The sequence below is a fragment of the Quercus suber genome, unplaced genomic scaffold (genome assembly GCF_002906115.3).
Source record: "Quercus suber isolate HL8 unplaced genomic scaffold, Cork oak 2.0 scaffold_361, whole genome shotgun sequence".
NCBI lineage: Eukaryota > Viridiplantae > Streptophyta > Magnoliopsida > Fagales > Fagaceae > Quercus > Quercus suber.
The window spans coordinates 396,744-468,832 of record NW_027069813.1 but is presented as its reverse complement, the minus strand read 5'-3'; the positions used below and the strand labels follow the sequence as shown (position 1 = coordinate 468,832).

Here is a 72,089-nt window from a genome sequence, read left to right as displayed (position 1 = left end):
TTTCATGCTTTCCATGTGTGGAGTTCCGCTATGCTTACTTTACAACCTGTGCATGATGCACCTACCACATGGCAGACGGGGATTGTTTCTATAAGCATGTATAGAATTAAATATTAAATTATCTTGCTCTAAAAGCTTAAACAGACTGTTTTGATACCATATTAAAATACCAATTGTCTCAAAAACTTAAGTTCATAGGAAAATGAATCATTTAATTATAATGTTAACATAAAACGTTATTAAAATTCTATAACGTGTTGCCTCTCTGCCAAGATGTTGTCGGCAGCAGTGGCATAACGTGCTCTTCATCGTCATCCTTCTATTTTATTTTATTTTTTTAATAAAGAAAAGTACCATTCAACAAAACCTGGAAAGGGATTAAAAAGATGGAGATTGACCACAAATAGCGAGGTTGTATTTTATCTGGGGTCTATTCCTATCCTATGTTAAGCTTTTATATATCTCCATGATAACAAAATAAAAATTTCCAATTTCCAGACAGCAGATGCCCAAGTAGCAAGCAAATGAACAAAAACACTTACAAAGTAAAAGTCCCAAAAAGAGAAGGAATAGTCCCTTTGGAATCAGTGTGATGATACTGACATTTACCCCCAACTAACTTCCTATATAGAAAGAGACATCACTGCCTCACTTCTCGGCCAACAATAGTACAATATACTCCAAGCTTTCTTACAGAATAATAGGTGTAGCTATCTGGTCATGGAGTTTTTTTCACTAGGCAAATAGAAAAGAGTATCCTTAATTTTATCCACTGTACAGCTTTCTGCAAGTTAAGCAACACTTGTTTTGCAAAATAATTGTTATTGAAGAAATTGATTTAGTTTATTCATCAAGTTTGTATCTTGATGAATTGCATTAGTCCCAATAAGACTTGATAGAAATGAATAGCCTCAAGCTTTTAACCAGACTCATCATAAAGGCATTCGATAGTATTTTCAGCTCTTTTCGTTCTTATTGGAATATAATGGAATTAAGCTGAATTCGTATAACCTGCTCTAAGCCATTGAATTCTTGGCTTTGCTTTAATGAAATCCTTCTCTGGTTTTCTAATGGTTGTATACTCATAAACCACTGTTTTTCTGCTTGAACATATCCTGCAACATCTAGGTTCCATAAAGCAAATTTTGAGCTTGGCCCAGATTTTTCTTTAGCTATTTTAGCTATCAACAACACCAATATAATGATTCTTATTAAACTTCTTAAGCTCAACTTTCAAAAAGTTCAAGCTTTTTTTAAGCCGGTGCATTGTGACAACCTCTAGATGTTGCTAGCATACACTTTGAAGAAGAGGGGAAAAGACAGGCATCATCACCTGCTCAAAGTTGAAGAATTTGAACAGCCTAGGCCCTGAAAGATTTTTAGGCACAAGAAAGAGGAACTAATGGAGAGTGGTCTGAGATTCATGAATTCAATAATTCCAGAGAGGCATCAACACAAGAAAAATCAGAAGAAGTCATTTTTCATTGACCAAACTTTATCAACCTTTTCACATTAACCCTGCTTCATCCATTTTATTAGGACACGTGAATAACAATAAGTCTACAAACACAACATTTTTCACAAATGTTGACATGTGGTGATCTAGTGTCAATGAAGGCGATTTACCCCAAATCACAACAGATTATGTTAGCAGCTGTAAAAATATTGTAGCATAAGTCATGTGAATAAACCTCCAGAAAAAGGGTAATCTATAAATACTTGAGGGTCCACTTCATTGTCTGTAATGTTATTACAACAACTACTACTAGATCAGACCCACAGGACTTTATTGCATGCCCAACTAAAGACAGAGTCACAAACAACTCAAATAACAATTCCATTAACAGTCAACAAATTGGATGCAAATTTGAGCAAACATTAAATGGGTTTATTAGTTTGACTCAGAATCTTAGAAGAAACCAAGCATTAGATCTATCTCCTGCAGTTGGTGATTCTAGAGCAGACTCTGGTGTAAGGGTGAACAGGACCCCTGGCAATGCATTGATTTCCCAAATAAAGACCTCAGGTCAATCCACTACCTTTGCTCTTCTTCCCTACTGAGCTCATTGTTGAGAGACATGGTCCATGGACCCATGGTCATTCAAGAGCTTCAGTCGTATAAGCTGAAAGCTAGTGCGGTCAACCTGAGCATCAATGCTAATAATCATAAAGAGGACATGGAATCGCCTTTAGAAGTGAAAATGTCATTAATAAGAATCCTCTTGAGCTTGGATCAGCTAAACAAAAACAAAGAGGATGGCTTCTGTGTTTCTAGCAGTTCTCAAAGAGAGTGTGAGTGTAACCATTAGAGGTACTTGGGGACAGGAACTCAGGAAATCACATGGAAATTGACTGTTTCTGCCGACTAGTGTGAGTGTAACAATGGATACCTGACTATAAACGAACACTACATGTTATTGACTTATTGTCAACAATTAATTAGTTGATATTACGTGTTGTTCTTGTGACAAATACTACAATCTCATCAAAATTTTATTCAAAGAGAAGAAGAATAAGACTGCAGAACACTTACAAAGATACTGCTTATTTTTGAGTTTTACTAGTAAAAAAGTACACAAATATAAAATTCTTATTTTCTATGTTCTTCATTTTTTCTTTACAATATGTACATTGTTAAAATTATGTGATTAAATGATTAAATATATTATTTCTAAATAATTTAAATTGTTGGGACAATCAATAATTTAACATACATCATCACTTATTCATGTTTACGTGTTGTTGCTGCGAAACTTTTATGTGATTCTTATTGCAAATAGGCCATCACAGCTGTTGTATTTCTAAGCACCTTACAAACTTCTTGAGTTTGTGATTCTTATATGATTAATACTCCCGCTCTAATTAAGCACACGAATCAATCCATTGAGGAATAATCCATGGAAGATCCAGATTGAGTTTATTTATTCCAGGCTCTATCAATTTTCAAATGGACCCCGTGATTCCATGAAGCACACCATTTAGCCGTTTTCATGCCCCCATTTGCAGCCTCGTGAGCTCACGAGGGGGAAACATTTAGTCCAAAACTCACTTTATATAGATAATGGATTCATTTCGTTAATCAAACTAAGAATTACAAATTTAACCGTGCATCTAATGTTAAGCCATTTATAATTTCTAATGTCTATTTTGTTTGTATTTTATAGTCCAAAACTAAATAGCTTCTCAAAAAAAGAAACGTTTGGCCAAATTCAACCCAAAAATAAGAGAAAAAAAATGAATATTTGAGCCAAAAATTAAGAAGACAACCTACCAAAAAAAAAAAAAAAAAAATCTATTTAAGGCCTAATTAGTCCAAAATGGACTGAAAGGATCAAATTAGACTGAAGTGAACTGAAATGAACCACAGCAGACCGAATTGGACTAAAAGTCCATTTGGAATAGCTTATTTAACTAAAATTGAAAACTTTTTTGCTGAAAGTACTGTAAATAAAGCTAAAAGGTAGCTAAAATAATATAGCGGGATCCATGAATAGTACCAAAAATTGTAATGAGACCCATGAATAGTAGCAAAAATAAGCTGAATAGTAGAAAAAATAAGCTAAATAGTATTAAAAAAAAAAAAAAAAAACTAACTTTTTAAGCCAATGCCAAACATAACCTAAATGTTTTTAAAAAGGGATGCAAGTGCTTTGGGCCTTTGGACACTAATAGCTAGGCCTGTTCACTGGTCGGTTTTGGACCCAACTCAAACTTGACCTGTCGGCGTCAGGTGGAGGGTGGAGGAACCCGAAACTAGCTGTTAAAAACAATCGGTCGAGTCAGTTTTAGGTGAGGGTGAGCGTTGGTCAACACAGTCGATTGCTGAAATAGCTAAATCCCACCAGATCTAGCCGGATTTAGTCAAGATCTCGTCGGTTCCAGCTTATTTTTGCAAATTTGACTGGATTTTTTATATGGCTCCAGTCGGGTTCAGGTTGTTCGGGTTGCTCGGGTTATGGACCTTAGGTTCTGGTCGGAATTGGGTCAGCATCGGGCAGTTTGGCCGGGTTTTCGGGCTCCGGTTGGGTCTAGACAGCCCTACTCACAGCAAGGCGCAAGCAGTAATAGTATACAGTAGCAACTAGCAAGCCAGGCTCGGCCTGAACCACGGGCTAATATCTTAAAAAAAAAACGTGGCCCTGGGTCCAACCAAGCAGGCCCAAACTTTACACTTTTACAGTCCAAACTCCGCCCAAAAATAAAACACCGGCCCATCAACGCAAAAGCCCCTATTCACCACAAATTCCAAAAGCACAGAGGACCAAATAGCAAAATAGGAAGAATCTTCCCCCATCGGCTACCTCGCCAGCCCCTCTCTCTCTCTATATTTCGTTCAGACCTCTTTTCTCATTTCTTTCTCTCTCTCTCACAAAATGGCTTCTTTTCCTCAACACCAGTTTCAACCACACTACCAACCCCAACAACAACAACAATCCAAATCCTTCAGGTAATTAATTTCCTCTTCAAAACTCATAACAAAAACCATTTTATTTTCTCTCTATATATATTTTTTAATTTTTATTAATCATTCACTTTGATTTTTGAATTTTAGGAACTTGTACACAATCGACGGTCAGATATCACAGCCAGTGTCCTATTACAACCCCACTACTCATCTTCAAGATCAATCTCAACACCCCCCTTATATTCCTTCATGTAATTACTCTCTTCTTCTTTCTTTGCTTCTGTAAATAAATTATATAAAAAATGCATTTGTTTATGCTCTGTTTGGTTGCTCATAAATTGTTCTTTGGGAAGCAAATACCCGTTGATTGAATTTCCGGGAAATGATTAATTTGAGCTGAAACTTTCCATTTCCAAGCTTAGTTAGGGTTTTTTTTTTTTTTTTTTGGCCTTCTTTGTAAACTATTATAAACGAAAGGATTCAACAGAAAATGTGTAGAGTCATTTTCAGAAACTCATAAAATCTGTTCAAATTGATATTATTTCACATGGGCCCTAGGACCGCTGGTCACACACGCTGCTCTTTTACTTCAGACTTTAGCTGTTTAGCATTAAATTAATATACGCACTGAATTAATAATAAGTCCCACCGACTAAAAAAATCGCGATGCCAGCTGTGCTGTGGCTGTTGGTAATTAAGTTCTTCTTAGCTTCTTAATCTTTCTTAACCTACACAATGTCAAAATACACCCAGCAGACAAGAGCACTGTTTTTTTTTTTGAGAGAACAGACAAGAGCACTTTTGTCTTTCCGATGGGCATAATTGGATTTGGCAAGGTACAGTTGTAAGATCAAACCAGAACTAGCTAGGAACCCCCCATGTGATGAGTTTATCTGAAACCATCAACTTTGATTTCTGGTCAAATTTATTACGAAATTAAATGTACTTTTCTAACTATTACAGAAAGCATGTAAACATAGATGTAAAATTTGATATTCTTGCCATGGCCCAAGAGGATGAGATTCTAAGCTCATTACTTACTTGTAAATTGGGTGATTTATACTAATTTAAAAAAAAAAATCATGTCTTTATGTTACTTGAACCCTTTTTTCACAAATAAAATAGAGCCATTATTTAGCATATTTTGAAAAACATTTTAATAATTAAATTTTGAAGAAATAATCTGGCCGGTAATAGACTTATAGTCCAGCGGTGTCTTACCTCTTTCACTTTCTTTTGTTGTAGGTTTAGTTTGAAATTTGAAAAGGAAAATATCAAAAGTCTTATAATTCAATTGGTCGACTATTGAATTATCAAGAAAGAAAAAAAAAATCTCAAAGTAACAACTATAAAATATGCATATTTATTATCAAAAGTGTAATACTCATAGATTTGACTCTCTAAATAAATAAATAAATAAAACCTCGCTTAAGCATCAAAATATTTGAGTTCGGCACTACATTGGTATCTTTCTAATCATTCTCTTTTGTAGTTGTTCATTGTCTGCATTAGTTGTGCAATCAAATGATTCATCAGTCTTAGTTACTTTTGTATACAAATTTTAACCAATCTAAACATAAAAATAATTTGAGGGATTAAAAAAAAACCATTTTTCTTATATATTAAGTTTGTTTTGTCCTCATTTTAATCTAATTTGTACACAATTCCTTATATCTTAAGATTTTCCCAAAACCTAATTAACCATCCATCCGAAAAGTGGGATACAAACGATTTCATTTGATATTGTGAACAATAATGGGTTGGAGAATTCCCAACCCAAAGAAAACAAGTCAAGTGAAAATTTGACACTGAATTCAAACCTAGTTAACCCATGAGCCATGACTACCCTGAATATGTGAAATTATTACGTGTACTTGGTGCACTAAATTTTCCTCTCACTTAACAAATCAGCATTTATGTTAAAGGGAAATGTAACTCACCGTGTGGATCAATAATTTTCCCTCAAAAAAAGGAAAAAAAAAAGAGTGTGTCAATAATTTCTCTTAATTTTTTTTTGAGAAAGTCAAGAGTTTTGTAACTCAAATAATACTTCATTATGTTTCAAATAAAAACATTTAGAGTATAAAAACAATCACAATTATACTTTTTTTATTTTAAAATAATTCAAATTATATATAGTGTTAGCTTACACATTTTTTAAACTATACATTTTAAAAATATGTAATAGTTACTCATTATATATATATAATTTAAAATTTAATTAAATTTAAACTTTTTGATTTTTTTTATCTAATAATTCATTTGTTAAAAAATTAAAAAAATAAATGAGAACGTGACAAAAGTGCTCTATTTAATTATTATGAAACACTCAAAATTTTAATTGTAAAGGAAGTGCTCATGTCATGTTCTACGAAGGCACCTCATAGGCTTTTTTTTTTTTAATGAACTCCTCATAGTGGTAGCCTCACTCATATGGTCATAAGGTTAATATAAATATAAATATATTCTAGGCGTTACAGTGTTGCAAATTACAGATCTTCTCCAAAAAAATTTTTTGCAAATTTCAGCGTCCCACCGATTAACCCATTTTCTTAATTACACTCTCAAGTTGACAAGCAAACTCTCCATAAAGTCAGAGCATCCAAAAAATCTTCCATTCCTTTGTACCTTGAGATCAGAAACAAAACCAAAACCTAAAAAAACAGTGTCCCAAAACTTTGATCATTGTCTGAAACACTAAAACAAAAACCCAAAATGCACGCAAAGACAGACTCAGAGGTAACAAGCTTAGCCCCATCTTCACCAACTAGATCTCCTCGAAGACAAGTCTACTATGTTCAGAGCCCATCTCGTGACTCACACGATGGTGAGAAGACAACGACGTCGTTTCACTCCACACCAATTCTCAGCCCAGTTGGATCTCCCCCTCATTCTAACTCCTCCGTGGGCCGCCACTCCCGTGAGTCTTCGTCAAGTCGTTTTTCTGGGTCTTTGAAACCCGGATCCAGAAAGATCTCCCCAAACGACGGGTCGCGTGGAGGGGGCCAAAGAAAAGGTCAGAAGCCATGGAAGGACCAGTGTGATGTGATTGAAGAAGAAGGACTTCTTGAAGATGAAGAGCGTGTAAAGGGTCTTCCTCGTCGTTGCTATGTTCTTGCTTTTGTGCTTGGGTTTTTCATTCTGTTCACTATTTTTTCTTTGATTTTGTTGGGTGCTAGTAAGCCCATGAAGCCAGAGATCACAATCAGGGTATTAAAGATAACATTTTTATGGTTCTTCTAAGCAAATTGTGAAATGGGTTTTGATTATTTTGATTAATTTGTGTGTTTTTGTTTTGTTTTCTCAGAGTATAACGTTTGAGCAGTTTAAGCTTCAAGCTGGTTCGGATTCTTCAGGAGTGGCTACTGATATGATCTCAGTGAATTCAACGGTGAAATTCACGTACCGAAACACCGGCACATTTTTTGGGGTTCATGTCACATCGACACCTCTAGATCTACTTTATTCCCAACTCACCATAGCCTCTGGAACCGTAAGTCACAGAAAAGACTTTAGATTTTTCACTTTCTAGACTAATTTTTTTTTTTTTTTTTTTTTGAAATTCACTTTCTAGACTAATACATCATATTAATACATTACAGTCAATATTACGGAGACACGTACTGTCACTCGTTTTCACAGTTTGTTGATGTAATCATGAGTGCTTGGAAAAAAAATTGATGGATCACTCAGAGTCAACAACTTAAACATGTCCATAGATTTGTTGTTATTATTTAGCATGACATTTGATTGTTTTGATTTCTTTTTTTAAATGTCTTTTTTGTTTATATCCGTGACTGAATTAGCAAGAAATCACATTGATGGTCAAAAATGAAATCAAAATTTTAAAGGTCTCAAATTTAAGATTTTGGTCTAAAATTTGATGAACTGGGTATTGCAGATGAAGGAGTTTTATCAATCAAGGAAGAGCCAAAGATTAGTTAATGTGACAGTAATGAGTGATCAAATTCCAATGTACGGAAGTGGAGCTGGAATGAGCACATCAGCAACGGGTACATCGACATTGCCAGTGCATCTGAGTTTGAGCTTCAAGGTTCGATCTAAAGCCAATGTTTTGGGGAAATTGGTGCAGCCCAAGTTCTACAAGAGGATTGACTGTTCTGTAACCTTTGATCCCAAAAAGCTCAACGTTGCAATGTCACTTGGCAAGAATAATTGCACATATAATTGAACATAGTGGAAACACACAGCATTGAAACCCAAAAAAGAAGAAAAGGGAATAGTTTGTGTTTTCTTTTTGAATTGCTTTCTATGTTCCTTTTTTTTTTTTTTCTTTTTTCTTTTTTTTTTTGTTAAAGAAAAAGTGGAAACTGAAACGAGAGACTGAAAGACAGCTCAGCATGTGTGGGCAAAGAAGTGAGGAACGCGGTTTTGGACTTTTTCGTTGGCCTCCCAGATGCATGAGTACATTGAATAGTGAGGAAAACAGGTTGGATTCCATTGTATAACTTTGAGGGGTGATGATGACGACCTTTCCTTTTATGTATTTTTTTTTATTATAGTAATTTATAATTTTATTGTAAAATTAAGAAATAAAGTTTAATTTATTCATTGTTCTATCTCATCAATATAATGTAATAATTCCAATCGTTTTGCTGGGAATGTAAATTTTTAAATTTTTTTAGGTAATGTGTCACTGTTAGCAATGCTAAGTTTATTTTATTTTTTTTAGAAACGTCAGAACTATGCTAAGTTTACTTTTACGATGATGTAAGATGTAATATAAATTAATTATGTTTAGGTTTTTTTATGTTGGCCGGCAATGGCTCACTGCTATCGCCGAAGAACGAGGGTTCAAACTTCAAACATCATCATAGCCACTTTTTATTCAAAAATTAAAATTCAATTCCCAAGCTCTTAAGGTAATAATATATGATACTCCGAATTTCCCAATTTACTGTTGGCTGAAATTCAAAGGTAATTACCAATTAACACTCATTACTCATCAGTAAGTCATTTTCAATATTATACCTAAGGCTAGGTTTAGTTATACGGAAGGAGAGGGAAGAGAAAAAGGTTAAGTGAACGGAAAGGGAAAGGGAAAGAAAATATGCGTGTGTTTTGATGTAAAGAGGAGGAGAAAGAAAATAAAGGAAATGTAAAAAACAATAATAAATTAATAATTTATTATGTGGATGAAAAAAAGTTTTACATAAATAAAAAAAGAGTTTGGATTTGGTAAGAATAAAGTGTAAAACTTATGTTTTAACTATATAATAAGGGATTGCCACATTAGCATTTTACTTAAAATTCATTACATCCTGCTACATCTAATAACATCTCAATAAACTCCTAATTTAGTTAGAATTATATATGGGTATTAGAATTATTTGGGTATGGTTGTATTTATTTTTAAAGAGATTAAATTCTATAAGGATGGGGTGTAAAACCTATGTTTTACACCATCCAATAAGTGATTGTCACATCAGCATTTTATTTAAAATTTATTAATATTCAATACATCCTACCACACTTAATAATATCTCGATAGATTCCCAATTTGGTTGGATTTATATATGGGTATTGGAATTGATTGAGTGTGATTGAGTTTATTCTTAAATATGTGATAAGATGATGTGGCATGTTGGGATTGGAGNTTTTTTTTTTTTTTTTTTTTTTGGTAAAAAGAAAACTTCATTCAACAAACTAAGAAACAGAAATAGCTACATCATTGTCAGTACACAGCCTAACATGACCAAGACCATAGAGATCTGAAAGATAAAAATTTAAAAGAAGGGGGAGGGAGTTATAAAAAAGCAAATTTGAATCCTAGTGGGTTCCTAATCAAGCCAGTGCATCAGCACAGTAGTTTGCTTCCCTAAAACAGTGAACCACCTTGACCTATGGAATCTGGGAGTGGAAAAATGGTTGGTACCTTAAAAACTTTCTCAAATTTTCTCTTCTGTCCTCTTTTTCATTGAAATTGAACAAAGAAAATAGAAATCATTTCTCTTCCCCCTTCCGTGCAATCAAATATAGTCTAAAATGTGTGATTGGTTCCCTTCCTTTCTAGTCATGGATTAGCTTTTCCTTCAAACAAGTTTGGAAGAACTTCCTCATTATGTGAACATTTTAATAAGAATCCAATTATATTTGAATCATATAATCTAAATAAAATAAATGTTGATGGTCTTTGGTCTTTTTGAACAGCTATGGAATGAGTTGAAAGAATATTTTTCAATTCAGTCACGATTAAATCTGTCTCTTTCGTTTGGTATTTTATAGATCAATTGTATGTTTTGATTGTATCTTATAAACATGTAGTGTTCCTTCAAAATGTTTTCAACATAGTATCTTTAATTAACAGTTGTTATGGACAATTAGTTAGTATCATGTTCATAAACATCTACACCCGGGCCCATTCACTTGGATGCATAACCATATAGTTAACTAAATTAAAAAAGAAAAGTGTAACCGCTAGAATACATTTAATATGTCATTAATTCATATCCGTTCCTAACAGTTATGTATCACGATGATCCTACAACTATTATAATCAGTATATTAACTACATTCCAATTGTAGAATGAGATACTTATGAAGTCAACAATCACTCACACTATCTATATAAAGGCTATCTATGCAAAGTTTTGAAAGATAAACTTACTCTTTCTATATCTTTTAACTTTTCACTTAAAATGAGTGAAATTCAAAATTAAGAATCAAAGAAACTTAAGCCAGTACCACACGAGTGCCCTTCAATATAGATTTTCCTTCTTGTAGGTTTTACGATGCTCCAAGATATTGGCTAAACATACCCAAGATCTCATTCACCAAGAAATACTTCAGCAACTATTGAATCCATTACCTCAGTCTCACACCATCATTAGAGATGAAATGTCATTTCAAGTTTTCAACTGTATCCCATTGGGATTTACTCTCTTTTTTACTCCTTGATCCTTGTGGGTGTTAAGTATGGTGAAATAAAAGCATAACTTGATCACCAAGCGACCAAAAAAGTATCATATTTCCCTGTCCATTGATCATCTAACAGTTCCACATTCTGACTTGCGAGGAAATGAATGTCAATAATCAAAATGATCTTATGAGTAGTAAAAGTCATTAATGATCAGTTCTGCTTTCTATTATTTATCATGAGTGTGAATGGGACTCCAGAGTCCAGACAAACAATGGCACAAAAAGAATCAGCTAATGCAGCAATAATTTCATAATCAAGTTTTTCTAAAATTCCACATTAAGCACCTTTCATGCTTTCCATGTGTGGAGTTCCGCTATGCTTACTTTACAACCTGTGCATGATGCACCTACCACATGGCAGGCAGGGATTGTTTCTATAAGCATGTATAGAATTAAATATTAAATTATCTTGTTCTAAAAGCTTAAACAGACTGTTTTGATACCATATTAAAATACCAATTTTCTCAAAAACTTAAGTTCATAGGAAAATGAATCATTTAGTTATAATGTTAACATAAAACATTATTAAAATTCTATAACGTGTTGCCTCTCTGCCAAGATGTTGTCGGCAGCAGTGGCATAACGTGCTCTTCATCGTCATCCTTCTATTTTATTTTATTTTTTTAATAAAGAAAAGTACCATCCAACAAAACCTAGAAAGGGATTAAAAAGATGGAGATTGACCACAAATAGCGAGGTTGTATTTTATCTGGGGTCTATTCCTATCCTATGTTAAGCTTTTATATATCTCCATGATAACAAAATAAAATTTTCCAATTTCCAGACAGCAGATGCCCAAGTAGCAAGCAAATGAACAAAAACACTTTATACAAAGTAAAAGTCCCAAAAAGAGAAGGAATAGTCCCTTTGGAATCAGTGTGATGATACTGACATTTACCCCCAACTAACTTCCTATATAGAAAGAGACATCACTGCCTCACTTCTCGGCCAACAATAGTACAATATACTCCAAGCTTTCTTACAGAATAATAGGTGTAGCTATCTGGTCATGGAGTTTTTTCACTAGGCAAATAGAAAAGAGTATCCTTAATTTTATCCACTGTACAGCTTTCTGCAAGTTAAGCAACACTTGTTTTGCAAAATAATTGTTATTGAAGAAATTGATTTAGTTTATTCATCAAGTTTGTATCTTGATGAATTGCATTAGTCCCAATAAGACTTAATAGAAACGAATAGCCTCAAGCTTTTAACCAGACTCATCATAAAGGCATTCGATAGTATTTTCAGCTCTTTTCGTTCTTATTGGAATATAATGGAATTAAGCTGGATTCGTATAACCTGCTCTAAGCCATTGAATTCTTGGCTTTGCTTTAATGAAATCCTTCTCTGGTTTTCTAATGGTTGATACTCATAAACCACTGTTTTTCTGCTTGAACATATCCTGCAACATCTAGGTTCCATAAAGCAAATTTTGAGCTTGGCCCAGATTATTCTTTAGCTATTTTAGCTATCAACAACACCAATATAATGATTCTTATTAAACTTCTTAAGCTCAACTTTCAAAAAGTTCAAGCTTTTTTTAAGCCGGTACATTGTGACAACCTCAAAAAATTCAGCTCTTTTCGTTCTTATTGGAATATAATGGAATTAAGCTGAATTCGTATAACCTGCTCTAAGCCATTGAATTCTTGGCTTTGCTTTAATGAAATCCTTCTCTGGTTTTCTAATGGTTGATACTCATAAACCACTGTTTTTCTGCTTGAACATATCCTGCAACATCTAGGTTCCATAAAGCAAATTTTGAGCTTGGCCCAGATTATTCTTTAGCTATTTTAGCTATCAACAACACCAATATAATGATTCTTATTAAACTTCTTAAGCTCAACTTTCAAAAAGTTCAAGCTTTTTTTAAGCCGGTACATTGTGACAACCTCAAAAAATTCAGCTCTTTTCGTTCTTATTGGAATATAATGGAATTAAGCTGAATTCGTATAACCTGCTCTAAGCCATTGAATTCTTGGCTTTGCTTTAATGAAATCCTTCTCTGGTTTTCTAATGGTTGATACTCATAAACCACTGTTTTCTGCTTGAACATATCCTGCAACATCTAGGTTCCATAAAGCAAATTTTGAGCTTGGCCCAGATTATTCTTTAGCTATTTTAGCTATCAACAACACCAATATAATGATTCTTATTAAACTTCTTAAGCTCAACTTTCAAAAAGTTCAAGCTTTTTTTAAGCCGGTACATTGTGACAACCTCAAGATGTTGCTAGCATACACTTTGAAGAAGAGGGGAAAAGACAGGCATCATCACCTGCTCAAAGTTGAAGAATTTGAACAGCCTAGGCCCTGAAAGATTTTTAGGCACAAGAAAGAGGAACTAATGGAGAGTGGTCTGAGATTCATGAATTCAATAATTCCAGAGAGGCATCAACACAAGAAAAATCAGAAGAAGTCATTTTTCATTGACCAAACTTTATCAACCTTTTCACATTAACCCTGCTTCATCCATTTTAATAGGACACGTGAATAACAATAAGTCTACAAACACAACATTTTTCACAAATGTTGACATGTGGTGATCTAGTGTCAATGAAGGCGATTTACCCCAAATCACAACAGATTATGTTAGCAGCTGTAAAAATATTGTAGCATAAGTCATGTGAATAAACCTCCAGAAAAAGGGTAATCTATAAATACTTGAGGGTCCACTTCATTGTCTGTAATGTTATTACAACAACTACTACTAGATCAGACCCACAGGACTTTATTGCATGCCCAACTAAACACAGAGTCACAAACAACTCAAATAACAATTCCATTAACAGTCAACAAATTGGATGCAAATCTGAGCAAACATTAAATGGGTTTATTAGTTTGACTCAGAATCTTAGAAGAAACTAAGCATTAGATCTATCTCCTGCAGTTGGTGATTCTAGAGCAGACTCTGGTGTAAGGGTGAACAGGACCCCTGGCAATGCATTGATTTCCCAAATAAAGACCTCAGGTCAATCCACTACCTTTGCTCTTCTTCCCTACTGAGCTCATTGTTGAGAGACATGGTCCATAGACCCATGGTCATTCAAGAGCTTCAGTCGTATAAGCTGAAAGCTAGTGCAGTCAACCTGAGCATCAATGCTAATAATCATAAAGAGGACATGGAATCGCCTTTAGAAGTGAAAATGTCATTAATAAGAATCCTCTTGAGCCTGGATCAGCTAAACAAAAACAAAGAGGATGGTTTCTGTGTTTCTAGCAGTTCTCAAAGAGAGTGTGAGTGTAACCATTAGAGGTACTTGGGGACAGGAACTCAGGAAATCACATGGAAATTGACTGTTTCTGCCGACTAGTGTGAGTGTAACAATGGATACGTGACTATAAACGAACGCTACATGTTATTGACTTATTGTCAACAATTAATTAGTTGATATTACGTGTTGTTCTTGTGACAAATACTACAATCTCATCAAAATTTTATTCAAAGAGAAGCAGAATAAGACAGTGCAGAACACTAATAAAGATACTGCTTATTTTTGAGTTTTACTAGTAAAAAAGTACACAAATATAAAATTCTTATTTTCTATGTTCTTCATTTTTTCTTTACAATATGTACATTGTTAAAATTATGTGATTAAATGATTAAATATATTATTTCTAAATAATTTAAATTGTTGGGACAATCAATAATTTAACATACATCATCACTCATTCATGTTTACGTGTTGTTGTTGCGAAACTTTTATGTGATTCTTATTGCAAATAGGCCATCACAGCTGTTGTATTTCTAAGCACATTACAAACTTCTTGAGTTTGTGATTCTTATATGATTAATACTCCCGCTCTAATTAAGCACACGAATCAATCCATGGAGGAATAATCCATGGAAGATCCAGATCGAGTTTATTTATTCTAGGCTCTTTCAATTTTCAAATGGACCCCATGATTCCGTGAAGCACACCATCTAGCCGTTTTCATGCCCCCATTTGCAGCCTCGTGAGCTCACGAGGGGGAAACATTTAGTCCAAAACTCACTTTATATAGATAATGGATTCATTTCGTCAATCAAACTAAGAATTACAAATTTAACTGTGCATCTAATGTTAAGCCATTTATAATTTCTAATGTCTATTTTGTTTGTATTTTATAGTCCAAAACTAAATAGCTTCTCAAAAAAAGAAACGTTTGGCCCAAATTCAACCCAAAAATAAGAGAAAAAAAATGAATATTTGAGCCAAAAATTGAGAAGACAACCTACCAAAAAAAAAAAAAAAATCTATTTAAGGCCTAATTAGTCCAAAATGGACTGAAAGGACCAAATTAGACTGAAGTGAACCGAAATGAACCACAGTAGACCGAATTGGACTAAGAGTCCATTTGGAATAGCTTATTTAACTAAAATTGAAAATTTTTTGCTGAAAATACTGTAAATAAAGCTAAAATGTAGCTGAAATAATACAGCGGGATCCATGAATAGTAGCAAAAATAAGCTGAATAGTAGAAAAAATAAGCTAAATAGTAAAAAAAAAAAAAAAAAAACTAACTTTTTAAGCCAATGCCAAACATAACCTAAATGTTTTTAAAAAGGGATGCAAGTGCTGTGGGCCTTTGGACAATCATAGCTAGGCCTGTTCACTGGTCGGTTTTGGACCCAACTCAAACTTGACCTGTTGGCGTCAGGTGGAGGAACCTGAAACCAGCTATCAAAAACAATCGGTCGAGTCAGTTTTAGGTGAGGGTGAGCGTTGATCAACACAGTCGATTGCTGAAATAGCTAAATCCCACTAGATCTAGCCGGATTTAGTCAAGATCTCGTCGGTTCTAGCTTGTTTTTGCAAATTTGACTGGATTTTTTATATGGCTCCAGTCGGGTTCGGGTTGCTCGAGTTATGGACCTTAGGTTCTGGTCGGAATTGGGTCAGCATCGGGCGGTTTGGCCGGGTTTTCGGGCTCCGGTTGGGTCTAGACAGCCCTACTCACAGCAAGGCGCAAGCAGTAATAGTATACAGTAGCAACTAGCAAGCCGGGCTCGGCCTGAACCACGGGCTAATATCTTAAAAAAAACGTGGCCCTGGGTCCAACCAAGCAGGCCCAAACTTTTCACTTTTACAGTCCAAACTCCACCCAAAAATAAAACACCGGCCCATCAACGCAAAAGCCCCTATTCACCACAAATTCCAAAAGCACAGAGGACCAAATAGCAAAATAGGAAGAATCTTCCCCCATCGGCTACCTCGCCAGCCCCTCTCTCTCTCTATATTTCGTTCAGACCTCTTTTCTCATTTCTTTCTCTCTCTCTCTCTCTCTCTCTCACACAAAATGGCTTCTTTTCCTCAACACCAGTTTCAACCACACTACCAACCCCAACAACAACATCAACAACAACAACAATCCAAATCCTTCAGGTAATTAATTTCCTCTTCAAAACTCATAACAAAAAGCATTTTATTTTCTCTCTCTATATATGTTTTTTTAATTTTTATTAATCATTCACTTTGATTTTTGAATTTCAGGAACTTGTACACAATCGACGGTCAGATATCACAGCCAGTGTCCTATTACAACCCCACTACTCATCTTCAAGATCAATCTCAACACCCCCCTTATATTCCTTCATGTAATTACTCTCTTCTTCTTTCTTTGCTTCTGTAAATAAATTATATAAAAAATGCATTTGTTTATGCTCTGTTTGGTTGCTCATAAATTGTTCTTTGGGAAGCAAATACTCGTTGATTGAATTTCCGGGAAATGATTAATTTGAGCTGAAACTTTCCATTTCCAAGCTTAGTTAGGGTTTTTTTTTGGCCTTCTTTGATGAGTAAATTTTGAGCTGGAATTTTTCCATTTCCTGAGTAGCCAAACAGAGCCTTAAAAATATAAACCCTAAAATTCAAAAAAATTTTGTTGTTTTTGTGTAGTCCATGTGGTAGGGTTAGCTCCTGGTCCGGTCGCTGCGAACGACGGCAGTGACGGCGGGGCCGAGTTGCAATGGAATTATGGGGTGGAGCCCAGGAAGAAGAGGTTGAAGGAGCAGGATTTCTTGGAGAACAATTCTCAGATATCGTCTGTTGATTTCTTTCAACCGCGATCGGTGTCCACGGGTTTGGGCTTGTCTCTTGACAATAATACCCGAATGGCTTCCACTGGAGACTCTGCATTGCTGTCACTCATTGGGGACGATATTGACCGCGAGCTGCAGCGCCATGATGCTGAGATTGATAGATTCCTCAAAGTGCAGGTCTTTTGTTTTGTTCAAAGACTTATCAATTATCATTCTTGCTGGTTATTTTGAGTTATGGTTAATTGTGTATTAGTTTCTACTTTTGTGTTAATAATATAAATTGGATTTATTGTTTTTATTGGGAAAGTTTTAAGCTGTTGATGTCGCATATTTGATGAGTGGTATGGGAAATATTTTGGAACATGTCAATTAAGGAGATAGAGTAGAATCACATTGGTAGAAGTAATTAAAAAAAAAAAAAAATGACATCAATGAAGGAGATAGAGTAGAATGGTGGAAAAGAATACATATAGCCGACCCTAAGTAATTTGTCGAGAATCCATAGCCAACCCCAAAACTTTGGGACTAAGGCTTCGGTTGTTGTCAATTTGAAGATAATAGAGACTTATGACTTTGAATTGAATAGCATTGCAGAAAAGAATGCATGTGCTTGTTGTTGTTGTTGTTGCAGGGTATTGTTTGTGTTTATAATTATGTATGTTCATGCATTGGTCATGATTGCATAAACATTGATTAAACCAATTTCTATGGCATTTATAAATTATGGATATAAATGTGTTGTGGTTGCTATTTGTGTTAACTTGGGTTTGTGATATTGATAAAACATATTTCAACTCAAATAGTAAGGAAAAGGATATCCATAGCATATGAAATGTTTGCATTCCCCGTGGAAGTTGCTAAGTTCGTAGTTCGTTTCCTAGGCTTAGAAATGAGGTTGTTGATTCTTTGATTGTTTTTGAAGAGAATGATCATGGCATTAGCATTTAGTTACTTTTGGATCACAACCCCCTTCAAATGGACTAAATACGAATAACTTACAATTGCTATTTCTGTGAAATATAATTCCTATTTGTTCCTCTTAAGGAGGATTTTTAGGTTATCTTTTATTGCTGGGAATTTAATTCTTGCTGGAGGATATGTGGTATGACATAGAGAGTTGCACTGGAATTATTAGGAGTCGGAAATATGTTTGTTTCTTTTCAAGGTTAAGGGGCTGGTAGTGGAGGTGATGTCTTGTGATGGAAGAATGCTGTTTGGATGTTTCCTGTTATGTTTATCGTGTTCGTCGTTGTAGGTGGTGTTGTCCAATTAAGAGGGTAACAGGGTGTTACTTCCTCCTAAATACCTTTCTAGAAATTTGTTTAGTTTAATGTATGAGAGATGTGCAAGTTGGTTGATTTATTTGTTCCTCTTTATGGTGTCTAGAATGTTGTATGTCTTTTTTCCTTTTTCCTTCTTTTTTTGTTTGGGGGGGAGTTTGGTAGGCTGATGAGATCCATTGTACATATGGTCTTTAACAGTGCGTCACATGTGGTTGTTTAATGGGCTTTGGCACCTTCCTTTTTAAGTCAACATATCTAAATTTTCAATGCTTTTGTTTTTACCTAGAATCTTCTCAGATTCTTTTTTAGTTTTTCCATTTCTGGTTGACTTCCAATGAGCGCCCTTTGCTTTGTACTTCTTGTGGGTGTTAAACTAGATGGGAAAGTTAAAAACTGTTTATGCTTTTGTTCACTCCCACCTGGGTGGAGGGAGTTTACTGCACTATAGTTGCTTTCTATTTAGCATCACTTACTAGAAAATAAGCATTTTGTAAGTTTATTGCTTATTTTTTGTGAAGTGTTTCTAACTGATTTTTTTTTGAAAATAAATTAATAGGGTGACCGGTTGCAGCAAAATATTTTAGAAAAGGTACAGGCCACCCAACTTCAAACTCTCTCTCTTGTAGAAGAAAAGGTCCTTCAGAAACTCCGTGAGAAAGAGGCTGAGATGGAGAGCATTAACAGGAAGAATGAGGAACTTGAAGAGCGAATGGAACAGTTAACTGTTGAAGCAGGTGCTTGGCAACAGCGAGCTAGATACAATGAAAACATGATCTCGGCTCTTAAAGTTAATCTTCAGCAAGTGTATGCTCAAAGTAGAGACAGTAAAGAGGGATGTGGTGATAGTGAAGTAGATGATACGGCTTCTTGCTGCAATGGCCGTTCCATTGATTTTCACCTGTTATGTAAGGAGAACAATGACATGAAAGAGATTATGACTTGTAAGGCTTGTAGAGTCAATGAAGTTTGCATGCTTTTGTTGCCTTGTAAGCATCTCTGCCTCTGTAAAGAATGTGAAAGTAAGCTTAGTTTTTGTCCCCTGTGTCAGTCCTCTAAGTTTATTGGCATGGAGGTCTATATGTAACAGATACGTATGAAAGCTCTAATGTTATATGCATTGCTCTTGTCATTTTGTTGATTGCTTTATTGTTCTGTTCTTATGTCCTCCTTTTTGGCTCTTCTGTATTTTTTTTTAAATTCGTTTTTCATATTGTCTAGCACATGAAGGTTTTTGCACATCCCTTTTTGAAAATTGTCTAGTAAATAAAAAAAATTATCATACCTACTGTGATTAGGGTGGGTACTAGATTCAGGTTTTAGCAAGAAAGAGGTGAGAAGGAAAACTCTGCTTGGAGTCAGTTAGAAAAGCTGGAGAATTAGGATGGATATGATAATCAACTTGTTGCTGAAATTTGAGTGCCCAGTGAGACTTTGTGACTCTTTGTCTGGCCTGTATGTTTTGTGGAAACAGTTTTACAGATGTTGACATATCATTCTTACCATCCTTAACCTTGTTGTGAGGATGACTCTTTCAGTCTTTGTGGTACTCGACTACTTGTCAAGATTGAGAGTGGAGTGTTGGGTCTTGGCTCAGGGAATACTTTATGGAGGTGGGTTATGGCAGATCTCCACCCCTCCTTTTCTTCCTTGTGGCAGGGAGCAATTTGATGTGATAATTATGGTAAAGCAGGCATGCATTTTAGTCCTTATTTGCTCTAGACCTTTAGTTGCTGATACTTAAAGTCTAGGATGCATGGACACAGTGCCAGATGAGCCGCACCCGCGTCCAACGCAGCGACGTGCGAGGGACGCTGTTGACTGCGCGTTGGGCCGCGTCTTACCACTTTTATTTTTTTCCCCCGACTTGCGCCGTCGCAGCTCAGACTCGGGCCGATTCGTGCCGAACTGGGCCGATTCAGGCCGAATCAGATCGTATCAGCCGAATATCGGTGTGCTTCAGCCGGAAAAAAGAAATCAGCCGAAAAAAAAAAAAAATACTGGTGAATTTGATACGTCGCTGTTGCCGTCTTCACCAATTTAACCCCTTTCTTCTTCTTCTTCTTCTTCTTTGCGAGCCCAGCCGTCATGTTAAGTTTCGTTTCTTTTCTTTTCTTTTCTTTTTTTTTTTTTATTTTTATTTTTATTTTTTATAAGTTTTGTTCTGTTTCTTTATTTATATATAAAATATATAAATAAAAATATATTTAATAATTTTTTAATCGCCGAGTCTTGCCGCACTCGCACCCACACCCACTTTTTTTAAAAATTGCTGAGTCCCGCACCCGCATTCGAGTCCCAAAACGCACCCGTGCTTCATAGCTTAAAGTATCTAATTTAATACCTACGCCTTTTTTATCCAAAAAATAAATTAATGTCTAGATATGCAATAACATGTAAGGTAAAAAGGGCAGGTGTTCAAGAAAATGGAGCAAAAGCTTTATGTATTAGATGATGCATAACTTGCACAGATCTTTTCATGCTATTTTGGTTGTGAGAAGGTATTTTATTTTCCTTTTAAATCTATATAAGTGGCAAGTGGCAACCACATAGTATTGTGTTCACTTCATCTGGTCACATCTTGAACTATTCTATTCAAGATTGTGCAACTAGTTGTGTGCAATTGACCCATTTTGTTTGGCTTACACCAGGGAGCTGTCCACACAGGTACCAGATGAATTGTACCTAGTCAAGCTTTATATGTGATTATTACTTGAATAAGTTTAGTCCACGAGACAATGCACTATACTTATTGGACCATCAAGCATAAGCATGCCATAGCAAAAGTTAAATGAAATGGCAGAATGGGATGACATTTTACAAGTGTATCTAGGAAGTCTTATGTTAGATTAAGGATCATCATTGGATTATTACTAGATTCATTAAAAATGCCAATTGCATATAACCACACAAGCTTAGATTTGATATAGATGGATATTGTACTAAATGGAAAGTATCTGTACATTATTGATGACTGAAGCTTGCTGTTGCATTAGTCTGCTGCTGTGTCAAGAATCAAGATTCCCTGTCAATGATTTGTGTGTGTGAAATTTGGTTGATGTATCTAGGAATGGCAACGGGCCGGGTTTTTGTATACCTGGACCCAACCCGCGGGCCAGGACCCGTGACCCAGACTTGGCCCGATTAGTAATCAGGTTTTTTTCAGGAGCCCAGATCCACCCCGTTGGGTCCCGTTTAGCCGCTTGGGCCCAAATCTGGCCCAACCAAAATTTTTTTTTTGAAGCCCATTAAAATTTTTTGCCTAGATTCCAGCCCATTCAAGCCCATTAAGATTTTTTGCCTAGATTTTTTGAAGCCCATTATATGGCAACCAAATCAATCCAAATCATAAATTAATAAATCAATAAATCATAAATCAATCCAAATCATAGGTTAATCATAAATCAATAAATCACGTATTAATTATACCTCTATAAATCAATAAATCATAACTAAAATCACTAGCTAAACATAAAAATAAAATATATCCATCAAGTCCAAGAAATGAGTATCACAAGTCCAACAAGTTCAAGAAATTTAAAAGCTACAAAATAAATCCCACAAGTCTAAGAAATTAAAAAGGCTAAGAAATTACAAAAGGCTAAAAAGGCCTAGAATAATTACAAACCAACAAATTAATCCAACAAGTCTTAGAAATTAAAAATGCTACTAAACTAATACAAAAATGTCTAATCCTCCACAATTGTAACATAACTCCCATCCTCTTCATTTCATTAAGAATTGATTGAAGTGTACAATCTCCAGACAAAGTTGAAGAACCTACAACAACAATGAATTAAAAAATGGAATAAACTTCATCAAATTGTAACTAACAGATATAAAAATACAATTTTGATTTTATAAATAGAAATTAGACAATTGCTAACCGTTGATTTCATTCCATAACCAATTCTAAGCACACATCATTGCCTCTACAGTCTTGGGATGTAGCCTACTACGGCGTGGACTTAAAAGTTTCTCACTAGTGCTAAAAGCAGATTTAGAAGCAGCAGTTGTGACAGGAATGGCTAAAATATCTCTTGCAATCCTTTGTAAAGTAGGATATTTGAGACCATTACTTTTTCACCATGCCAAAATATCAAAATCTTCACTCCTCTTCAACACTCCCTCAACAATGAAATGATCAAATTCCATTCTAGTACTTCCATGTTTCTTTGAACTACTTGAACTATTGTTCACAAACAAATCAAAAGATGACATTGCCCCACTCAACCTAAACTTCATTTGTGCCACAGGGCTTGAAGTACTTGTAGGAATGTGAGAACTTCCTTCATTATCTACAGGGGACTCATCTATATCTCCATACTCATCAAGCAAATCATAACAAAGATTCTTAATTTTTTTCAATCTCTAGATAAGAATTATCACCATAAATGTTAGAATAATAAAACTTTAACAACTTCATCTTATATCTTGGATCTAAGATAGCAGCAACAGCCATAACAACACTAACATTAGCCCAATAAGAATTAAATTTAGCAAGCATGCTTTCTGTCATCGTACTTATCATCTCATTTGAAGACAAACTTCATTCATTCAATGCAATTTTCAACTCACACACCAAAGTAAAATACATATTGGCTGTGGGGTACTTACGACCAGAGAAAAACTCAGTCACACTATGAAACAACTCCAACCTCTCACAAATATCTTTGGCTAACTCCCAATCATAATCATATGGCAAACAAGTATAAGATGTTTCATGTTTAGCCAAACACAGGAAAACATCTTTATAAATCAATGCAGTAGAAAACATTAAGTAAGTTGAATTCCAACGAGTTTTACAATCTAAAACTAACTCTTTGGTGCATTGAACACGCAATTGACGTGCATTTTCTTCAAATTTCTGCCTCTTTTTTGGTGATCCAGTCAATAAATCACACTATCTCGAATCCTTTCAATATCATCATCAATAAGAGACAACCCATCCTAAACAATCAAATTCAAGATATGTACAGCACACCTCATATGCAAAATAGACCCACCCAAAATAAGAGAACTGGTATCAAGTTTATTCAAGAGAAGTCTTATCATGGCATCATTAGTACTACAATTATCAACAGTTATTTTGGACAACTTCCTATCAATGTTCCACTCTAAAAAACAATCAACAAGGACTTCAGCAAGGACATCTTTCGTGTGTGGAGAAGGAACATAAACAAACCTAGAAAAATAATAGGAATAATTATAACATAACTCAATAAACATTCAATTTAACATAAAGTCTTTAACATTCTATTTATAGATAAAAAATTACCTTAAAACCCGGCTTTGCAACGTCCAAATATGATCAATAAAATGAGAGGTAATGACCATAAACCCTCTCTTTTTGTTACTTGAAGTCCACATATCAGTTGCAATTGTCATCCTACTTTCATTCTTGTCCGTCATCTTCAAAGCTTTCTCCCTCTCATTATCATAGATTTTAAGAATGTCATTCTTCAAGGTATTTCTTGAGACAAGTTAAAACGTAGATTGAAGAGAAGCCACAAATTCTTTAAACCCAATGTGGTCAACTGTTGAAAGGGGGTATTCATGTAGGATGATCATACGAGAAAGCTTATTCCTCACTTTGGCTTGATCAAATTGGTAAGCATTTAAACACATAATTCCATCCACCTTATTTTGTTATTTAATTAAGACTTGTTGTCGCATATCCTTTATATCTTTAAACTTCAACCGTGGACATCTTGCTAACTGATTATGCAAATGGGTTGTACCTTGGCTAGAATCACCCAAGTAAAGTTTGATACAATTATGGCATTGGGCATTAAATTTTCCATCAACTTTCTTCCTTGTAAAATGATCCAAAATCTGAGGTAGTCTTTCTTTTTCTACTTGTATCCAAGTCCTCATTTGTAGGCTCTTGCTCTCCCTCTTCCTTTGTCCCTTCTTGTTCCTCTACCTCTAAGTCTTCTTCCACTAAGTCCACCACCGGGAATTTCAGACTCCTAATTGGTTTAGAAGTTTGGAAGTTAGAATAAAAAAAATATTCACAAATTTATTATTACACATACTCATTGATTAATAGGTACAAATTCATAATTACACAGATTCACAAATTCTATCAACCCAATCATAATTAAACATGATTAACTACAAATTCAAACACTTATTCATTATTTAATGTTGATGGTGATCCTGAGGGTGAGCTATCAGGTGACAATGGCGAGGGTGATTGTGAAAATGGCGAAGGAGACCGCATAGCTGGCAAGGGACAACGTCCTTTTCTCAAGGGAGAGCCGCTTGGCGAGGAAGAACTAGATTTGTTTCTCAAGGGAGAGCCACTTGGCAAGGATAAACAAGATTTGTTTATGTTTTCCATCTCCGTTTTATGCTCTGCATTCCCAACAAACACAAAAATCAAAAAACAATTTCTTCCATTAGCACAAAATGGTTGAATTTTTAGTTTTTCAATAAACAATACTTTGCATATGGTTTCTCTCGTGGAACTATTATTTAACAAAACATAAAGACAGTACCAAAATAGTCCTCACACACACACAAACTCAAATTCACATAAGAACAAAATCCAACCAAACACTCAACAAATTCAAGTACGTAACAAAAACCAATTGTAAAGAAGTTTCGATAAAGCTCATCTTCCACTAAAATTTATTGTTCTACTTCTACTTCTATGTTCTACAAAATTTTAGACTCAACAGTTAGACATGTTTCCTTTTGGGCCTGATTGGATCGTCAACCACTCCTAAAGCTAAAAGTAAAAACAGGCCTAAGTTCAAAGTTCAAACTACAAAACTACTTTAAACCACTTTTTATTCCAACACCACCTAGTTGTTATAGTAACATATTCTTTGGACACACGTTAAGGCCTAAGCTATGATTATGAGTCCTAACTTTAGTTGTTTCAGAATTTTGGTTGTTTTGCTAAGTGTTTTAACGATTTGCTACTACATTTCAAATGGACAGTAAGTTTCAAATGTTTCATAATAATGCCAAGACTAGACTGAGAAAAAGAAATTTCCTATTACCAAAAAAAAAGAAAAAGAAAAAAGAGAGAGAAATTTCGAGAGAGAAAAATTGACCGAGGCATGAGGGGCACTGAGGTGTGGCTGCGAGTTGAGGCACTAAGGCGTGATGAGGCTGGCACTGAGGTGTGAGGGGCTGAGGGCATGATGAGGCACTGACTAAGGTAAGGCGTGAATTGAAATGGGAATGAGAGGCGGCTGGGTTAGTGAGTAGTGACTTAGGGTCTACAAATTACATTGATATATATATATATATAAGGGGGGATGTTTTAGTAATCTCACATAACCGAGTTTTATCCAGGCTAAGTTTCGGGGTTTTTTTAATAAAACCCAGACCCGACCCGGACCCGTTTCAGATTTTTTTTTAAACCCATACTCGACCTTATTCTTTATCAGGCTGGGTAAAATCCGGCCCATTAGGGTCGGGCCAGGCCGGGTATCCATGGGTCGGATCTAAATTGCCATCCCTAGATATATCCAACTGGGGCTAGCAAGTCTTTTGATAATAACAACACTAAACTTGCGAGTCCGCATTTTGTAAGTCATGCATAGGATGTGGCGGCTATGAATATGAAACTCATTAGGGATACTAGTACCTAAACAGACAATGGTGTTTTTAAGTTATGTTGTTGAAATGGAAGTATTCCTTTTGTAGTTTATGATCATATATTCTGTGAGCCAAGGAAGATCTTGGCTTCTGGTCTTTGACATTTTCTGATTACTTCATTTAGCTTCCAAAGATTCTAGAATTGGTTTTTCAATGGAAGTCATGAATTTTGATAGCATGCATTGACTTCTTTGTTTACTTTTGGGATCACTGGCTATGGAATAGTTAAATCAATTTCTAGAAATCCAATTAGTATGAAGTCAGTCATTCCTACTTTGATTCAAACCCCTTGTTCTTTGCATAAAAATCCAATTATTAGTTTTTGTATTGGGTAAAATAAATACTCTCCCCACATGCTCACATTAACTCATGCGAGTGAACAAGCTGTACATATGAGCCATCCTCTCTGTCTTGGTTTGGCTTCCACCTCCAAGACTCTGTTTAATGTCAAATAAAACAAGGGATTTTCGTAATTTAGTTGTGTCTTAACTCTGAGAGAGTGTCCTCTGGTTGAGGAGTGTTCCAACAAAGTTTCGGCACAGTGTTTTGTGTTGGAAGAAGAGCCATTTTTTCCTGATCTGTCCTCTCCCCTCTATTTATAGAGAAATTTTCGGGTTTGAAGACTCATTTTCAGATGAGGAAATAAGTGTTTAGTCTCACAAAAATCTGGACATGCAAATTTAAAAAACATTCTGAAAGTTGAGCTACTAAGAGTTGTTCAGCCCTCTTTTCGTTAGATAGACCAAATGGTGCTATATAACTCTCTTTTGGTTTGGTTTGGCAAAAGCAGGATCTTCTTTAGCACTATGTACATTGGACCAGAAAGGGACCCATATTGACGATCCTATGATATTTTGAAGTGGTTAGGCTTCAATAATGATGTCAGTATTTGAAGATGAGATTAGGTCTCTCATGAATTATCCATCCAACTATATATCTCTTGAAAAAAAAAATCAGTTTTATGACTTTATCTCTACCCATAGGGGTATCATATGTGTGCTGAAGTCAAGATAAATCTTTTGCTTAAAAAGAAGTAATGATAAATCTTTTGGTGAACCAATATAAACCAAACATTTGGTTGACGTTTATTGACTCATCTGTGGACCAATCTAATTAATTAGCAGTAATTTACGCAATCAAGGTCAAGTTAAAATCAAGTTTTGATTTATGAGAATTTATTCTAACTTTCTATCAAAAAAGAAAAAAAAAAAAAAAAAAGAGATGATTTAGCTCAAGAACTATGAATATGATAGTCTGACTTCCATTTTGGAAAACGATAATTTTGTCCTAGAATTTTTTTTTTTTTAATGATAACTAATTACTGTGGATCCAAAATTTTATAAACATATAAAATTATGGATTAGGATCCTCTATAGTTTAATTCAAGTTCAATTTGCCCTCTTGGGCTCTAGGCAAACCTTGATCCGCTGTGGGCTACGAGGACTTGTAGTCCAATACTGGAGTGGCCCAAGACATCTTTATAGAGTTAAATTAGCGGAGAAAATAAAACTGGAGCTAATAACTTACTAGATTGGATCACTAGGCTTTTAGCCCAATAATCTGGGCTGGGCTGTAATTAAGCGAAGTCAAGCCCGAGTCATGCTCTACTGAACTCACAATTCAATTCAATTTCACAAAACTAATGCAGGTTGGTCATTACAAACAAAGCCCCTAAACATGATGAAAGGTATTCTCATTCATAATATTTTGTTAAGTGATATGCATTTATGTCACATTTTAATAAATATATAAAATTTTCTAGCATCATCTACATAAATATATATATATATATATGTAGGGTCCCAAGTTGTAGCCCAAGCCCAAAACATATGGGATATGAGCCCAACAAGCCCAACACAATGAATTTGTAGAGAGTGGGTGAAAGAGCTAAACTGATAGTGATTTAAGTAACGTCTAATACAGGTTTTAAAGGATGAACAAGTATAAAAACACACTCGAAATTCAAATAAACTGATGTCCGAAGAGATAAATTAGTGTTTGAAAGGCTAATACAATTCTTATAGCTACAGTGACTCTTTCTTTTCTTCTTCTTCTCTTTTCTTTTTTCTGATCCCCCCTCCTATAAGAGGACTTTTACACTTATATAGTTTTCTTCTAAACTATCCTAATCGTTCACTTGTTCTTTATCTAAACGTTCACTTAAGTATATATCTCATAAGGTATCTTCGCCGGATCTCCATGAGTAGTGGTAGTTAAGACTGCACTGTTCAGGGGTCTTCTTCACATTAATGCAGCCAGAAAAGTTGCTGCAGTACATTTAATGCGGTGGTAGCAGCTTTTCCTTTAGATATTTCTTTGTTCTTATCATCTTTATATGTGCCTGAGGTTCATCCTTATCATTGGAATTGCCAGGAAAGTCACTCAAACCTCCCAGGTACTTGCTTGATCGATATGCTTCATATCCGAGGAGGACACACTCTTCGGACTATATTCTTTGATCATTTCCATGCACATTTATCCCACCTGAGATCCTTCTCAATCATTTACTTCTCTTCGGACACACCTCAGTCTTCAAATAGGGCCCTAGGCCCAAGACATAAATTTGGGTTTCTACCCTTACAATATATAAATATATATATATATATATATGATTACAAAAATCTGGACATGCAAATTTAAAAAACATTCTGAAAGTTGAGTTACTAAGAGTTGTTCAGCCCTCTTTCCGTTAGATAGACCAAATGGTGCTATATAACTCTCTTTTGGTTTGGTTTGGCAAAAGCAGGATCTTCTTTAGCACTATGTACATTGGACCAGAAAGGGATCCATATTGACGATCCTATGATATTTTGAAGTGGTTAGGCTTCAATAATGATGTCAGTATTTGAAGATGAGATTAGGTCTCTCTTGAATTATCCATCCAACTATATATCTCTTGAAAAAAAAAAAAAAAAATCAGTTTTATGACTTTATCTCTACCCATAGGGGTATCATATGTGTGCTGAAGTCAAGATAAATCTTTTGCTCAAAAAGAAGTCATGATAAATCTTTTGGTGAACCAATATAAACCAAACATTTGGTTGGCGTTTATTGACTCATCTGTGGACCAATCTAATTAATTAGCAGTAATTTACGCAATCAAGGTCAAGTTAAAATCAAGTTTTGATTTATGAGAATTTATTCTAACTTTCTATCAAAAAAGAAAAAAAAAAAAAAAAAAGGAGATGATTTAGCTCAAGAACTATGAATATGATAGTCTGACTTCCATTTTGGAAAACGATAATTTTGTCCTAGAATTTTTTTTTTTTTAATGATAACTAATTACTGTGGATCCAAAATTTTATAAACATATAAAATTATGGATTAGGATCCTCTATAGTTTAATTCAAGTTCAATTTGCCCTCTTGGGCTCTAGGCAAACCTTGATCCGCTGTGGGCTACGAGGACTTGTAGTCCAATACTGGAGTGGCCCAAGACATCTTTATAGAGTTAAATTAGCGGAGAAAATAAAACTGGAGCTAATAACTTACTAGATTGGATCACTAGGCTTTTAGCCCAATAATCTGGGCTGGGCTGTAATTAAGCGAAGTCAATCCCGAGTCATGCTCTACTGAACTCACAATTCAATTCAATTTCACAAAACTAATGCAGGTCAGTCATTACAATCAAAACCCCTAAACATGATGAAAGGTATTCTCATTCATAATATTTTGTTAAGTGATATGCATTTATGTCACATTTTAATAAATATATAAAATTTTCTAGCATCATCTACATAAATATATATATATATATATATGTAGGGTCCCAAGTTGTAGCCCAAGCCCAAAACATATGGGATATGAGCCCAACAAGCCCAACACAATGAATTTGTAGAGAGTGGGTGAAAGAGCTAAACTGATAGTGATTTAAGTAACGTCTAATACAAGTTTTAAAGGATGAACAAGTATAAAAACACACTCGAAATTCAAATAAACTGATGTCCGAAGAGATAAATTAGTATTTGAAAAGCTAATACAATTCTTAGAGCTACAGTGACTCTTTCTTTTCTTCTTCTTCTCTTTTCTTTTTTCTGATCCCCCCTCCTATAAGAAGACTTTTACACTTATATAGTTTTCTTCTAGACTATCCTAATCGTCCACTTGTTCTTCATCTAAACGTTCACTTGAGTATATATCCCATAAGGTATCTTCGCCGGTTCTCCATGAGTGGTGGTAGTTAAGACTGCACTGTTCAGGGGTCTTCTTCACATTAATGCGGCCAGAAAAGTTGCTGCAGTACATTTAATGCGGTGGTAGCAGCTTTTCCTTTAGATATTTCTTTGTTCTTATCATCTTTATACGTGCCTGAGGTTCATCCTTATCATTGGAATTGCGAGAAAAGTCACTCAAACCTCCTAGGTACTTGCTTGATCGATATGCTTCATATTCGAGGAGGACACACTCTTCGGACTATATTCTTTGATCATTTCCATGCACATTTATCCCACCTGGGATCCTTCTCAATCATTTACTTCTCTTCGGACACACTTCAGTCTTCAAATAGGGCCCTAGGCCCAAGACATAAATTTGGGTTTCTACCCCTACAATATATATATATATATATATGATCTCCCTTAAGGTTTTTTGAAATTACATGATATTCCTTCTTATTTCAAATTGATCAATATCCTTTGGATTGAAAATTATTATACACTAGCCTTTAAGTATGTGCGTTACGTGTGCTTAGAGGCTCTTCTATTATTTTGGTAAAAATTAATAATTTGTATATATTATAATTTGGATTTTTTTTTTCAAACAAATAAAAAGGATAAACTTTAAAGATATGCAAAAAAATGTAATATTTTTTGTTTTTATTTTTTTAAAACAGAACGATACTTCATTCATATATAGATAGAGAATCATGATAAAATGCTTCCAAAACTGGTGGCGGAGAATCTTCCAACCAAATTACATCATCTAAAATGTTTTTTGCATAATGTGCTAAGTTATGAGCAACTGAATTTGCACTCTGTTTGAACCATTCTACCTCAGCCCAGCTTAGTCCAGAGATAAGCACCTAGATATCTTCAAAGACATGGCCCAGTCGAGAGAAGTTTGCATTGCTGGACTTGATTGCATTCATCACCTGCACATTATCTCCTTCGAGAACCAGTTCAGAGAATCCAATGTCAACAGCAAACTCCAGAGCTTTGCTGCATGAATTGATTTTATTTTTTGAACTTGTGTTTGAAAGTGGTGTAGCGATATAGAGAAAAGTTTAGGTAGGAAAAATAAAATTAAAGTGAGGGGAAAGAAGGCTAAATTTGAGGAGTTCTCTTAACTTTTAATTTTTTAAATTGGGGGTGTTTTACATTTATTCAGATGAAAAAGGAATAAAAAAAATGGCTAAATTTTAGTGAATAAAAATATGAACGTGAAGGAAAAAAAAAATCCTAAATTTTAGGTGTAGGGATAAGGGCCTAAAATTATATATTGGGCCTTGGGCCTTGGTCGAGGATGTTGGTTAGTCTGAGAACGGATAAATAGTGGTGAGGGTGTTAAACTCAGAATCCCATGAATAAGATGCAGACGGAAAGGCTAGGAAAGGTGATCCGAGTGGGACTATCTCCTCGGATAAGCAAAACACATATCAGATGTTTATCCTGTCATTTAAAGTGACCTTTCAGGAAATTCTACTGATAGGGACGTGTGTTATAAACGTATAGGAAGGATGGAAGATTAGAAACATCTAAGGAAAAACTGCTGCCACCGCATTGAATGTTCTGCAACTAACTTTTCTGGCCGCATTTATGTGGAAAAGACCCTTGAACAGTACTGCCTTGGTTATCCCAACTCACAGAGGGTCAAAAAGGGTGTTCGATGGGACAAGCACTCAAGTAGTGGCTTGAATGATCAACAAATGGAGGACCAAGATTGAAAGGGAGATATATAATGTAAGGGATCCCTGAGAAATGTGGGATCCAAAAATCAAGAGAGAAATACTGTAGCAATCAAGAACCAAACTTATAATCAAACTTAAAAGTAATATATAAGAACCAGTCTCCTCAGACTTTGCCGAGGACAATTTTTCTTCAGTTAAACTTATTTATCTTCACTCTTTTGTCATCAAGAACTACCTTATTTGTTGTTTGATTAACAAAAACCCAGTTTTCCAGTTCACTCTCTACAAATTCATTGTTTTGGGCTTTTTGGGCCTAATTTCATCCACCTTTTGGACTAGGAACTCAAATCTGGTTCTTACATTAGGAGTTCTATTTTTTAATTCAAAATACAATTTGTTATTTGATATTTATAACCTTATTTCTAAGACCTTCATTAATGAAAGTATTTTTGAACCACATAAGAGTCTAGTTTAAAGAGAGAAATTATCTTATAGATAGTATAGATTAGTCACCCTCAAAGCACTAAAAATCAATGCTTTTAAATTATTTTAATGAGTTACTTATAAAAAATTAAAGAAAAATGTGTGCTATTTTCTGATTTTTCTAATTATGTTCTCACTTACAAAAAGTAGAGCGCTTCAAAAACTTTGAGTTTAATATTAATAAAAAAAATAACCAAAAAACTTGGATATTGAATGAAGAACAATGAGTTCGTGAGAGAAGTGCAATAGTCAAACTGGCTAATAGTAATTTTTTCTTGAATAATATAAGGCCCTATTGATTAGTACAATGGTTACGAAGCATAAATTTTAGGTGAAAAATCCATTTTCGTCCCTACATTTTCACGTGATTCCCTTTTTGGTCCCTATCTTTTTTTTTCCACCGCTTTTAGTCCCTATCCTAAAAAATGCATCTCGTTTTAGTCCTTTCTGTCAGTGCCCTAACGGCCCTGTCCTGCATGGCAGACGGAACTATTAAAATAATAATAATAAATTTTATTTTTGCATTAAAAAATGCCACGTTAGCATCTAAATTAAAAAAAAATTAAAAACAAAATTAAAAACCACAAATCATATGAATTGAGATTTAAGTGTGTCTTGAAAAAGAACAATAAGAACACAAACCCAGAAATTAAAATCCAAAAATTAAAAATCTCAAAATCACCATTTTCTCAAACCCAACAAAATCATCAAATCCTAAAGCTCCAAAGTACCAAATCAATCCAAAAATACAACACAACAAATCCAAACAAAAAAAAATCTTAAACTCAGAAAAATCCATCTCAAGCAAGTTGAACCAGCAAACCCCTCTCAACAACGAATGTTCAACGTTGCTTGAGCACATGACTTCACCTCCTTAAACTCTAATTCCAAATTCGGATAATCCTTATCCTTCCTCTTCTTCTTTTGATCCAGAACCTTGGCTAAAAAATCTTTAATCTCATCCTGAATCTCCATCAAATGCTCCTTATCATCAAAAATCCTTTTCAACCATCTCTCTAGCAGATCTAAATACTTGATGTAAATCAATTTCAAAGTCGAGCACAAATTCAGACCCAACAACCTCGATTCTGATGCCACCAAATCCTACAACTCCTCTTTAGAAACAACATTGCACCCACCATTCTCTCTCAGAGCAAACAAAAGCCTAAGCAAATCCATATGCTGCCCATCTCCAAGCATTGGAGGTATAGGCTGAAAACATTCTCGACCGCAGATCTCCTTGCCAAAATGTAGAAGAAACCCTTCGAACTTGCATCGAAACTTATCAGAATCTAGTTGGATATCGGATCCATTGGAACCCGATTTTAGATCGACCCAGAAATCATTTTGCTTTAGCTTCTTTTTTGGGGTTTTGACGCAATCTAAAGTAGACCCATCAGCAAGCATCGACCACCTTGCCATTGGATTTCGAATTCAAACCCTAAAAACCAAATCACACGGTTTTGTAAACTTTTATTTTTTTTGTTTTCTTCGACAACAAAAGCCATCAAAACCCACACACACACACACACACACACACACACACACAAACCCATAACGTTGAACGTTGCTTGAGGTGGGTTTGCTTGGTTCAAATTGCTTGAGATGGGTTTTTTCTGAGTTTGAGATTTTTTTTGTTTGGATTGGTTGTATTGTATTTTTGGATTGATTTGGTACTTTGGGGTTTTAGGATTTGATGATTTTGCTGGGTTTGAGAAAATGGTGATTTTGAGATTTTTAATTTTGAGATTTTAATTTCTAGGTTTGTGTTCTTATTGTTCTTGTTCAAGACACACTTAGATCTCAATTCATGTGATTTTTGGTTTTTAATTTTTTTAAATTTTTTATTTAGTTAAAATTAATAAATTAATTTTTTAATTTAAATGTTGACGTGGCATTTTTTAATGCCAAAATAAAATTATTATTATTATTTTAATAGTTCCGTCTGTCATGTAGGATGGGGCTGTTAGGGCATTAACGGAAAGGACTAAAACAAGACGTGTTTTCCTGGATAGGAACTAAAATTGGTGGGGAAAAAAAATATATAGGGATCAAAGTGGGAATCGCATGAAAATGTATGGACGAAAATAAGTTCTTTGCCTATTTTTTATTTGACAAGAAATTTTCATTAATCCATTGACTCAAAATTAGTGTGTGTGGTTTTAATTTTTTATATTTTTAGACCTAATTGCAGATGAGATTAGGTCTCTTGAATTATCCATCCAAATATTTATCTCATAAAAAAATAAATAATTGGTTAGATAAATCTTTTGGTGATATACAAACCGAACATTTGGTTGACTTTTATTGACTCAACTAATGACCAATCTAATTAATTAGCAGTAATTTACACAATCATGGTCAATTTTTTTTTTGAGGGGGAAATCATCGTGATCAAATTAAATTCAAGTTTGATTTATGAGAATTTGTTCTAACTTTCTATATGAGATTTTTTTTTTTGAAGAATATTTTATCTGAGAATTTAGTTCAATTACTATGAGAATTTAGCTCAATTATAAAATTACGGATTAGGATCCTCTATAGTTTAATGTAATTTCATCATAATGTTCTTAAATACGTATTTATCTACCAACTTTAAAATGAAAATTCAAGTTCAATCTACCCTTGTCTCTCAACAAAAATAAATAAATAAATAAATAATATAATAAATAAATAAAATTTCAACCAGCCCTCTTGGGCTCTAGGCAGACCTTGATCTGCTGTGAGCTACGAGGACTTGAGCCCAATACTGGAGTGGCCCATGAGATCATTGTAGAGATTGAAATTAACAGAGAAAATCAAAGTGAAAGCAAGCACTTACTAGACTGGGCTTTTAGACCAATAAACTGGACTGGGCTGTAATTAATTAAAGTCAAGCCCGAGTCATACTCTACTGACTACTGAGCTCACTTTTAAATTCAATTTCACAAAACTTATGTAGGTCGGTCATTATAATCAAAGGCCCTTAACATAATGAAAGGTATCATAACATTTGGTTAAGTGAGATGCATTTATGTCGCATTCAAATAATTTCTAGCATCATCTACATTAAAAAATTACATGATCTCCCTTAAGGTTTTTATATATATATATATATATATATTTAATTACATGATGTAGGGACTCATTTTGTAAAGGTTCCCCAACAATACATTTTTAGAGAGTGGATCGAAGGTTTAGGCCCTAACAGACTAGCCACGGAATACAAATCACTTCTTTTTTATTAAAGGGGAGTGAGCCCAGTTTACAACTGAGGGTAGCTCCTCGGCACTCGTCCGAGGAGACCACTCTCCCTGAAACTAACACTTCTCCTCTCTTCTTTTCCTTCTCCCCTCCCTTCAATGATCCCCGCTCTTATATCGTTCCTTTTTCCCTTATCTTCTCCTTCCTTCTGTTGATCATCCATTGGCCTCCGCTCTGTCCCCCCGTCCCATCAGAGGTCTTATCCGTACTCAAGTAGCTCACAATGATCGATGTTGCCTTGCCAAGGGGTTACATTCCCATTAATGCGGCTAGGGGGGTTAGGTGAGCGCATTCAATGCGGAGGTGACAGCTCACCTAAGGCTTGCTCCTTCGCCGTGCTCCTGTCGCCGACGCGTGGCACTGGGCCCTCTCCTCCTTGGATATTCAAGGAGTTCTTTGGTGGGGTGGTCCTCGTGTTTTTCCGAGGTCTCGGACGCCCGAGGACAGGGTCATCCTCGGATATGATCCTCGGGAGTTGGTCTTCGCGCTTTCGTCCTCAGACCCATTATGCATCCTCGGCGTGGGCCATTTGGGCGTAGCTTGGAGTGGGCCAAGGCTACCCGATTTTCTGGCCCCACACATGATATTCCTTCTTATTTCAAATTGATCAATATCCTTTGAATTGAAAATTATTATTGATTAGTCACCCTCAATGCACTAAAAATCAATGCTTTGAAATGATTTTAACGAGTTACTTATAACAAATTAAATAAAATGTCTGTTTTTTTTTTCATAAGTGTTGTTATCCTTATTTTCTATTTTTTCTAATTTAAAAAAATTATGCCCTCTCTTACAAGAAGTAGGCTGCTTCAAAAACTTTGAGTTTACTTTTAATATAACAAAAAACCAAAACTTAATTACTGAATGATGAACAATGAGTTCATGAGAGATAAGTGCAATTGTCAAACCGGTTGGTAGCAAATTTTCTTGAATAATATAAGCCCCTATTGATTATTATTATTATTATTATTGTGGGGCTAAGAGCCCAAATTTGTATATTGGGCCTTGGGCCTTATCCGAGGTCGCAGACATGTCCGAAGAGGAGTAAATGATTGGGAGAGACCCCAAAGTTGAAAATCAAATAAGGAAAGAATGGATGAATATAGTCTGAGAAGTAACTCCTTCTCGGATACGATGAATATCAATCAAACCTGTGTTTGGGCAATTTAGTTGACCTTCCAGGAAGTTCTAACGATAAGGATGAACCACAGGCATGTACAAAAGCGATAGGAGCTCAGAAATATCTAAAGGAAAAACTGCTACCACCGTATTAAAATGCACTGCAGCAACTTTTCTGGCCGCATTTATGTGGAGAGGACTCCTGAACAGTGCAGTTTCAACTACCACGATTCACAGAGAGCCAAAGAAGATGTGTGATGGGACATGCATTCAAGTGAAGGCTTAGATGATTTGCAAGTGTACAACCAGGATAGTCTGGAAGGAACTATATAATGTAAAAGACCTCCCATGAGAGGGGGATCAGAAAAAATCAGAAAAGAACAACTATGGTATTTAAATCTGTATTAGTATTTAGTTCTATTGGTTCATTTTTATAATTCACCTCCTCAGACAACCAGTTCATTGAGTTTTACGTGTGTTTCATGCTTGTTCATTTTTGAAATCCTTACTAGCCGTTGTTCAATCCACCAGAAGCCTAGCTCTTTCACCCACTCTCTACAAATTTGTTGTACTGGGCTTATTAGGCCTATATCCCATATCCTTAGGGCGTGGGCTATAAATTGTGACCCTACAATTATTATTATTATTTTAAGAAACAAGCCCCTATTGATTAGCTCAATGGTTACTAAGCATAAATTTCATAGCTTGCATTTCTTAAGACAAAAATAACATGTTACACGTTTTGACCAATCAATAATAATATTTTTTTATTTGAAAAGGAAATTTCATTAATCCATTTACCCAAAATTAGTGTGTGAGATATTAATTTTTAAATTAAGTGTTGGGTAGAAAGATTTGGACATTGCACGTTTCTATTGGTAACACACACAAAAATATATATATATATATATATATCAGTTGAGTTACAGAATTTTTGATATTTGTGGATATGTTTGGTGTATAATATTTTGACAAATTAAAAAAAAAAATTATTGTTGTCTAATTCAAAAAGGAGGGAGCACCGTAATTTAACAAAACTTTGGAGAATTTAATTTTACTTTTACTGTAACTAATTAAAATGTTTTAAATCAGATAGTGAGGGTCCACTCTAAGCTATAGGTGATGAGTTTATCAATTACCTAGCCATATCTCTATGGCCCGCACTTAAAAAACTAAAATTTTTAAGGTAGTGCCTTCGTCAAAATTCATGGGCTTGAACAAAGACAAATAATATATATACATGGACCAATCAATTAACCTAGTTTATAATAATTAATAATATTAACCATGAACTTTTTCTCCTATTCATATATTCTATTTGGTATTGTAGAAGCCTTGGGAAGCAAGACTTTTGTTTTGGTGTTATATTAATTGGACAAATTGGAGTGGTAGTAAGAGAAGGGAAAAAAATGCTTTTTCTTTAGGGGGAGGGAGAGAAGATTGATGAACTTTTTTCTAATCATGCCCTAGAAAGTGATGACAAAGAGGAAAGTGAATATGCTTCCCCCATGATTATGAACTATCTTGTAATCCATTATTCTTATTATTATTCCCACCACCTAGCTCCACTTTCACCGCAAACCCCAGCCGATCTATAAGTCCTGTCATACTCATTCATACCCTTTGCCTTTTTCTTCTTTTCTCTTTTTCATTTTTCTTAAAAGGAATCATCAAAACTAACATATATATAATATATATGTGAATTTTACTTTTTGTATGCTTTTAAAACATACGTTAGTAAATTATTTTAAAAAAATTTTTATGAGAAAATAAAAAAATGATTAAATTTTTGACAGTTTTTTTAATTTTTTTTTTTAAATTGACAAAAATTGATGATTAACGAATGCTCTGTGGGCATTATAATAACCGGAATCTGTATGTGCATATATGTCTTTTGAATAATGAAAATTCAATGAAAGAAGAATGTAACTTTACTTCAGTTCAATCATCCAACTCGCCTCCATATTCCCTATAAAGCTGTTTTCTACTTTCTTTTTCTTTCTTTCTCTTTGTGGGGTCTTCTGGCCCCCATCTATAAGGCTTCCTTCCACTTTGTATCTCCATACCCCTTTTTTTTTTTTTTTTTTTCAGAGATATCAAACATGAGTGAGTATTCAAGTGGGTTAATTTGGGACTCTCTCTTACCAAAAAAATAAATAAATAATTTAGGACTCTCAATAAGTATTCTTTTTTGCAACCAAATCTTTACCCTTTCTTTTAAGTTTTAACATGTAACCTGTAAGCCCTACAGCTTCTGCTTTCGTTGGGTACCGTTGCAGTGTTGCTCAGATGCATGACAGGAGTTCCAAATTAAATATAATTAGGTCAATTGTTTTTTGGTTAGGAATAATGGAATGCTTGTGTTACATTGTTTAAAAAGTAGTTTCACCTAGTTTCTAGGTAGTTGGATCATTTTGTATTTACTGTGTCTTTTGGGACACCATTGAAACTAAAAAAAAAAAAATGAAATGGTTTTTAGAACATGAAACTCGATTAAAATTGATTTTTTTGTTGTGGGGGGGGGGGGGGGGGGGAAGCATGTATAAGTAGAAAATGTTGGGTCATGATTTTCAAGTTTTCTGTTTTCTCATATCACTTTGAGAGGAGGGCATTTTATACTTCCTTCAGATTTATTTTTATTGTTTATTTTGACCAAAAGATAGGTCTTGTAAAGTATAGAAACACTTTGGAGATAAAAGATTTTAAAATGTTGTATCCAGCACGCCCCGCCCCCCACCCCCCCCCCCCCCCCCCCCCCCTCCCGCAACACAAAAAAAAAGTTATAAAACAAAAAGACTTTTTGAAAATCTCTGTTAATGGTATTGAAAACCTTGGCGGAATTGCCAATGACTTCTAAATTAAGTGACATTTCTTAGTGATCCAACAAAGACATCTGAAATTCAAATTCTTTTTTTCCACTTCAAATGCATCATAGAATAAATCTTGATGGATATATTATAAGAATTTTGAGTCATTGTTACAAGCTAATAAATAAAAGTAATTGAACTACAAAGAGTCACACTCTCACTTTATAGAGTAATGTATGTATTATATTTATATATTTGAGAGTACTATGAAATACGTATTGGAACAAATAAAGTGTACAAAAATTCAAAAGTGCTAAGAAATTAAATACAAATGACAAGGATAGTTCAATACGTCCTCTCAATTGTTGAAGGGCCTCATGAGGAAAGCTTCAACTTCTCTTGTAGGAATATTAACCTCAAAGAAGAGACGCATTTGGTCATGATGTAAGCCAACTGAAAATGTTAGACTTACAAACTATCTTACAATATTTTTTTATTGACAACCTAATCTAAACTTCCCTAATCATATTGCCCATGTTCTCTGGCGAATATTGCTCATCATTTTTTATCCATCAAGCTCATTGACAAAAACTCAACTCATCCTATACCTTGAAGGTCAAGGCCTTCTCAACTTCGTTGATGGATCTAACCTATGCCCTCCCTCCACAATTTTTGTGGACAACACTTGAGCCCCAACTCATTACTCATGCCTTCCTTTCTTGGACTCGTCAAGATCAACTTCTTATGTGACTCTTAATTTCCTCCTTGTCTCACGAGGTCTTACCTCTTGTTATTGATCTTAATTCCTCAAAAAAAATTGGGAACCCTTTGAATTATCACTTGTCTCCATCCCTAAAACCCCAACTCCACATGCAAATCCTACTAGTCCCAATCCTATTTCGTTTCCTTTCTCCTCTGCCATTAATCAGTTCCTTTCTACTACCAAATACACACTATAGGTTTGAATGAATTGTCACTCTCACAATTTATGGAGTATTGTATGTATTATATATTTGAGAGTACAGATAAGACTTGGAACTAATAGAGAGTACACAAATTCAAAAGTGCTATGAAACTAATTAAATTAAAAAAAAATAAAAATAAAGGTTAGTTCAATAAATAATTAATGAATAACTTTTTTTTCCCGATAATTCTGCAGTCATTTTTTTTATTCAGTGTAACGTAAACATAAGTGTCCAAAGCTTTAAATTTATTAGTATGCAATTACATGCAGTCCCAAAAGTACTAATTACATTAATTAACGTATAGAACACTTTTTTGCTTTATATATTTGGGAACTAAAAATGATCAAGACCAATGGTATTGTTTAATCAAATTTCATTAAAAAAAGTGGGGGAAAATTGTCTAATCTCATAAACTTTGATTCAACTAATTGAATAATCAATAATCCACGAAGCAAACTGTCCTATATTGTCCCACACGTTAATTTTTAACTTGGACGGTTTGTCTTATATACTTGTATTTTTCTGTTCTTTTTTTTTTCTTTTCTTTTCTTTTTGTTAGTCTAGCTAGTACGTATCCATGCTACAACGTGGGACGAGAAAACAGCTTCACCTTTCTTCTGTGAATAAAGCCAACAGCAGAGAAGCATTAGCCATTGTTGCTTCCTCGTTACACTGTTGGCTGCAGTGTTCTAGTCCACCTTTGTATTGTTATGTATACTCGTACATTCTCTTTTTTTTTTTTTCTTTTCTTTTCTTTTTGTTAGTCTAGCTAGTACGTATCCATGCTACAACGTGGGACGAGAAAACAGCTTCACCTTTCTTCTGTGAATAAAGCCAACAGCAGAGAAGCATTAGCCATTGTTGCTTCCTCGTTACACTGTTGGCTGCAGTGTTCTAGTCCACCTTTGTATTGTTATGTATACTCGTACATTCTCTTCTAATATAAATGTGGATCTCATATATATAAAAGACCCAGATATGAACCTATTTTTATGTGAAAGAAAAGTGTAGTATATATCTTCAGAGCTAATGCTCGTACCGTCCTCTAGAATGGCTAATTTGTTCCTCTCCGATTATCTTTATGCTAGTTTTTTTTTTTTTTTTCTCTAAAATTAATTAGGAAGAGGGTAAATGGGCTTTAATAATTAGCAGCGTAATAAAAGTTAATGAAATTCATGCAGATTGTTTAATATTATTGAAGAAAAAATAGTGAGTTCCAGTAAATTTAGTGTTATCTAGTTTGGCAAAAAAAATTTGAGCTTTGCTTTTAGCGTGCGTATGTCTCTTCTCATCAAAGGGCTTTTTAAGCCCCTCTTTGTGGGATTTCTCGGCCTTTACTAGCGACTTTTTCCCTCGGGTGGGTCTTGCGCTAGCCTTGAGAGTTGTATCTAGAATGGGTGGTTTTGGTTTGGATCTAAGCTCCTTCACACAAAAATGGCTGGATCTCATAGCTGGAGCTCTAGTACCACATGGTTTTCTCTTCTTGGCTTCTGAGCAATGGTGTTTTCACGGCAAGAGCAGGCATTTCTTTATAAATCTAAAGTTTTCCTTGTGCGGCTCTGATGGCTTTGAGGTGGATTTTTGGAGAGGAATGGAGATTTGTTTTCTTGGTTGAACAGTTGTATCTCCCAACATATATTGTTGTTAATTTTGTTTTTTTAACAATAAATTTCTACTGATTTCATTCAAAAATAAGTTTGGAAATTTTTTTTTTTGCTTTTTGCTTTTTATTTGTTTTTTTAACTTGGTTTTTTTTAATTTAAAAAAAAAAAATCTGATTTTTCACTTTCTATCACACATTTAACATAATAACTACAAATAAAATATATATTTTGACAAAAACTATGCAAATTAACTATTGAAAATTACGGAATACTCTAATAGACTTTTTATTGGTAATATCTCTTATCAACCAATAAGAGACATGATCTTACCCAAAAAAAGAAAAAAACAAGTCTCGATATTTTGAGCCGATACTAAAAAACAACTATCATAACTTAAAATAAAAAATAAAAAAAAAATACAGAACAGGTATCAATAAACAAAACCTAAGTTTCAACTTGCAAATCCTATTGCAATATGAACCTGTCAATTCTATCCAGAAGAAAAAGAAGATTGGGGGAAAAACTAATAATGATGATTGTTCCCCCATAATTGGGGCATCCTTAGAACTTCCCTGTTAGGGTGCGCGTGAGAATAGAACATCTTTCACAATTGGACCAGGATTGTGGACCGCCAATTTTTTGTGCCCTAGCTAGTTGAATGATCAGCATCAAAAAAAAATTCACTTGCAAACTTTATGTTTGACATGATTGAGTAGCCAAAAGGGTTTTTGTTAGTGGATAATTAGGTGGCAATAATATTAGTATGATTATGGAAATATGTAAAAATCTACTATTGAGTGAAAAACTTGGACAGTCCGGATCAACCAAACAATGCAAATGATTTTTAAGATAAAGAGGCATAATTGTAAAACAGATTTATCAACCATATAGTGATAATAATTTTTTTTTCACCGAATTTCGATGAGGCTCTCTCTCTCTCAATTGCCATTTTTATATCATGCATTATTGGCTGTCATCAGAAAAAAATGCGACTTTAAGAATTTGCTTTGTGAGTAATGGACATGAGAGGTGGGTCTTCATATATATGCATAAAATGATGGTGAAGATGATGGAGGGACCCAAATTGTTTTGATCATAACACGGAATCCCTTGGATTGAGGAAATAGTTATAGCTATAGCAGCCTTGAATTTGTGGGGCCCTAAATTTTAATTTTATAAATAAAATTATAATTAAAAAAAAAAAAAAAAAAAAAATAAAAAAAAAAAAACACCTTTTCTTTAACGTTCATCAGCCACAGTATAAAAAGAAGAGAAGAGAAGGAGAAAAGGAATGTGATGTGCATGTGATCCAACAGCCTTTATGTTCCCCCTCATCTTCTAAGTTTCTAACCAAATACACAAAACCACCATTCTTCTTCTGTGTCTTTTTTGACATTCGGTGAGACTAATACACAACTTTTTTGGTTAATCATGTTTAGGTCATATATAGATAATAGATGTCTATGTTTTTGTACTAAAAACTTCAATTTTGGGCCCATCTCTTTTGACATGCGAGGTCGGCCATGGTCTTTGTTCATATAATATAACCATACAACAATCAAAAAGCAAGTTATTAGTGGAATTCAAAAGGCCCAATATCACATCAAAGAGGGATTTGTATCTAAAAAAACCATCTTTATTAGTTTGGTGTAGAATATACTGTATAAATTGGCAAAGTTTGTGACGTTTATGGAAGGATGTCCTTTTTCACGTAGAAGTTGAATTGGGTGTGTCTTTAACAAAGAGAAAAAAAGAAAGAGGGAAAAGAAGAAAAGATATAGGAAAGAAGAAAGAAAGGGAGAAAAAGATAATGGAGGAAAGACATCTCTTGTTGTTCTCTCCTTTTAATGTAACTCTAAAGTGAGTTAAAATTAGCTTTCTTTTATTGATATGAAACAATATGCCATGCAAGTCTACATTTTTAATATGGAAACCCTTTTGGACCTAAGATTTGGGGTATAGATTATTCTTGGAAGAAGCTGCTTTTAACGTCTTTTTTAAGAAAAAAAATAAACTTTTGCATGGATGCAACACCACTCCATTATTCTAATCTCAATAGGCCCCCTTCCAATTAAATCAATCTATCTATATAAAGAGCTTCATTTGAGACGATATATGTCTTTGTCAATTTTGATAATATATGTAATTTCCAACTACGATTTAACACAATGAAATTTATTGGTGCTAATTAAACATCCTAAACCATTTTCTAGGAAGAAGAAGTACATATATACATAGATGGCCATGTTTTAAGGATATACGTATATATTTGCAAAACCTCATTATGGGTTTCTTGATTAAAACTGCTCACAAGTGTGGACACTATGATTGGTGTAACCATAATCTAAATTAATTATTCTTGGATATTGTTGACATTTATAATTATTATCAGAATAAAGCTTGGCTCCCTAATGATTGTATCCCACAATTTGCTTTAAATCCAACTTTTTTACGTTGAAGGGTAGTTGAAGACATGGAATCTTGTTCAGCAGGCTTTATAATAAATTTGAAAAAAAAAAATGAAATCAATCTTTTGTATTATCGGTTCTATTTATTTCGGACTATATATGGGCATGTTGGTTGAATCAAATCGAATATAAGGACCAAAAAATAAAAGAAGTCTTTTTGGCCAGTAAATGAATCAAATTGCAAGTTCTAAGAATATATAATCCATAGTTAAATTCATTGCACAGACAGCACAATTTCTAATTTAGTAAACTACTAAATTTCCTTTGAAATCCTTTTTCTTTTTACTAAACTTTATATTACCACTTAATTATTTTTTTATACAACAAGGTTTTAAATTTATAGTGTTCGTTCAATCATAAATCATGAATGTTATTACTATTAGTTAAGACACCAATAATTTTCTCTTTTCAGTATAGGCAAAATTTGAACTTAATTTCTTATTTAACGACAAGAATAAAGTACTTTATCAAGTAAGTTGATTGAAACTCTTGATTATCTTGTTAAGTAGTTGCCTCAAAATGCAGAATGGTTTGAATATAATATTTTTGCCCATTAAATATGTTATAGATCGCCTGACAAGTACAAAAATTGGGAGATTCTTCCATAGACCAGGTTTAAATAAAGAGCTCAAGCACAGCTTGACACTATAGCTTTATTGAGATTGGAGACTGGTAGCCAGAAAATGTTTTTTAGAACAGACCAATAACATTTACTACTATTCTCTCCCTTTGATTTTTATACAGTACTTCTATATATATATATATATATAATAGTAGGAGTTAGCAGTGACCCCCAGTAGTCCTATCTTAATTATTAGATGTGTTGAAAGGCTTTTCTTTAGAGAAGTTGGGAGTTAGGTTACCACTCATACTATGTTAGTAAATTAATGAGTGGTCTACCTAGGACTCGAACTTGGAGTAGTGGATTCCTGATTCTTCTTTCGGTTTTGATGGAAAAATAACTTTTTTGCTCTGAATTGAAGGTAATTTTAGTTGGGAAACCACCTATCTTTATCAGTCAACACTCAGTTTCTCCCTTTGATGACAACCCTCTCTCTCTCTCTCTCTGTGTACAATCATTGTATTAAGAAATGTCCTTGACTCTAATTCAAAGACCATTCAAATCCTTGACCCTATATTTAGACAAGAAATTGGAACGAGTGCATGAATTTAAGAGTTTATTATATGTATGAACTCACCTTTATCAACCGAAAATAAATAAACCATACAAAAAGAATGAGGAGGTAATTCTCTTTAAAGCAACACCAAGAAAAAGTTGTAATTGAAGATACGTACAAGAATTCACCATAAATATTACTTTTATTATATATCAATCACAATTATAAGAATAGTTATATAAAAAAATTGTGAACATAAGTTATGAGGACGCAAAAACTAGCCCCTGTGGAGTCCTTCACGTATCCACACTCAAATTATTCAATCAACCAACAAATAAGTAAACAACAAGGAAAAACACTCCACCATGAAAAAGTCAAGCAATTGATTTCTCTAAACTCAAATATTACCATTTCAACCTAGATATTACAATAGATAACTCTCATGTTTCCGCGGTGTTACCTTTACTTTTTCTCTTTCTCTCTTTTACTGATTTTTCTTCTCTATGTTCCTTTTTTTTTTTTTTTTTCTTATCACTACAGCTATCTTGTGGCTTGCCAGAGTCTCAGGGATATTTTTTTAACTTTATCGGATTCCTCCTCACCCTTATCCTAGAATTATGAATTTTGGGGATTGTTTGTACTGTTCATGCTGTCTTACTCATATTTAATGCAGCAAAGGTAAGGTAAGAACCCCATCATTAATGCGGAGGCAAAGATCTTTAATCTTCTTGCATGTTCAGAAAGTTTCCCGTGGTTCCAAGAATTTCCTGAAAATCACACATGGATTATTTGTGCACCATACCTCGGGTAAGTTGTCACCTTACCTTTTCCACGGGAACTGATTTCCTGTGCCACTCATCTATTCCGTAATACTTGGGATGACCCAGCTTTTTTCCTTTCATGGTTTATTACCCCTTGAGCATTCCTTTCAATACATAGGCTTGCCCAATTCTTTCCCCGTGGCCCAATTACTTCTTGGGCTTAAGGCCCAAGTGGCGATTGTTCCACTTCCCACATAAGTAGAATTTAAATAAAGTTACATATATATATATATATATGAGATGTATCTTATGTTTTTTAATTAAATGCAACACAATATTATCTTTTTTAGAATTTATTAATATCAATAAAATAATTTATATAAGTTTAAGGGTAAATTGCAAATTACTCTCCTAAAGTTTGGGGGCGATTGGATTTCACCCTAAAATTTCAGAATTTGGATTTTACCCTCTGAAGTTTGGGATGTTTGGATTTTATACCTTAACATTTCAGAACTTGGATTTTACCCTCTACAGTTTAAGGTTGTTTGGATTTTACACCCTTAAATTTTGAAACTTTAGAATTTGTTTGGATAACGCTTATTGCTAAAAACTGAAAACTTATGACTGAAAAATAGTGCCCGTGGGTCCCATGAATAGTTTTTAAATGATGAATAATTTGTGTTTTTTCGTACAGCTAGGTCCTATGAACAGTGCAGAAGACCCAGCTACTGAACGCAAATGCCAAATGTGATGAGTTTGGAACGCAATCCAAACACTCACTTAGAGTGTAAAATCCAAACACTCTAAAATTTTAGGGAGTAAAATCCATTCACTCCCAAAATATAGGGAGTAAAATTCAAATTTTGAAATGTTAATGTATAAAATCCAAACATCACCAAATTTTAGAGGGTAAAATTCAAATTTTGAAATTTTGGGGTGTAATATCCAATCACCCTTAAACTTTAGGAGTATAATTTGCAATTTACCCTAAATTTAATTAGGAAAGTCAAAGTAAAACAACAAAAGAACTTGAATTTAAGTTTGGGTTTTATTATTGGGGTTTGATTTACCTCCAATACCTTTTTAACTAGAATCTCATTTTATTTTAATGAGTAATTGCAACATTATATGCTAACTAAATAAAATGTGGAGATTAAAATTCACTATCACTTGTCATTGTATATATAAAATAAAAGGACATGCTCAATTAAAAAAGTACTGAAAGTAAGTCAAACCCTTATTATCGTATGCTTTTAGGATATACATTAATAAAACTATTTAATAAAACTTTTTATAGGAAAATGCTCTTTAATTTTTTCATAAAAAATTTCCTAAAATAGATGCTTTATGTATGTTCTAACAATACACATTAACCGTATCCTTTAAGTTTGAGTTTTACTATCGAATGCGCATACATTAATAAAACTATTTTAAGAAACTTTTTATAATACTTATGAAAAAATTTATGTCAATATAACTGCTGTTATTGTTCTTTGGTTTTTTTTACCACTAAAAGAGAAGGCAAAAATAACGTGGATAAAAGAGAGAAGATAATGCAGCATATTTGAAGATTTTTGCATGTATTAAATAAGTGTACAATGTGATTGGGAAGAGGAGGTGATCTAGAAGGACAGAGATGTCAATCTCATGCACGGAGGACAAAGCCTAGGGCTGGGTACATTAGTGCACTAGAAAGACAAACGGGTATCTTGTCTGGTCCATTATTATCAGAGTGCCATTTCCTCGTGGGATCCATATCCCCTCGTGACTTCTTCAATTTCTTTTCTCTCTCTCTCTCTCCCCCTCAGATAGATACACCTTGGCTCCTGAAGAGATTGAACTCTCTTTGACTAGCTAATTCAATTAGCTATATAGCTAGGACCATTACAATGATATTGATATTGATATGATATAGCATTGCTTTGCTTTATTTTTGTTTTTGTTTTTTTTTTTCTTTGGGTCAGTTTAAAATAACATGTTAAATAGAGCATAAGATGGTTGTGTTTCTCGCCGTGCACAGAAGGGTCCAATGAATCGGACAAAAGAGAGTGCAAGAAGAGACAGAAGAAAGAACCTTGTAGCTTGTCGTATAGAATACAGATTTTGATTCTTTCACTTTAGAAAGAGTGATGGAGATAAAGAAAGGTGTTTGTAAATATAATATTAGGTAATATAAAAGTGCCTAAAATATTGGGGTTTTATCCGTATTCGCTCTATGTTTTAAGTTGTCTCTCCTTGAAATTCTCATTTTTATTAGATTATACAAATAGTTTGTAAAAAAACTTGGTGTGGGCTTATTTTATATTAGTTATATTACTATTACAAAACAAATGTTTTAGTGTATATATAAATATATTTTGAAAGGTACCGGCGGTGGTCATGTGAGGGGAAGTGGGGTTCGTTTTCACTTTCACTGCGTTTTAGAAATTAGAATAGAATCTTCTTGGCTCTCAACGTGTAGAAAGAGAAAACAGGAACGTTTTTGTGTGTGTGTTTGTGAGTGTGTTTTGGGTGATTTTTTGCTAGTCATATATGGTGGTGGGCTCGGTAGGATCTGTCTGAGTTGCTGACAACTTGTGTGGGAAAATTCAGCCTTTGCTTCTAGTTTTCCATACTTTTGGTGGACCCTCTTCCTCACTCTCTTCTCTCTCTCTCACACGGATGTCTTGCATTGCATTGCATTATTCAGGCAAAAAAAAAAAAAAACTTCCATATAATCACTAGTCCCTCTTCTTACTCATCAATTATTTCATGCTTCGTTTACATTTCCTATAAAAACTACTTATTTTTCATCAATGAGTTAGATCCTTCTTATATTCTCAAAAAGAAAAAAAAAAGGAAAAAAAAAAAAGAGTTAGATCCTTCTTATGATTAATGGATATATCTAACCACATTTCCGTAATGGTTCAGCTGTGGATAATCAGTTGATTCAATAATTAGTCTTGTTCAAGCCCATCATCAGCCATAATTTTGTTACAAGATCAAAATTTCTGAGTTGTTACTTTGGTATCTAATTATGAAGCAGAAGGCCTTTTTTCTTTACCACTCTTTTTTCTATTTTGTGTTTTTTGTTGATGCTCAGTTGGGATAGCTTATTTTTATTGAGTTATTGGATTTAAAAAATAAGTTGAAGCAGAAAGATATACATATAGTTTGGACCAAAATTCATCTATCAATTCAAAAAAATTTCTTTATATGATTTACTTAATCGGGTAATTTAAATGATGCACTTTATCTTACTTTTGTAAAAATTAAGAGCATCATACAAAAACCAGATAAATTGAATAAGTTCCTCTACACTAACCAGAAAGCACATTTGAAAAATTAATGTGTGAACAGAAACTACATGGGAAATATCTCAAGAATATGCATGTAACATGAATAAGGAAATGAGGTGGTGGGAAAAAAATATATGGTATAAGGAAGAAAACAAAACAGGAATCACGAGAATGGCATACTCCACAGTACACAGTACACAGAACCAATACATATTAAAAGGACTACTGTCTCCATGACAGCCGCTGCAATTGCTCAGAGATTGCAGATGGGTGAGGGTGTGTGTGTGAACGGGGAATTAGGAAGAGAAGGAGAAGATAAGAGAGATAGAGAGAGAGAAAGAGAGAGAGAAACAAAGAAAGCAAGCAATGGAAGTTGAATTAGAAGGTCATCTTCTCTCATAACACAGACCATTTCCTATTATAATTGAATATCGGGAATTGAAGCTGACAGTGCTAGCTTCTTGCTTCATTTTTATTTTAAAAAAGAAAATTAAAATTTTTTATTATTTTTTTATTATCCAAAGACAAAAGTCGCGCAAAATATTTGAATGTCACATGCAAACACTTATTTTAAAATAATCTTAATCTTAATTCAAAGTTTCAACCTGTGATATTTTGTGGATACTTGCAGTGCTTTGGATTATTATTAGTTCTACACATGGATTGCTTTGGAATTTTGCTAATGGTTTAAAAATGAGTTTACTTTTTATGCACTTGATTGTATTAGTCCCATTAATTTTAAGTATTTTATTTTATGTTCTAGTGATTGCAATATGTCATGAATATGTTTTTTTTTTTTAATTATACTTTGATTACTTTATAAGAGAGAAAAAAAAAAGTATGCTAGACTATAACACTCAAAATAAGACTATAGAGTCATAGACTAAAGATTTTTATCCATGGTTTTTATTTTCACAAACATGAGAAAATGAGATAACAATGTTGCTATGGGGTGGTAAACAAATAACTTATCATCATTTTTCATTTTATTTTCCTCTTATACATTTTCAAATTGTTTTTAGAGGTCTATTATATACAACAACAAAACTTTAATCCCAAAACGTATATTCCACCCAACAAATAAGCAAAAAGTTAACTTTTTTGTACACCACTATTAAAAGTGTATCCAATATATAAACCTAGCTCTCTCTCATCAAAAAAATTGGTTAGTGTTTCTTTAACCTATTTTTTAGGAAAAGAAATTTGTTGGCTTGTTCAGTAAGATTGTAACATTTTTTTTAAATGGCAATCGATCACTTTGGAGATATTATTAATATCAAGCTTATAATTTTGATTTTGAATATGGAAAAGAGCTAAAAGAACATGTAAAAGTGAGAAATTATATAGGTGGGGAACCAGGACAGTTTAACTTTGTTTTTCCAATAATGAGAATCATAGACATTATCAAAATAATCAGTTGAGTATCTATATGAAATAATTAGTAATCATTTTCTTATTCTTTCACTTTGGCACTGCTTTGTGTCCCTACCCTTCACTGTCACTTACTCATCACTTAATAAAACGTTCTGTTTACTTTTATTGGATCCCTCATTAACCACTTATTGCAATGGTTTTCATGCAATCTTGTTCTAATTGTGACACCTGTGGCATTTTACTACCTTCAAAATAGGGACCATATATAGGAAACTTGACCTTATAATCCTTCCAATACTCTGTTCAGTTTGATATTGATTGCAAAAAAATCAAACTTGAAGCTTAGGCAACAATTTTCTTTCACAAATGTCATTAATTCATTAGAGGGGCATGAAATACCATGCCTCCAAGGAACATTATGAGAGAAGGGAGGGATGAGTCATGAGTATGTACGTATATAAAAACAAATATTTCTTGGGGCATTACAAATGGAAAAGCTGTAAAAAATATTTTTTTTTCCAGTTATTCATAGAAACTTTTGGGACCAATAATTCAATCACCTGGACACATCAGCAAAAAGAAGCCGAGCCGAGGAAGAGCCAAAGTTGGAGGCTCTCAAAGTAGGCAGAGTTCAAAGGGGCTAGAAAGAGCCATTGTAAGTTAGTGAGTAAAGGTAGTAGTGGGCTTTTAGTTTTACTCCCCAAAAAAATAAAATAGAGAATAATATTGTGGGCAGAGAGAGCATGACCCCCTAGCCCTATGATGTTGAAGTTTGGAATATTATGAACCAAAGAAGAAGTAGAAGGAAGAGAAAAAGAAGAAAGTTGGAGAGAGAGAGAGAGAGAGAAGCAAATGGAAGAGAAGCATTAGAAGGAAGAAATGTCGTCACTTAACAACAGGCTTTAAATCCCATCACGTAGTTCGATGTATCCTTTACCTTATATCTGCTAGAGGTAGTAGAAAATGATGGGGATTCGAAATTGGAGACTGTGTTTGGTTGGTGACATTAAACAACAAAGGGAAAGCTACAAATTAGAAAGAGGACACTCGTTTGACGTGAAGTGAAACCACCTTCCTCTCATTTCTTAACTTTTTTTTTCTTTTGTTTAAAAAGACATAATGTTTTGCTTGACAGAAACACCCTTCCATGGGGTTCTTTTTCCCCCTAAATATATGCAGCTTGCTTAGCAAGAAATTGACTTTAACTTCTACTTTACAAAGTTGAAGAAGTAATCAAAGGCTAGCTTTTTTTTTAATTAAAAAAAATTAGACATTTATGCTTGTTCTTTTTCTCTTAATTTAAGTCATTGTACTTTTACTTTCATATGAATCAACTGCTCATTATATAAAGAACTTGTGTTAAACAAATTGTGATTCACGTAAGAGATTATAATGTTTTCCTATCCGACATTGCAATTAATGCTAGGTTCTTGAGGAACAGATATACTAAAAGAAGCTACATGGATAATTAAGACGCATAGTATTGAAAAAGAACCAGAAAAGAGAGAGTGGAAGCAGAAAAGGAAAGCTTTTTTTATAGTTTTTACATGTATGGAATAATAGTAAACTAGTAATGAAGACTTTGACTAAATTTACTATGCTAGAACACAGGAAAAAGGCTAAGAAAGAAGAAGGATGGCAACGTAAATTTAACAAAACAGGCTAGTCTGCTACACTGCACCATCCTCCTGTGCGTGATTTTAAGTGGGTGTGCGCGGGATCAATGTCAGTACCTCTCTCTTTGAGAGAGAGAGAGAGAAAGTCACGGGTTTGTCTTGAAAGGCCCTTATTTCACAGTCCTAGACAGACAGACACATATTCTCTCTCACTACATAACCGAGGAGGGAAACAAAAATATAATACTCACATAACAAAAAACACATATATTTTATAAAAACAAAAAACCATATACTATACAACTATTTTTTCGAAAAAAATCAAAAAAAAACAACCGCATTACACAGTACCATTGTACCACACACCCCCACACATCCATCAAACATTTTTATCCATCAACACTCTCTCATTCTCACTCTCACTCTCACTCTCATATCCTCACTCTCAACTAACCCCACCATATTTCTCCCACTCATCACTCAGATCTTCTCCTCCTCCTACTCATCAAAAGCTTGTGCCTTTGATCTTTCAAAAAAAAAAAATGGCTCTTATGCTTGACAATTGTGAGGGCATATTACTCTCTTTAGACTCACACAAATCAGTCCCAGCTCCTTTTCTCACAAAAACCTATCAACTTGTAGACGATCCAGCCACAGACCACATAGTTTCTTGGGGTGAAGATGACACTACCTTCGTTGTTTGGAGACCTCCTGAGTTTGCTCGTGACCTCCTTCCCAACTATTTCAAGCACAACAATTTCTCTAGCTTCGTTCGCCAGCTTAACACTTATGTACGTATATATAGTTATACATGAGCATATACACCTTGATTAATATACTAAAACTCAATGTTCTAAGCTTAAAGTTTGTGTTTTTACTAAATGGGTTATCTCTATTTTGTGTTTTTTGATATGTTCACTAGGGTTTTAGAAAGATTGTACCGGATAGATGGGAGTTTGCGAACGAGTTCTTCAAGAAGGGAGAGAAGCACTTGCTTTGTGAGATCCATAGAAGGAAAACCGCGCAGCCACAAGTGGCTATAAACCAACACCATCATCACCACCACCCACATTCTCCACTGGGTGTCAATGGCCCGAGTTGCCCGAGTTTCTTTCCCTTTTCAAACCGAGTCAGCATATCTCCATCTGACTCGGATGAGCAAGCTAATTGGTGTGACTCACCCCCACTAGTCTCATCCCCAAGAGGTGGACTTGCAGGCAACTACAATAACTCAGTGACTGCACTTTCAGAGGACAATGAAAGACTAAGAAGAAGCAACTCGATGCTAATGTCTGAGCTAGCACACATGAGGAAGCTTTACAATGATATAATATACTTTGTTCAAAACCATGTGAAACCTGTGGCTCCAAGCAATACTTACCCTTCTTCTCTACTTCTTTGTAGCCCACAAGCAACAGCTACCACACCTATTGGTTCTAATAGTCCAATGGTGCAAAAGCCATTGAACCAGCTTTTTGGATTTTGTCAGAGTAATAACCATAAGCAAGCTTTTCAAAACAACCATGTTATGAACTCTCCAACTACTACTACTACATCAAAGACTAGTTCTTTGACAATTCTTGATGAACCCAACAGCAATAGCTGCAAGACCAAGCTTTTTGGAGTGCCACTTCAATGTTCAAAGAAAAGGTTGCACCCTGAGTACGGTTCTACTAATCCCATCAACATGGAGACTACCAAAGCTCGTTTGGTCTTGGAAAAGGATGACTTAGGCTTAAATCTTATGCCTCCTACATGTTAGTTTTCCTTGAATCCATTTAGAAAATTAAGTTCCTTTTTGATTTTCTTCTCCAATTTTTTTGTTTCTTTTTCTTTTTGAGTCTTGAGAGAGTTTAATGATATTGTTGACAATATGTGTGTGTGCGTGCGTGTGTGTTTGTGAGTGACTCTATGTGAGTCTGTGTATATAACTTTAGTGCCAGCCAGTATTATCTTTGTTCCCCCCAGGCATGAATGCAGGTGGGTTTTGGTTAGAGTGAAGAAGATCAAAGCAAAGTGTATTAAGTCGCCAATACCATCTTTTTCTTTGAGCTTTATTTATTCTTTGTAGTGGTGCAATTTATTGCTTTTGATTATGGACATGCTCATCTTTCTTCTCCTTCTCTTTCTTTTTCTGATTTTAGTATCTGAATGATTCAGTTTCATTAATGTGAAAGAGAGAGAGAGAGAGAGAGAGAGAGAGGGTATTATATTGATGGGTTTGTTTCCTTCTCCCTCAATTCTATTGGGAAAAAAAGACTGAGGAAGTTACAGCTTTACAGGCTAGTTCATTGACAATTTCCTCTAGGGCTTTCTCTCTTATTAGCACATTAATGGTCGATACGTACAAGTATATATGTGACACAAAATACCCAACTCACTTAAATTCAAAAACCGATACAAAATGATGGTGTTGTAACTAAAATAAAAGTAGCTGACACCAAATGACAAGTCGTTCCTCAAAATCCCATATTAGCAGTGTCATTATTGTTTTTATGATCTCCATTATTGTTAAAAAGGAAGTATACCATGATTTTCTAGAAAAAGAAGGCTGTCATTTTCTATGATGAAGGTTATAATCTCTATTTCTCGTTTCCATGAACTGTCAGTCCCACAAGAAAGAGAGAGAGAAATTGAATAAACTAAAAGAGTGGTTCGTTCGATGAAAGCGAAATATAAGAGAGAACTGACTAAAACGTGGTTTGTAATGTTTATATCAAAGCTTCTATACTTGTTCTTGTTCTTGTTCTTCTTCCTTCTTCTTCTTCTTCTGAGGGCCAGAAACCTTTGCCTTTTTCTACTTTAAGAACCTGATCAATATCTTCAAAACTCTCTTTGGATCCTACCCCTCCTGTTTCCCTTACATCTCTTTCACTATTTCCAAGCACTTTTTTTTTCCTTCTTCCTAAGCAAAAAAACAGAAAGAAAGAAGAGGGAGAGAATATTGAATGGTAGCTAGATAAAAAAAAAAAAAAAAAAATCATTTTTTTCCAAAAAAACCTAATCTACGTAAATGGCTTTGCTTGACCATTTGTCCTACATCCCTATACTAGTAAAGTTTCACACAAAGTTTGACTAGCTAGGCATTTTTGCTTTTCTTGACCCCAATGTATTTTTTTAATGTATTTTCATATTAGTATTAAAATCCATGACAGAGAAAACTGTGTGAGACACAGTTGAAAGTAAGCTAAGAAATCTCTATTTCAAGCCTCTATAGTGATGAGATAAAATAAAGTTAGGAATATAATAGAATTAGAATATACTTTTTGTGCAATGATTTCGTCTCATTTGTGTTAGGCGCCCCCACCCAAAATAATAAATAATAGTAGTAATAAAAAAAAAAAAAAAAAGACACAAAGTGCTCTAATCTTTCTAAAAAAACAAAAAGAGATAAAAGGTTAGAAACACAATATTTTTTTTACAATTATGGTTCACATAGCTTGTTATGATTGCAATTTTTTTTTATTCAATTTCATAACTAATATTTATTATACACCAATCACGACAAGTTATATTTGCAGTCGAAAAAAATATTATATCCTGAAACTTACTTAAAATTTTCATAATCATCTTCTTTGCAACATTCACTATTAGTTTAACACTAATCACATTTCACCTTAATAGTTAGGTAAAAGAAGGTGAAAGTTTTTATGTATAAAGGAGGAAAAAAGAACCCCAAAACCCTAGTTTGACATGGCAAAGGGTACCCCTATAAACTTTTGGTCTTTATAGAGAGTCGCACGTGATTCGAATATGCACATATAGTGAAGCAAGGATACGTTTGTTTGGTCCAATCGAAGGAGGTAGAAAAAGTGTGTTTGTGTGTGTGAGATGGGCTTACAAAAGTGGATACGGATCATCTTGGTAAAGATGCTTTAGGAAGACGCATTTGTGTGTTGCTGAAGAAGAATAAGCCGTATTGAATCCAGTTTTTCGAGAGTAGCTAGCTTAAAGAAAGTGAGAGAAAAAGATGATGTTGGATTTTTAAAAAGACATGTTTGCTAGGTACTCTTTTTTGAATGTTTCTTTGTTGACATTTTCGTCCTCTCATTTCTTTTGGTATAGCACACACTTTATTGACAATTATATAAAATAATGGTACATGCATAATAGGAAGATTATAAGTCTACTGCTACATGGTATAGTTGGTACAGGTACACACATTTTTAATAGATGTGAAAGTTTTGGAAATGTTTGGGCCATTTGGTACACATTGTTTTTGATGATTTCATTGATCCTACAACCTGGTGGTAATTATATCCTTAATCTGTTTACCTGAAAAAACAGACCTTATAACCTAGAGGGTAGATGTAATCATATCCTTAATTTCTTCTTCACCTGAAAAGGGGCAAAAAAATATCTAAGGATCTGGCCAACGTTGTCATATCTATTGAAAAGTTGGTACTTAATGAGTTAATAAGAATCTATGGCCAAAGCATTTTTTAAGGTCTAATTACAAATTGAATTTTCCTTTAGATATATTAAAGCCCATTATTTAACAAATAATTATAACTTATATAATTGGGTCCTAAATTTCCATAACATCAAAAATTAAATTTTACAATACAAAAATAACCGAATTAACAAAAATTAAACCAAATCCCAAAATCCAAAATAAATCAAACAAAAGTAAAGTACATATATTTTCTAAACTATTAATATGCATTATTAGATGAAGTTACTTGGATTAAAAATTTTACCAACCCAAACCCAACTCAACCCAAGTTTTGAATAAAAAATTTTAGAATATAACCAAACTCAACAACCTACAAAAAACTTAGGGCGTCATGGGAGTTGGGTTAGCTTGGATTATGTTTGTGAATTGAATGCACACTCCTAAACGGCTAGTACAATCCAACCTTTTAGCTTGGGATATATTGTTGATGTCCACATACGTAGGCAATGTATGTTTAACAGACGTAACAATATAATTTTGATATCCTGGCTCAAACACACTCCCACACCCCCACCTCCCAACAAAAAAAGAAAGAAAGCATTCTTCTAAAATCTAATTTGTGACTTGGCTTGTATAATGAACAAATGTTTGGAGCGAACATCAGGAGTTCAAACCCTATCGTATTTCTCAAAAAAAATATATAAAAAAAAATATATCAATTAAGCATCATATCAAAGACCATATAAGACGAAAATGAGAAACCTTATTGGTACACCTACGTACATAGATACTTTGCTCTAAAGTGATCACAAATGAATTCTTAATATAGAAAATGGATTTGATTTTCGTCCTGTACTTCAGTGCATTGAATGTGACACAGATATGACATATGTTGAAACATAAATATTTTACTCTAAAATGATCACAACTGAATATTTAATATAGATGATGGATTTGATTTGTGTTCTGTACTTCCGTCCATTGAATGTTACATAGATATGACACATCAAAAAGTGATTATGTGTTTGTCTCGTATCTAAATCCCTAAAAATACTAGACAGTAGCCTTAGCCATAGATGACTAACCTCTATAGGAATATATGATGACTCTCGGCCGTCACAATCATCCAACATTGCTCAACAACCTCCACCAACTAGAATTTTGCATATAAAGTTTGATTCCTGTAACACGTGGTTTAGACGACAATCCATCGTTGGCATGGCTGAGAAAAGAGAGAAACATACATAAACACAAAAGAAAGTGTTTGTAGCCATATATATTTGCTTTCCGCAATCAAAAAGGGACTTTTGTTTTCAAGAAGCAACAAAAACTTTGCAATAAACTTAGCAAAAATTTGAAGCATGCGTAATGTTAAACTTCTATTTTGTATTGGCTATTTGTTCAAACTTCGTGCATGCTTAAAAAGGATAAGGGAATTTTCGAATCAATGGTAAAAAGACAAACATTCCTTTTCTAAGTTCAGTGAGATTAAACTGAAGAAGTGGTTAATTTTATGTAGATACTATAACCACTAAACATTGAAAAAGAAAAAAAGAAAAAAGCACTAAATTAAACCTTTTTTTTTTTTTTTGAGAAGAAGCACTAAATTAAATTTGGTTTGGGTTTATATGGGCTTCTATGAACGTTTCACTTGCAACGAGTAAGCATGAAAAATGTTCTGGGCCGAAGTGGCTCTGGTGGGATTCAATTTTATAAAGTTATGGGCTTGGGCTGCTAGCCTACCCTAGTAGAAAAGAGATTATCCAGGAATCAAATTATATTTATAGAAAAATATAAAAAGAGAAAAATTTGGTAAGAGAAAGACTATAAGTGAAGAGAAAAAAAGAATAATGCTTGATATACAAACTATTTTACAAATTCAATAGAAATATTTGACTTGATTATTTTGTTAGTTATAAGTTACATAGTCCGAAGAGAAGCATATTAACTATTAGACTTTTTTTTTATTGTTTAAAAAATTTATTGGAGCAAAATTCTAATACATTTTAAGAAGTATTTTCCTTAACTAGAAAATAATAATTATCAATCAATTGAGCATGTGATAATTTTATAATTTCATTAAATCTTATTTTGGGGGGAGGGGGGGGGGGGGGGGATGCTATATAAAGAAGAAGGGCTCCTAATAATATATATATTAAAAAAAAAAAAAAAAAAAGAAGGGAAGAAAGAAAAGAAAGGAGAGGTCTGACTGTAATCCTAAGAATTGTAACCTGTATTCAATTTATCATAAGTCTTTTCAGACTTGAACTTACTTGATTTTTACGTGTATTTTCATGCTGGTTTATATTGGGACGTTGTGATCAAACGTTATAAGCTCCACAGTCAACCTAACTCTATCATCCACACTCTACAAATTTATTGTTTTTGGGCTTGGGCCACAAATCCTAACCCTACACTTATCATCTTATGCATACAACATCCAATTTTTACATTGTCCCAAAAAAAAAAAAAAAAATCCAATTTTTAGATCACTTATCATGTGTAATAATTAAAATTGTGTCAATATATTTGAATCATTCTCAAAATTTATCTAATAACTGATTCTAAAAAAAAAAAAAAAAATTATCTAATAACTAATAAGTATATTGGTTGTAGTATGATGCATCAAAATTTTTTTTTTTTTTGGCACTATATGTAAATGCTTTTCCTACTTTAAATAGTTTTAAATTCAACATTGATGTGTTAAAACTATCATAAATATTGTGGGAGGAAACTTAGTCTTGAACCCCAATCAAGTATTGTCCTCTTCGGAATTAGCGACACGAGGCGCATGCCTAATCCTTAAGATTTTGCTCAATCCCACATTGGGGAGAGACGCCTCCCATCTTTGCATTATAAGCACTTGGTCTAATGAAGTGTGTACCATAGTGTACTAAGTTTCCTCCCACAAATATAATTTCATTAGTTTTAAGATTTTTTTTTTTTTTGGTTTGGGAAGAAGTTTTAAGAAACTTTTAAAATCATATTAATTTAATCATGAAAGATTCAAATTTTAATTAGTATAAATTGATTCTTAAAAAAAAAGTATAAATAAAAAAAATGCAGGTTTTAATTTTTAAGATTTTGAAATGATAAGATTTAAAATGTAAATATTGCCATAAATTTTTTTTTTTTTTTTGAGAAGGAATATTGCCATAAAATTGTAAAAGGAGAAGTTAATGGATGACTCAAGAACGTTAGTTCAGGTAATATTTCTAAAAAAATTTATGTGAAAAGAAAAAATCAACATAATTTTTTATATTTCTCATATAAATTATATAAAGCCTTAATTAAAATAGCCTGTTATCAAATGTAAGAAGAGTGGACTAACAGTTCCTCAAAAAAAGAAAAAAAGAAAGAGAAGAGTGGACTAACAATAAAAGACCTATTAGTTATTACAAGTTCTTTATTTGTTCATTCCTCTCTTACAACGACGTCGTATGCTAATTCTTCGTGCGCGAAACTCCTAAAACCCTAGCAAAATCCCTACACTCAAAAGGCAAGCTCCAAGACCTTCCTAGCCCTAATTCCACAATCACAAGCAATGGAAGTAGTGGTGGCTTCCTCTTCCATCGACGGCGGCATCGGCTGCTGGGACGTCCATACCGGCGCGGAGCAACTCCGTTACAAGACTTGCGTCTCTCCGCCTCATGGCCTCGCCTGCGTTGGCCAACGCTTCCTCGCCTCTTCTCAGCTCCGTGATCCCTCCGCCAACTCTGGCTGCATCCTCTACTGGTCCTGGTCCAAGGTACACTTCGCTTCAAACTATGCACACAACCTGTTCGACAATATGCCTCAATGAACGCTCAAACTAAATACATGTCTTATTTGTGTGTATAGCCTCAAGTAGAAGTTAAGAGCTTTCCTTCGGAACCAATACAGCCAGTCGCTGCTAACCGCGAAGGCACGTACATTGTTGGTGGAGGCTTATCTGGTGATATTTACTTGTGGGAGGTGAATTTCCTTTATATTATAATTGTTGAATTGGTTTCAGATAAATTAGAACTATTAACATTAGCATAGCTTAGCTCGTCAATGGTGAATGCCCCTGGATTACCCGGCAACTGGGTTTCGACGGGTGGGTCCAAAGGACTCTTCTTTAGGAAGGTTCCCTAGTGTATCAAAAAAACAACACAAAATCATTAGCATAGTTGGAGTTCTATTTTTTTATTTTCTATTTATCTGAAGACTACCTATGTGATGCTTTAGGTTGCCACTGGTAGACAACTTAGGAAATGGAATGCGCATTATAGGGCTGTTACTTGCTTGGTATTTTCCGATGATGACTCACTGCTAATTTCTGGCTCGGAGGATGGATCCGTTAAAGTTTGGTCCCTCTTCATGTACTTCTCTCTCTCTCTCTCTCTCTCCATATGTTTACTATATTTAGTTTGATTATTACATTTTTAATCATATACTCATGCTTCATTTTTGCTTTCATTGACTAATGATTCAGGATATTCGATGATTTGAGACGTCAGCGATCTGATCATCTATATGAGCACAATTTTTCAGAGCACACTTTGCGTGTAACTGATATTGTAGTCGGATATGGAGGAAGCAATGCCATTATAGTATCAGCTTCCGCGGATCGAACTTGTAAGGTTTGACGTGCTCTCAAATAAATTATACTGTCTACAGTATTTTGTTAATGTAGTATTATGACATGTGCTGCTTTTTTATGGCTTGGGATGTTAAGGTGGAAATTAACTGCAACTGTCAAGTGAGGTTCACCCACGCTTTAGTTATAAATCAGATATTTATTATTTGCAAATCATACTTTTTATAAGCTACTAGTTTAAAAAGCAAGAACCCTTTTGTAAAATAAATGGGCATATGTTGTTCTTGTTGAGATTTCTGTAATCCTTCTGAACATAATTGATGTGTTTAAAGAGAGGAAAGGGGGAAGGGGGGGTGGGTTTGGACCTGCACTCACCCTGTGAATAAGTGGAATCAAACAACAGTCCCTATCAATCTACTGATTATTGTATCTTAGAATGTGGATGATTCACACTCTCGAATATGTTTGTCAGTTGGCGAGTCCAATTTCGAACAAGGCTAACACAAGTTATATCTCTCCTCTCTAGGACTTATTTTATTAGTGACCTGAGTTCAACTTCTGAAGAGTTACTTTTCATTTTTTTTTTTTTTTTTTTATAGGTAATCAGAGAACTATTATTAATGAGAAAAAATGAAAAGTACAAGTTGTTCATGATGATGAACAATAAGGAACAGAAAACACAAACGACAAAACAAAAGAGAGGGAAAACCAAAAAGATAATCTAAGGGAAAACATAAACTCTAAAAAAGATGAAGAATCAGTAAAGCCCCAACAATGAGAGCACTCAAAAAGACTGCGCTAGCATAAAGCCTTTAACTCATCCACCATCTTCTCCAAGTTCTCAAAGGAGCGACGATTTCGTTTCAACAAAACAATCCACATTAAACACCATGGAATCAAATTCCAAATATGTGAGTTATGTTTCCCAAGCCACTGATGCCAACAAGATAACAAATCAACCACCGATCCTGGCATAACCCAATGAATACCAAAAGTCTGAAGCATGAAGGTCTATAAGGTATGTGTAACAGGACAATGAAGATGAAGATGGTCTACCGACTCCCCATCATAACAACACATACAACACCGATTTACCAAAGGGTGACCCCTAAGTATGAGATTATCCAATGTGAGAATTCGATCATGAGTAGCTGTCCACAAAAAGAAAGCCATTCGCTTAGGAATCTTTGGTTTCCAAACACCCTTCCAAGGAAACAAAAAATTCGGAGTACCCTGAATTGCTTGGTAGTAAGATCAGGTGTCAAACTTACCATCACTTTTGAGCCGCCAACAAAGAGTAACCCTCCTATCACCCCGAGGAATACAAGGTTGGATAAACTAAAGTAGAGAATAAGATGTAGCTAGTTCCTAATCTTCAAAAGCTCTATAAAACCTTAAATCCCACACTCTACAAGTACCTCCTTCCGGAATCCACAAAACCTCAAAGATGCAAGCATATTTGGCAACTGAACACACATAGAGCTCAGGATAGAGATCTTTTAGGGTGTTATCCCCAATCCACCTATCATGCCAGAAGCGGATACAGGTGCCTTCACCCGCTGCAAAAGACAGATGCTTAGAGAAACTTTCCTAGCCTTCATGAATGCTTCTCCAAAGACCACTTCCATGAGTCCTCTTGCACACTTTCATACGCCACCTTCCTTGACCCTCACCATATTTTGTGAAGAAAACTCTCTGCCAAAGATTGGTAACGTCATGCCCATAACGCCATAACCATTTCCCTAATATTCTAGTTTCAACAATAAATTTGAAATTTGGTTCAGTATATAACTTATATGATGTACCTTTTCTCAGGTGTGGAGCTTATCAAAGGGAAAATTATTAAGAAATGTCGTATTCCCTTCAATAATTGATGCAATTGTACTTGACCCTAGCGAACATGTCTTCTATGCTGGCAGTAGAGATGGCAAGATATACATTGCTGCACTTAGTGCTGAAAGCACCTCTAAAAGCAACTATGGGTTGCATATCATAAATTCATTATCAAATCACAGGTTTGTCTCTTTTGTTGTTATATGAAGTTTCACTAAGTTGCAGAAAACGATGAGTTATCTTTGCTACTCACAAGTTTTTATAATTGCTATCATCTGGTTTGATTGTGGGACTTTCTTTTGCTAAATTCTAAATATATCTGTTTGTTGCATTGTTGGGGATAAGTTTTGGTGATTGTAAATATTACCTACATGGAAGTTACAATTTATGTTTTCATCATGCATATGGTTTACATGACTCTATTTGAGCAGCCATGTTTTAACATTAATTTCTCTTTATTCCATAATTGGGAATGGTTTCTGTAAAAATGTTACCTAGCATTTCTCTTTCCAATAAGTTTGTTGAGAAAGCTTAATTGGAATCGTGTTGAGGTTGAAATATTAGTTTAGAGGTGGGATTGAATTAGATATGGCAGTGGGTGGCTATTACCCTCATAAGTTTTCCATGACTTGGCCTCCAACCTTTTTGAGATGCAGCTCTTATCAGTTAACTATTTAATAATGTTATTTTTGTTTTACCTCAAGCCCTTTGAGTCATGTTCTATATTGATTATGGATTTCATGGTCTCTCTGAACCTCATTGCTGTAATTTGGTTTGTTACAGTCCGACAGTGTGGTTACTATGGATTTGTAACTCACTAGTTCTGCGATTCTATCACCTTTTATGACAATAGTCACAGTACAATTGTACCAAATATTCCCTATATGAATGTCATTGGAAAATTTTTTTTTTTTGGAGCAATCTCTTGATTATGGGACTTTTAGGGGTAATCTGTGCTTCATTGATTATCATTAATACTTCATTGTTAATATATTTATCTGCAAATATATATTTAGTTATTTACTATTGCATTATCTCAAACTATATCACTGGGAGATTGTTTATTGTTTTAGATAAGACTGTGATCCTTCATTAAGTTGTGTCAGCAGACTTTGCATTCTTGTAGTATTGGCCTCTAAGATCTCTGAATTCATAATTCATTTTTTTTCTCTCTCTCTCTCTCTTCCAGCCAGGCTGTTACTTGCTTAGCATATTGTGCACGTGGAAATCTTTTACTGTCTGGATCGGATGATGGTATGGTACGAGTTTGGGACGCTAAAACTCACAACATTGTTCGTGTGTTCAAGCATGCAAAAGGTTTTGCCCAAGCTATATAAATAATTGCTTTCTTGTGTGCATAGGGTGTATGTTCACGACAAAGGAAAAAGAATCATTTATTATGTTTTAGTTCTTATTTATTTGTTTGTTTCTTAATCACTTCAGTGTATGTTTTTTTTTTTCTCTATTATGCTTGTACCATCCCCTCACAGAAATTTTTCATGTAATAAACATTGTGCTCTATATATAGACACTATTTTTATTTTTAAATCTGTAGTTTTGATTAAGGACTTAAGTTAATCATTAAACTATTATTTATGATCTTGAAGCAAATGACGTCATTCATGATCTGCATTGTTTACTTACGATTGAAAACTTAAACATACAGCTTCTAATAGAAATGTTACAATGTATTTGAGTTGGCGTCTACTAGAATCCTTACAAAAAGTGTAGTTACCAAATCACTGTGTCTGGTCATGTTTCCTATGCAGAAGATTTGAAGGCATATATTCTAAATCTAGTTTTGTTTCCTAAGCTGGTTTCTAAGTGGCATTTCACCTATTATAGTATTTTTTCTATCTAAAAGTATGTATCTCAAAAACCTTTTTGAGTGCTTTTCAATTGGGTATTTCTATTAAAATTTTGCATATTAGTGTTTTTATGTAAGCAACATTAAGTGCAAGTTATCAATAACCTCTCCCTGCCTTCACACACTTTCCCTTTATCTGATTTTGACTCCCAAAAAAATGTGGTTGTCTAACCCATGTTTTGCTGTTCCCTTTCATGATGTGCAGGTCCTGTAAACAATATTCTTGTTGTTAGACCAGAGCTCAACTTTAATTTTCGGCCAAATTCACAAGCTTCCTCAAGAAGGCATGGGTCATTGTTACCACCTGCGCTGGATAAATATAGGAATCCAACAGATGAAGATGCAGACACTACAACTGTCATTGGTCTCCAGTCTACTTGCAGGAAATCAATAGATCCTTCATATTTCAGTTCGCATGTGATAAATAATCAAATCAAAGAACTTCAGGTTTCTTGAAATCTCAGTGAATGTTCTTTGACCACTTCATTGTCATGCATGTGTTTGTGTGTGTATGGTTGTATGCGCATGTTTTGTTCCTAGTTATGCTTTTTAGTCATCTGACTATGCAAATAGCATGATCTTACATGCATCTGAAATCCTGTCTAACCATTCTTTTGATGTATTCAGCAACAAGGTTCTTCTGCTGCTGCTGAAATGGAGACGGAAAGACTAAAGCTTGAGTGTACAAGATCTATGCAAATGGTTCAGCAGTGGAAGAAAATGTATGAAAACTTGCATCAATTCTGTGTAAATGAACTTTTGGACAGTGATCAAGCAGGAATCTCCAATGGAAACTCCACCTAAGATGTAGATGTTCTTCTCTCCTAACAGTTGCCCAGTTTAAAGGTACAATTAGTGTATGGTTTTTCTGATACGAAGGATATATTTTTTGTTAGGTATTATTTTTTCCATTTTTTATTTTCATTTTTGAAATTTTGATTAATTATTATTTAGGGTAATTAGTCTTGAATTTGACTCTCTCTCTCTCTCTCTCTCTCTCTCTCTTCTGTAGGGGATGAACTTTAATTCTGTTTTTAAAGTTATACTGCAGAGATTACCATATCCTTTGAATATGAATTTGTAGTTCTGATGATTATTTAGTACATTAGTTGCATTTAACTTCTGCTGGGTCTGATAGATGGCAAACTCTCTATTGCTTACATGCTATGGTTATTATAGAGTAACAAGGAAGTTTTACCCTTCAAAATAATTTCAATACTGAGCAAATTCTATAAATATTTTTTAAAAAAAAATATATAACAATGTATTACATGGCCAGAAAAGGCATCATTAAATAACTTTGATCTCATAAAATCTTTCAGTCATGTTTGGTTGACGGAAATGTCTTTGGAGACCAACTTATTTGTAATTTTGTAGCATGATCTTGCTATTACAGGTTTGATTAAGATCTTGAATGCTTTGAAAGACTTTCCGCATTTGATGTATAAACTGATATATGAGTTTATACGATTATCTTACTTTTTATTTTTCCTGGAAACTACGTGAGAATTAGGATCAGAGTTTAAGACCTTGCGCGCGCGCACATAAATTATATTCATGCTTTTTTAGTTCATAGCCTATTTGAAAAGATTTATGGCTTATTAATATGAAAATATTCTGGAGAGAATGAATGATTCCTCATTAAAATCCATACAGAACCCAAAACCTGCATCCATGACCAATAGGAATCGAGTACAATAGGGGTTCCCTTACAAATCCAAGACTTGTGGTTTCACATGGTTATCCCAAAAACATGGAACCGGGCTTTCTTACCTTATTGGTGATTGTCTCATTTGTACAAGTAAAATGTATAAAGGGCCACCCATTTATTTGGTAGTTAAATTCATACTCCATGGTCCATATATGGGGGGTCAGAGTTCAGACAATTTCCTCACTTCATTGGCTGGTGATGAATTTGAGATTATAAAGGTAATTTTCAATCTCTTAACAAGATGTGCTTTGGTTTGATAGCAAGTGTCACGGGTTCAAGTTTGGGAATCCAACTTTCCTAATAATTATTAGGGGTAAGATTGATTATTAATCATTTTTTTAAAAGCCTCATAAAAATGGTAGTTTTTGTATATGTTGGGAACCAATTTTTTTCGCCAGTACTTTAACAGAAATATGTGATTGGCTCTTAATTTGGTTTAGTTTCTTTTCCCTTCAACTATTTGTCGGAAACACGAGGTGGCCATCTCGTACACTGAGGCCTGAACTCCCCAACTAGGTGGGATCTGAGATTTGCTCTGAAATATTTGATACTTAAGATTTTATTATTCTTTAGGCTAGGGGTCATATTCTATCTCTGTTCAGTGTGTTCCTTTGTCAATGCGTTTAAGAAGAGCGAATTCCTTTCTAACTTGTAAATGAATCACGTGCATGGATGCAAGCCATTAATTTAAACGAGATTAATCAAGGTGTGCAAAGCTCAATATTTGCTTTTGTCACACAGAAAAAAGTCAGTTTGATCACAAATATTTCATGGAAACACCACCAGCATAGAAAAAAAGGGTAAAAACTCTTTTACTCGATGTGTTTTTATAACTGAAAACCTGAAAAAACAGTGTGCGAAAAAAAATACCACCCGGAAAAAGAGTCGGGACAACCAAACCCCACCCCTACACTATTTTCTATCATGGACTGTAGTGGTACCAAAGGTTCAAGGAATCAAACCAAACAAGTGGCAACAAATATGCTTTTACTCTCTGGCTTGTTCAATTAGGCAAGAAGAAAATGATCATCCAAGATGAAAGACAAGTAATGAAAATCATGTAGAGAGACAGAGAGAGAGAGAAGATCAGAGATGGGACCATTTCTGAATACTGATTGTGAAAAAAAACATTATTATTATAAAAGGGCTTTCTTTTTCTCTCTCTGCTCTTCCCGAGGAAGAGGGATAGTGAAAGTTGGAGAAGCAAGAATTATTACAATATGTTTGTTTTGCTTTGTTTGCTGTATTGTAATATTATCTACTAGTTTTTTAAAATATGCTGTGGGGAAGAGGGGATAAGGTGGTGTAACCGTACATGATAATATTGAGTAAATAAAAACAAACCCAACAACATCTTGATCTCTCTCTCTCTCTCTCCTCTGCCTTCTTTTTATCCAATCGAACCTCTTCTCAGAGAACATGTTCCTTTATTCATTACTTCTTGAATTTTAAATACAATATATATAAGCTATTATATTATGGATATGAAAGGGAAAGACATCAGGTAGTTATAGCCACTGATTTCATGATTTGGGAGTGCTTTGAAATCAGGGTATTTTAAAAAATTGTTCTGAAAAAAAAACATTTAAAATATATTTTTTTAAGATTAAAAAAAAAAAATTGACTTTGGCTGTTTTCAAAATAATGTGTCTGTGGTTTTGGGGAAAAAAAAAAAACATGCAACCCCCAACTGCCAACACCACTTCTGTTTTCAAGTTAGGAAGGTGCCGTAAAAACATGCTCAACTATTTTTCAAATTTAGGTTGTAACTCGTGTTTATGCATGGAAACATTAATTAATAGTGATAATAAAGTGGTTTTTATGAGTAAGGTGGTCATTTGACTTACAAGTTGACTATTATAAATAAGTTACTTGATATTACAATTAAAAAAATTAAAATAGATACTTGGTACACAATAACACTTTATTAGAAGTTTAGATTCGACGTAAATTTTGATTGTACTTCGACTTTAATGTATTAGTATATATGAAGGTTTGCAAATCAAGTTAGTTTTGTAACCAAATTTTTTTATAACATACATATTTTTCATTACTACTTTTTTTTTTAGGTTGAAATGGCATTCATTGTTAGGGTTTGGAATTATACTAATTCCAGGTAACTTTGTGTGACGTAATAGAAGTTGGAAGTCCATGTAAACCTAGTTGATGCTTCAATTGGTTTACTATCTTAATTGATAATGTGTAATCTGTTCATTTATATTACATTTGTTGCTATAAAGACAGGTAACTGCACTCCATCGAATGTCCTTAACCTTTGGATGTAAAAGAGATCTAGTACTGTTCATAAAAAAAGAGATCTAGTACAACTGAGCCATTAATTGCGCTATTCATGCTCCACATTAAATATAAGGTGTGGGTTTGTTATGTGTACATATCAAACTTTTATACATTTAGGGTGGATTTTTATTCGGCACATAGTTTGTTTTCATGAACTAAAATCGTGAGTTAAATTCACAATTTTAGTTATTGAAACACACAATGTGTGTAACGCTATTTTCCTATACATTTATATCGCATGTAGTGCTTTACATGTATATATTGTGCAGATTTCTACTACACCTTCTTCTCTCTCTCATAGCATTTTACTAGCTAGCTAGCTAGCATGGTAATGACAAAATTCTCTCTCTCTCTCTCTCTCTCTCTCTCTCTCTCTCTGAGTTATATTGTATATTTGGTGCTCAACTGCTCAACATTTTCTCTTTATTTTAAAGTCATTCTTATACTTTAAAAATGTTTCATCGTAATTCCTATACAATCAAAAAAGCTATTATGATCATTTCATGGATGAAAAATATTGATATGAGAGAAAACAAATTCATATCATGTCGTAGCTCTAGCTCAAAGTGACTTCAGTTTTACGAATTTTATTTGTTATGTTAGTATTTATCATGAATCAAATGATGATAATGACCTTTATATATATATATATATATAAAATTAAAAACACAACCTTGAAATAATGATAAAAGATCAAAGGACCAAAACCAAAAATGTAATTAAATCCCTTTTTCTTTTTTCTCTCTCTCTCTCTCTCTCTCTCTCTCTGAGTTATATTGTATATTTGGTGCTCAACTGCTCAACATTTTCTCTTTATTTTAAAGTCATTCTTATACTTTAAAAATGTTTCATCGTAATTCCTATACAATCAAAAAAGCTATTATGATCATTTCATGGATGAAAAATATTGATATGAGAGAAAACAAATTCATATCATGTCGTAGCTCGAGCTCAAAGTGACTTCAGTTTTACGAATTTTATTTGTTATGTTAGTATTTATCATGAATCAAATGATGATAATGACCTTTATATATATATATATAAAATTAAAAACACAACCTTGAAATAATGATAAAAGATCAAAGGACCAAAACCAAAAATGTAATTAAATCCCTTTTTCTTTTTCTTTTTTTATTTTTTAGTTTAAACTACAATTTGAACCTTGTAGTTTAGGATTGTAACAAATTATATCCTATAATTTCAAAATAACAAAGGGTTTCAAAATTTTAAAAATTAAATCATTAGTAAAATTTAATTTATTATTTTTTTAAAAAAAATTAGTTTTAATTTGTTACACCTTTAAAAATATATGGTTTAAAAAGGTTTTTTTTTTTTTTTACCTATTATTTTCTTCCTCATGAGTACAGCCAACTCAATTAAAAATTAAAAACAATGTTTCTCTCTACCAAAAAAGAATCTTGTCGTTTCATGAAGGACTGAACTGTGTAGCTAGCTAGCTAGCTAACCTTCTCAAGACGACCCTATATGTTTCCTTATCGACGTCTACATCATATCATCATCGATCAATCATATCATGAGGTTAATAGGGGCCCACTACTCTATATGTATTGAGTGGGGTCCACAACTAGCTAGGCCCCACAGCCAGACAGCCTAAATGCCATGGGTAATGATCAGAGGTTGAGGACGAAGAAACAAATAGTTACAACTTACAACATTGAATACCAATTTATATATATACGTACTAGAGTCTAAATTCTGAAATGAAAAATTACTGCAAACCTTAAGAGAAGAAGGTTTCCGCATTTATGTCGTGCATTGGCTTTGCTGGCTACTTTGTCCCTCCTGAAATAGTTGGTTTCTTTAATGGAAAAATAGAAACTGGACCCTTGTAATTTGAAATTTGTATTAAACTACATTTACTTTACCATGTACTTCTCCATGACTCGCCACTTGATTATTTTTCCTTCCACCTGACCTACTCTCTTCAATCATTGTTTTTCTTCCCCTAAATTTCTTTTGCATAAAAGAGTTCTATATAATGCTATTTTACTTTTCAAAAAAAGAAAAAAGAAAAAAAATTATATATACATACCTACCTTATCATAATGACGACAATTAGAGTACAGATAACTAATATCACCTGTGAAAATTAATTGTCGAGTAATTTAGAGTTAACCCTAAACATAAAATGCCAAAAATATAATTTAGTCTTTAAGTTTATCTTTTAAACAACATAGGTTTAAGAAAATAAACTAACCTAAACACACAAGTATTGCGAAAAGAAGAAGGATTACAAAGGGTAACAGAGGTGATTCATTCATCAAGAACTCTTCACACACAAAAGTTTCACAAAAAAATTGATATGTAGTGTTTTTCAGCTTGTAATTTGAAAAAATTATTCCATACAATCGCTGTATTATATCTTATTTTCACAAATATTTTTGTGATATCATATAAATAAAAATTTCATGTGAATGACTCATATGTAAGATTCATCTTTATGTGAAAAGAATATATAAT

At 34.0% G+C, this 72,089-nt stretch overlaps 4 protein-coding genes across 5 annotated transcripts; all 4 read left to right on the top strand.

Annotated features, from left to right (window-relative positions):
- Positions 1-6,867: 6,867 nt before the first annotated feature.
- Positions 6,868-8,977, top strand: LOC111989637 (uncharacterized). The gene is made up of 3 exons (XM_065760288.1): positions 6,868-7,615; positions 7,713-7,898; positions 8,307-8,977. The coding sequence occupies exons 1-3, from the start codon at positions 7,121-7,123 to the stop codon at positions 8,595-8,597; spliced, it is 972 nt and encodes a 323-aa protein (XP_065616360.1). The 5' UTR covers positions 6,868-7,120; the 3' UTR covers positions 8,598-8,977.
- Positions 8,978-16,533: 7,556 nt separating this feature from the next.
- Positions 16,534-19,794, top strand: LOC112029423 (probable BOI-related E3 ubiquitin-protein ligase 2). Its single transcript, XM_024062104.2, has 4 exons — positions 16,534-16,709; positions 16,818-16,921; positions 17,223-17,542; positions 19,205-19,794. The coding sequence occupies exons 1-4, from the start codon at positions 16,624-16,626 to the stop codon at positions 19,730-19,732; spliced, it is 1,038 nt and encodes a 345-aa protein (XP_023917872.1). The 5' UTR covers positions 16,534-16,623; the 3' UTR covers positions 19,733-19,794.
- Positions 19,795-53,295: 33,501 nt separating this feature from the next.
- Positions 53,296-54,975, top strand: LOC112029407 (heat stress transcription factor B-4). The gene is made up of 2 exons (XM_024062085.2): positions 53,296-53,733; positions 53,865-54,975. The coding sequence occupies exons 1-2, from the start codon at positions 53,485-53,487 to the stop codon at positions 54,702-54,704; spliced, it is 1,089 nt and encodes a 362-aa protein (XP_023917853.2). The 5' UTR covers positions 53,296-53,484; the 3' UTR covers positions 54,705-54,975.
- A 5,758-nt stretch (positions 54,976-60,733) lies between these two features.
- Positions 60,734-66,702, top strand: LOC112029432 (protein ROOT INITIATION DEFECTIVE 3). Of its 2 annotated transcripts, XM_065760291.1 has the most exons (9): positions 60,734-61,086; positions 61,179-61,292; positions 61,548-61,681; positions 61,795-61,942; positions 63,715-63,914; positions 64,922-65,049; positions 65,805-66,046; positions 66,227-66,445; positions 66,612-66,702. In XM_065760291.1, exons 1-8 carry the CDS (start codon positions 60,883-60,885, stop codon positions 66,401-66,403), a joined length of 1,347 nt encoding a protein of 448 aa, XP_065616363.1. In that variant the 5' UTR covers positions 60,734-60,882; the 3' UTR covers positions 66,404-66,445; positions 66,612-66,702. The 2 variants fall into 2 exon arrangements, with proteins under 2 accessions (XP_065616363.1, XP_023917883.2); XM_024062115.2 differs by having other exon boundaries at positions 66,227-66,702.
- Positions 66,703-72,089: the final 5,387 nt, after the last annotated feature.

Bases quoted from the DNA above. Each gene is read 5' to 3' on its own strand.
- LOC111989637 (XM_065760288.1), top strand. From the start codon at position 7,121: ATGCACGCAAAGACAGACTCAGAGGTAACAAGCTTAGCCCCATCTTCA. The intron at 7,616-7,712 runs GTATTAAAGATA...TTGTTTTCTCAG, and splicing joins AGCCAGAGATCACAATCAGG to AGTATAACGTTTGAGCAGTT. The intron at 7,899-8,306 runs GTAAGTCACAGA...TGGGTATTGCAG, and splicing joins TCACCATAGCCTCTGGAACC to ATGAAGGAGTTTTATCAATC.
- LOC112029423 (XM_024062104.2), top strand. From the start codon at position 16,624: ATGGCTTCTTTTCCTCAACACCAGTTTCAACCACACTACCAACCCCAA. The intron at 16,710-16,817 runs GTAATTAATTTC...TTTGAATTTCAG, and splicing joins CAACAATCCAAATCCTTCAG to GAACTTGTACACAATCGACG. The intron at 17,543-19,204 runs GTCTTTTGTTTT...ATAAATTAATAG, and splicing joins ATAGATTCCTCAAAGTGCAG to GGTGACCGGTTGCAGCAAAA.
- LOC112029407 (XM_024062085.2), top strand. From the start codon at position 53,485: ATGGCTCTTATGCTTGACAATTGTGAGGGCATATTACTCTCTTTAGAC. The intron at 53,734-53,864 runs GTACGTATATAT...TATGTTCACTAG, and splicing joins TTCGCCAGCTTAACACTTAT to GGTTTTAGAAAGATTGTACC.
- LOC112029432 (XM_065760291.1), top strand. From the start codon at position 60,883: ATGGAAGTAGTGGTGGCTTCCTCTTCCATCGACGGCGGCATCGGCTGC. The intron at 65,050-65,804 runs GTTTTGCCCAAG...CATGATGTGCAG, and splicing joins TGTGTTCAAGCATGCAAAAG to GTCCTGTAAACAATATTCTT. The intron at 66,047-66,226 runs GTTTCTTGAAAT...TGATGTATTCAG, and splicing joins ATCAAATCAAAGAACTTCAG to CAACAAGGTTCTTCTGCTGC.